Here is a 72,089-nt window from a genome sequence, read left to right as displayed (position 1 = left end):
ATCACGAACAATTTCATGATCAATTCCTCCACACAAATCTGAAAATTTTCAATAAACCAATAAATGCTTTCAAATGTTCAATTGGTGATTCACCTTCCGCTCCATTAAACCTGGGCATATGATTTTTAAGCTCATATGGAATTGATATGGATATATAGGGATGTTAATTAAATCCAATGACTTGTATGCTTCATAGAGTTGCCATTGTGTATATGTATGTTGTATCCCTAAACACAGAGCTTCATAAGAATATGGATACTAATACATACTGGATGCTACTGATCTTTTTCATTTCATTTTTTTTTTTGTTTTACAAAGTCACCACATCTTTCACAGAGGATAAAAATTCTTCTATTCTTCTGAGCTCTTTTCCACAATAGACTCTTAATAATTCTTCATAATCGGTCCCTAGCAGAGTCGCCAATGTGTTGGATCTCAAATCAATAGATTGGATAAGTTCTAAGGAAATGCCAACTCCTATGATCAAACCCTCCAACTGACTTGGCTAGCTTATAGAGTGAACCTATTTGGTTACTAACTCTCTCACTTTAGGCTTTACAAGACCTAGGCGGGTATACCTATTGACTAGTCATTGTTTATGACTAATGGCTTTTATAGAAGATTGAGTATCTTCATCTAAATTTTTCCCTATCTCAAAATGACATAGGTTCCTAGGATAGGTGGCTTTTAGATGAGTTCAAGATTGTTGTTGTGAAAGCTATTCGATCTTTGTGCTTGAAATTTATATATATACACTATTGCTAATTGATTCTATATATCCTACTCAACTATTCCTATTGCTTTAAAGTAAAGGTAATTGATATGGTAAAAAGTAGTTGTTTATGAATGATCAATGCCTTTCCTCTTGTTTGGGCCACATAGTCTATTACTTCAGCAAAACTTATTGTATGCTTCTATGAGACAATTTTTAAATCACCCCCCAGGTAGATCTCTTAGTTACCTTTCCTCAAAAAGATCTATTTTAATAGTCTTATGCTATTATTTGCTCGAATGAATTTAACCCTTAATTTAAGAGACCATTCAAGGAAGACTTACAAGGAACAGTTACAATCCACAAGTAGGCCTTTTATTGAAATGAATAACAACAAGAAAATAAACTTCACTAGGAAGATACAAGAAACCTTATCTTGTATGAGACAATATCACAGAATAACTGCAAATTGAAATAAAAAAATCACATCACATACGTAAAGGAAAAAACATCTGATTATATTGATAGAGTTTTGAAAGTTACAAAAAACTACCAGAGTATATTGTACATCTATTCTTGAATATATCCCTTATTTTATTATTTGGATACTTCTTTAATCACTCTTTAATTCGTATTTTTTGTGAATAATAATTTATGACTAAAGTATTTCATAATACATTAATCTTTGGTAATGACTATCACTCCTCTTTGGCCAACATATTCACAATTGATTTCTTATATTTACTCATATGACATTTATGTAAAATTTCTTCACCTATGAATAAGACATTCTACCATCCATTCCTTTTATGGAAGAGTACAAGTAAAAATAAAATCCCCTTTAACTTTGCATTTTACTCTTATAAGTGAAATTAGACCCTTTGGTAAATATTTCCCTCATATTCTTTCACTTGTAATTATGAACTTATTTCACTCGCCACATTTTTTATTCCTTAAAAATATTGCTTTTACTTAATGTTGGCCTTCATAATCTCATTGAATCATCTCACCAATTTAGAGATTAATTCTCCCAATTATTCCGGAGGACATCTTTACCTAGGACAACATAATTCTTCTTTCATTAGGGTAATTTATCATGAAGATTTCACCTTCCCATATTCAGTTTTTACTTAACTTGACAAACTAATTAAAGAGGATTCATTATTATTTCCCTTCAAGTCTTGTAAAATGTTAAAACAAATACCTTGGGTAGAATAATTCTATCCTTCTCAAATTTTTTAAAACTATTACCTCTTCCATCTTTACTATTTTTGGCCATCTTCAATTGAGAGGTTTTATCAAATTATTATTTGATAATTTTTTCTGCTAAAAACTAATTTTGATAAAATGTCCATAACTTTTTCATTTCTTAACAAAATTAAGAATTTTAAAATGTTCTGGAAAGTTGGTGCCAAGGAGAAACTAACTAAGAAAATTCTTCTTTTTACGGGGTCCACCAATTTGGCTCATATTAACCAACTTAATGGTTTTCATTTTACCATCACATATATAGTTTATATATATAAGATCATTTCTTATAATGCTCCATAATGATTAATTTAAATCCTTTTTGAGTGATTTACATTTTAATTTCTCTTGAGTGTTATTCCTCTTAAAACATATAATGTGGCCTTTTGAAATATTATTATTAGAATTTGAATAACAAGATATTATGGGTTTGCAAAGATGAGAGTTGATCCCCTTTTAAAACTATATGCTAGACTCTACCCTTATGCGAGCCACATTTATCCCCACATACAGTAAACATTTAGTTTCAATAATATCAAATATATTAATTTGAATTATCAACTTTCATAAAAAAGATGTCTTTCATTAATGAACTTGTAACAATACTAACCTTATTTGATGATCAAATAAACCATTCTTCTCAAACCACGCTCCATACCTTGATCTCACTTATTTTACCAAATAATTCATTTGAATAGGTGATAGGAACAATTCAGAGTAAATTTATGGTCATGAACTAATTAAATATTATCAAATAGTCCACTTTGACATTTTGTAAAAAGTGTCCAGTCATTAATTTTGCATCTAGAATCAATGTTGAAAACTATCCAAATCATACCATGGGGTCACAAAAGTTGGTAGTCATGTAGACATTTAATTTCCAAAGTGGGCTCTACAATTGATTTTCACTTTGTACAAGTTTTATATTTGTATCAATTACATTTGGTTTAAGCTTAGAAAAAATATCAAATGAATTGTTGGGGCTCCCAAACCTTGCACAGGCGTTCATAATGGTGTGGACAATTGTAGGGAACAACTGGTTTGATATTGGGATCACCAGGCTAAAAAATATGAACTCAAACAAAGGGCCACTTGTAATATTTTTTAATGAAGAAATGAAATAAATTGCAAATGATATGGGTGTAGGAAAATTAGCAAATTAGGTAGTGAGGATTTTCAAATTGGTATAGGAATACTTTGTTGATAGGGGAATTGATTAGGACAAATAGATTAGTATGAATACTCATGAAAGATATTAATCCTTGAAAATGGCTACTCGAAATGGTTGTGTGACTCTAAATTTTGCCAAAATTTAGGGTTCCAACACCTTCTTCTCTTCATGTTTTCACATTTGATGAATGATCATAGTTAATGATGTGTTCATATCAATTAAGATTAGTGAGTGTTTTGCTTGAAGTTAGCATGTAAGGAAATATTATATTTTATTATTCTGATTTGGAAACTAAGACATTAGTGGAATCTTTATATAAATAAATATCATGGTCAGCCAATTTGCATTCTATTATATTGGTAGTGAAATGAAAATAGTACAATAAGGATGATAGACATACAGGGAGAAATTTAGTCTTACTTGGGTGAGCTTGTTAGTTAATGTGTATATGTGTGTAGTAATTGACTATTACAAATTCTCTTCCTTCTATCTTTATCTTGTTATGAGAATAAAAGAAATGCTAGTAAATGATGTAATTTAAAAAAAATATATATATAATTGTTAGTTTGCAACGAATATTATAAGGTATGTACTAAGGAGTGTCTGTTTCATTTTGCATTCAAGACCAAAGTGTTTTGTTTTACCTATGAGTGCATCATGTCAAGTAAGTAAGTAAATGGAGTATATTGATGCATATACTCTCTAGGTAGTCCATGTAACTTGGATGATTGATAGATCATGAAGAGGAAAAAGTATTGATTAAGATAATCTTATCACTGTATGTAGAATATATGTAGAGAATAGGAAATTAATCTTTAGTGATTCCATTCTATTTGGAAATAGAATTCTTCGCTTCGTAAAACCTTTGCATAATTTTTAAGAACTACAAGAACGATGTGTCTGGTTAGTAAAAATATAGAAAAGATGTTACTTCCTTACCATATTTGATTTGTGAATTTTAGTAATATGGATAAACAATAATGTTGGGAAGGTGACCCCTATGAATTAAGATTGCATGGTGTCAAAGTATAGTAGTTAGTCTAATAGTCTTAGTGTCTATGGTTCATTCTCTAATGCACTTAGGACATGTTATCTGGGATGTATTGTAGTGGTTACTCCCTATGATGTAGCTGAAAATGGTCACTTTGTTTCATATTTTTCTTATTGCGATAGTGTTTTGACTCTCTTTTAACTTGTGTTTTGTGGCTAAGGGGCTAGCACTTCCTTTTGAAATTTCTTATGGCGAAATGGCCATTAAATTCTTGTTTCTTTTTATTTAAATTTGACACTTGCCATGTTTTCAAAATTGCTGGCATTTTTCTTATTTATCATCGTATATGGTGATCATCTTTTGGATGACATTCTTTTGAGATCTTTGGTGGTCATTTTGAACGTTTGTATTGGCTGGCCCTAGCTATGCGTAAGTGTTATATCTATCATGTTCACTTAAACTATTGATAGTGTGTTAAGGGAGAACATCGCAAAGAGTGATTCTAGGCATAATGAGGTAACTAAATAAATAAAGAGATTAGTTAAGAAAATAAGTGTATTTTCTTTGATGAAATTGGTTTGAAATAGTATGAAGTATGATGTTGTAGGAAGAAGTGTGAATTGGATCTAGTGAATTGTGTGATAGCTTTAGATAAATAATTATGTTCTATAGACTTATTGTCTCATTGAGTGTTTGAAATGCCTACATGAATTCTAATTGAATCAATTGGACCTTAGATGGTTGAATGGGGGTAATTATATATTCATTTCTTCTTTCATATGATGTTGTATCTTATATCAGGAATGATTTTTTGATGTTGTTATTGACATGGTTTTTCACCCTAAGCCTTTATTCATTTAATGTGTATGCATTATGTACCTTAGAGGTAGTATGAAGTATTAGTTTTGACTGAATTTTAAAGTTCAATTTGAGAGTATGTTGTGCTTAACTTGGTAATGAGAGAAGTGTGTATAATTAGGATGTTGCGGTAGAAATGCAAATACCATCTTTATGATGCCTATTGATATAAAATAAATATTTTCATGTTTAGATGGACTAAGTTATGTTGTTTTGTTCAATGTGATATGTATATTTTTAGATATGGATTTATGTAGAATATTTTTTCTTGTATGATTGTATGTTGTAATAGTGATCCTAGAAGTTGAATAAGGGTGTTTGTATGTTTAACCAAGGTAATTAAAGATGATGCATCTTGTTGTAACTCTATTAATGCATTGAGTTCCATAATTAAGGAATGTAAAAGGAAGATTGTTCAATGTTAACCATTTGATTTAAAATAGACAGGAAATGTTTATGTGAAGTTAGACGACTTTGATGTTGATTTCTATACATTAGTATATTGATTTTGTGGATTGTATTCTCCTTAAGATAAGATAATTTTGGGTTATGATATGTGACTGCGATGACTTAGATGTCCTTGTTTTTCCATCCTAGCCTTATGACTTCCAGGAGTAAGTCAAACCCTAGTGGGGGAGAATGTAGTACCCCTACCATGTTCAGACCTTTTTGACCTTGTTGACCAAGGTTGACTTTTATATAGCTTATGTGGATGGTTGATTTACTATGATTGTGGTGTGTTATTCTTGTGTTATGCTTTGGAATGTGATTAGGTGCATATGATTATGCATTATTTTATATTGAGGAATAGATATTGAATATACATATTGCTTATTCATGAGTTCTTTTGTAGTCTTTGGCTCCATATGTCATTTTGAAATTCTTCAACTTGTAGGTGAGTTTATTTGATTTCTCCCTTGGTTCTTTATGAATTTATGTAATTATGGTTGCAAATGGATAACAAATGGATTTAGAATCTTTCTCCAACTTGAATTTTGGATTTTAGTTTAGATTTGTATTTGTATGTTTCATTTTTTTTTTATGAGAGTTGCTTTAGGGAAATGCTGCGAAATTTTTTATTTATGCCCAGAAAGTGAATTTTATTTCAAAAGTGTGATGTTGTGCATCCATCAACCAATGGGTTTTAAGGAATTTTTCATCTGGCAAGTTTTAATTTTTTGAGGTTTAGGAAGTCCATCAATGGTGGATGGCTTCTAAAACCTACTTAGTGGTCTCCTTACATGTTTCAAAAAATATGAATCTGATTTTTTCAATGTGAAATTATTATGTGGAATAATGCTATTATATATGAAAATTTTATTTGTGGATTGAATCGGATCCGTTCTCCTAGCATTAGGGCCAATTTGTGTAATTGAATAAATATAAATACATATATATTTATATATTCAATACTAAAATGATATTTCTTTTAAAAACCACATTTCCTCTAACACCACTTTCTAAATAAAAATTACAAATTACAATATATATCATTTTAGAAAGATATTTATATATATATTGTAATTTATAATTTTTATTTAGAAAGTGGTGTTAGAGGAAATGTGGTTTTTAAAAGAAATATCATTTTAGTATTGAATATATAAATATATATGTATTTATGTTTATATATATATATATAAATCGAATTAAAAATAATATAAAATATTACGCATTGCACAGGGAATAACATTTATTGTAATTTTGTTTTGACTGAGTTTTTTATTTTAAATTCACACAAATAACTCATGGCAACAATGCATTCCCAGAACATGTATTCAATTACATAAATTGGCCCTAATGCTAGGAGAACGGATCCGATTCAATCCACAAATATATATATATATATATATATATATATCTGTGTGTGTATTAATACTATGTATTTTAAATTAGCAATATGAAGAGAATGTTAAATTTGATTGGATATAATAGTAAATGATTTTGTGAAAACAAAGGCTATAGGAATAATCATCAATTTTGTTAGTCGAAATAATTTTAATTTGGAAAAGATTATTTTGATTTAAATATTGAATTTAGTTTTGAAAAGTATTTTAAATGATATTGTCATTAATTTGAAATTCAAATTCAAATGGTATTTGTTAGAACGAAATTGGCTTAAATTGAAATGATTATATATTTGTTTATAAATGATGGTTTAATTAGGCTATGAGTTGTTGTTATTCCTTTAAGGTGTGTGGTTTAAAATCAAGTATTGAGCAAAGTTATCTAGGGTGTATGTTTACTTGGACCCTTTTGATGTGTTATTCTCTAATGTAGATTTTATTATCATGAAAGAGTCAGTTATTGAAATAGATGCAATTAGTTGACATTGGCTTTTAAGTATATTTTGAGTGAATGTTGTGATTCCTTAACATGGATGATTTAGAGTGCAAGTGTATTCATTTGAGTTTTACTCAACTTCGTGGATTTTTGGTGCTGATTTGTAAGACTCAATTTTGTGTCGTGATGGCATGTTATTGAATGTAAGTTTATTGTGCAAGTTGATTGGGTTATGTTTTGGTTGCAATCATGCTCGCCTTATTGTGGTTTTGGTCTTGTTTTGTGGATAAATAAGTTATTCATTTCACACCTCTAATTGATTTAACCTTGGTAGAAGGTTTGTTTAATCAAGTTCTCCTTCACTTTTTCTTTTTGAAAACTCGTTATGTTCGTTGGATTTTCTAATTTGTCTTAGGGTTCTTTGGAGGTTGTGTCGTGTCATAAGGAAGAGTGGTTTTCAAGTATAACCCATTGAAAACTGAGTAATAAGTGATAACTTAATTAAAAAATGGTGGGGTTAGGTTCTACAAACATTAATCAAGATAAATTGTGCCCCGCTCATGTTTGAATGCTTGTATAAACTCAAGATGTAGTGGGAAGGCCTGGAATGGAAAACCAACTACCTTGTCTTCATGAAAGGTTTTTTGGGTCCTCATGAGTCATGTATGGAGGTCGGAGGTTCAGGAAAGGCTACCATGAATACCCAAGATGGGGGTCATGGCCTATGGAGCCCTGCCAGGATAACCCATACTAGCTATGCAATGACACTCTTCCCTTATGTTCACTAGTGTGTAGTCATGAGTTCTTTTTACTTGGAGCACTCTTGTGTGAGTACCTAATGTACATGTGAGACCATGCAATAATTTGTTGTGGCTTGATTGGGGGCCTTAGTACTATCTCCTAGCATAGAGGGGTGATATCTTTTTGGGCCACATGGTCAGGTGGTAGTACCACTTTCCATTGGGTATTTTGTTTGTGCCTTCTTGTGATGGATTAGCTTCATAGGTGCTCCAGGTGTTTCTCTTGGATTTATTTCATGTTGTTGTACCAGTTGGATCATCTCATCTCCTCATAGCATATTTGTATATCTTGGACCCTTATGTTGTTGGTTGTATCATTTGTTTATGTTCACCTTGATGGAAGGATGTAATTGATGTAAAATTTATGTATTTTTTCATCTTTTATTTATTAGAATGGTCTTGTACTTGAATCAGACCCAGAGACATAGCCCATTAGGGTTGAACTTCAATATCAATTGGTGTTGTGTGGTGTATGTCTTCATCTAGTTCCTTTTAAGTTTGTATGTATGAATGGTATTATAGTTAAAATGTATAATGTAATTTGGCTGATATTAATCTTAATTGTATGTATGAAGTTATAAATTAAATGTAGTAATATGGATTATGATAAAAGTAGCTTTAGTGACATAAAATAACAAATGGCAGTAGTTTAAATTCAATCATACTTAGTTTAATCTCCTATGGAATTCAATTGCTATGTTCATGTGGTAATCATTCTATCATGAGTAGGTTTAATCAATCTCATTGTTAAATGGATTCATACACCTTAATGTTCATTGGACTAGTCGAGTAATCTTCATTGGAAACCCTTTAGGTGATTATTTAAGTCTTCCGCTTGTGCAAATGTTATTGCAATGTTTAACTAAATGCAACTTTAAGTTCATTAATGTGTTCTGATTGTTTAAAAAACAATTATTTGCACTCTTTTCGAGTGTTTGTAGTTGTCACACTTATTTAAGGTTAAACAAGGTTTAAACACACAATGGAGACCCTTCTTGATGAGAATTTTAACAATCTTGTGGGAGATACCATCTACAAGAGGAAGGTCCACCCTTGAGAGAAGAGGAGGATGAGAGGGCAAGGGGGTAGAGAAAGCGTGGAAATGAGATTTAGCTTGGTTGAAGGCTTTAGAGATTTGCTTATGCATGTACCCATTCCACTTGAAGACTTGCTAAAGGTGGGATAACTCTTGGTTTAGGTTCTCATTGTCACAAATCCATTAGGCTCTTAAGGGAAGGGGTTTTAGGATACCAAATTTTTTGCTAGGGTAGTGATGAGAAGAATAATTAAGATCAAGGTCAGTGTGGGTCACTTTACGAAACACTTGACAATCGATGGACCCATTAGGTTTATTGAGGATTAAGACATCAAGAAAAGGTAGCTGGTTACCTGATTCAAGCTCCTTGGCAAAGGATATAGATCAAGTGAGGTTATTGAGGTGAGCATCAAATTCCTCAAGCTCAATAACCTCGCTCCATCTATTTCCTTTACCAAGGAGCTTGAATCAAGTAACTAGCTACCTTTTCTTGATGTCTCAATCCTTAAGAAACCTGATGGCTCCATCGGTCGTTGGGTGTTTTCCAAAGAGACCCACACCAACCTTTATCTTAATTCTTCTTCTCATCACCACCCTACCCAAAATTTTTGTGTCCTCAAAACCCTTTCCTTAAGAGCCTACCGGATTTGTGACAACAAGGACCTAAACCAAGAGTTATCCCACCTTTGGCAGGTCTTCAAGTGGAATGGGTACATGCATAAGCAAATCTCTAAATCCTTTCACAAAGCCAAATCTAATTTACACTCTTCCTCCACCCCCTTTCTCTCTCATCCTCCCCTACTCTCAAGTTTGGCCCTTCCTTTTGTAGATGGTATCTCCCACAAGATTCGCTAAAATTATCATTAATAAAGGTCTTCATTGTACACATTAACCTTGTTTGACCTTAAATAATTATGTCCCCCCTCTCAAAGACACTAGGGATATCTATTTGGAGTCAAGGGTTTATAAGGTGGCTTTCTCGTGTGGTACCCCATATATAGGGGAAATGGGTCATTCATTCAACATGAGAATCAAGGAGCATTGTGTTGACATCAAACATGAGCATGTTCTCCAATTAGCCTTAGCATAACACTCCTTAGTCACCAAGCAAGAAAATTTCTTAGAGGACACCCAAATCCTTTTCAAGGAAGAAAACATCTTCAAAAGGAAACTTAAGGAGGCCATTGTAATTAATAATTACCCAACTAATCTTAATCATGATGATGGATGGAGCATCAATCCTTCTTGGCAACCTTTTATGAGATGTTAAGAGTCCCTCTGTGTTAGCTTCTTGGTCCTCATTTCCTTCATTTTCTCCTTTCTAGGGTTTCTCTACCTCTCCCTAGTCTCCTCTTGGCTCTTCTTGGCTTAGCACTTAGTTGTTTTCCTCTCCTCACATTTCTTTTATCCTTTGGTCATTTTCTTCTCTTTCTTTTCAATTGGCCTGCTTTGTTTGAGGTTTATATATTTATGCATATATATGTAGTTGTATGTATGTATATCTATATATACATACACATGCATACATATGTAGATCTATATGTATGTATGTTTGTATGTGTAGATAAATACATATGCATATATAGTTACTTGTGTATAGACATATTAGCAGATATGCATACATACATTCATATGTTTCTGTGTTTTCTTTTCCTTATATATATATATATACATATGTATATATATGTGTGTCTGTGTGTGTGTATATATGTGTGTATATATATATGTGTGTATATATGTGTGTATATATATTTGTATATATGTGTATATATATTTGTATATATATGTGTATATATATTTGTATATATATGTGTATATATATATACACACACACATATATATATATACATATACATATACATATATATATATATATACGTATATGTATACATATATATATGCATATATACATATACATATACATATACATGTACATATATATGCATATATATATATACATACACACACATATATGTGTGTGTGTGTATACATTTATATATATGTATATATATGTGTATATATATGTATGTATATATACATATACATATACATATACATATACATATCTATATGTATATATATGTATGTATTATGTATATATATGTGTGTATGTATACACATATATATGTATGTATACATATATATATATGTATGTACATATATATGTATATATATATATATATATGTATGTATGTATATATATGTATATATATATATATGTATGTATGTATGTATGTATATATATATATACATACATACAAACAAATACATATATATGATGATGTATATATGAATATGTATGTATGTATGTATGTACGTATATGTATATATGTATATAGATCATGATATCTATGTATTGTTTGTATGTATATCTATATATACACACACATACATACATATGTAGATCTATTTGTATGTATATATATATACATATATGTGTGTGTATATATATATGTTTGTTTGTATGTATATCTATATATTTACTTGTTTGTAAGGTTTGTTTATGAATGTATTTTTTCGTATTCTTAGGTGCTTTTTATTTTTTGATATTCTCCATGTTTTGTAGTTTGTTTTTATTTTGGGAGTGTGTTCTTTTCTTTTTCTGGTTTTTTGTCTTATTGGGATTCTTCTATTTACTTATTTAATTTATTTTTCTTACCTTAACCATTGTGCTTTATTTCTCTCTCTCCACTCTCTTCTTTATACTTAGTCTAGATCTACAACTTGTCAACTTTCATCTCCTTGATACTCTTCTCTCATCCTAGTGATGAATCACAGACTGTGATTCAAAACATTGACGATTAAAAAATGCACACAATCTAATCTAGAAGCATCTAGAAACTTATAGAATGGATTGTGGAAATCAAATGGCTTAAATCTTATCTTATTTTATTTTTTAATTTGGTTTTAAGTTTAATTTTATTCAAATTATTTATCCAAATTGTACAATCAATAAAATGATTATTTTAATACACAATTTTAAATTAAAACAAATAAAGAGTATTATTATAGAATTGAAAACAAATAGCTGAATAACATAATAATTAATATTAATTTAATTTTTTCTTTAAGTAGTTTAACTTAAGGTCAGATATTATCATTTTGTTTCTTTATTTCATTTAGTATAGTTTATATTTTTCTTAAAATAGTTCTATTGGTGCTTTTTAACTTCTTGCATCTCCCTCTTATTTATAAATTTTTCTTTCTATTTTTTTTGTTTCACATAATTTCTTTTTCAACCTCTTATTTTATTTTTCTTTGCTTTAGTTTATTTGGAAAATATTTAAAGAAAGAGAAACTAGTTTAATATTATTATTTATTATTATTTTGAATTAGTTTTTTATTAAGGGAAAATAGGTTTTGAAGGGCCCCTAAAACCCTTTACATTAGAGATTCAAAGGATAGTCATAAGGTCCACCAAAAAAAAAAATGGACAACAACCACATCAAGGACAGCTAGCCAAAGACAAAAAGACAATATCAGAAAAGACACAACACAAAGAAACTAAACACCAAACAACAGAGAAAGAAAAAAAAATAACTAGGCCTAGGTGAATTTCTTTAGCAATTCGACCACTTCTAGCTTCAATTGTTCCATTGTCACAATAGTCCCCTTGAGATCTTCAATGTCCCTGCTTTGGTTTTGCTTCTTTTTGGTACTTTCTCTTGTTCTTTTTCTAGGACCAACTCCCTTATCTTAAGGGGTTTTTTCCTTCTCGTCAATAGTGTCCTCAGGGGCCTTATCCCCATGGGCCTATTAGAGTTTTCTAATTAGGACCTTGATACTATCAGAACTACACTTTAAAATATTGTAAATCTACTCCCCTATCTTTTTGAGGGTTTTCTCAATCCCTTCCATCTTCTTTTTAGTTTCCCCAACCCTATCTTCCAAGATTTTAAAGCTATTATGTTGGGCATTGATAATTCCCTGCACATTGCTGATAGCTTTAGTCAACTCACTTAAGTAGTCAGGTAGAGAACTAAATTTTCCAGTGCCAATGGCTTCCATAGATTCAAGTTTACTAGCTTCCTTGACCTATTTAGCTTTCATGTTTTTAATTTCCTTTTGTACGGAAAAGAAGACCTTATTGAAGCAATCCATTCCATTTTTGATATAGAGATCAAAGTCTAGAGGGGAGCCATCCCGAGCCTCATCTCCCATGGGGTCCAAGTTCACCTCTAGACCCACCTCCTTCCTCTCAGTTCTCTTAATTTCCTTGTTGGGGGTATTCTCCCATGCCAAGCCCTTACTTTGGTCCTTGGAGCTGATAGGAAGGGGTGAGCAGTTCTTGGCCTCCAAATCACTTCTCAGCATCTTCCCCTTTTTCATCTATCTTGAGATAATGTAAAACTCCTTACTATTTGTATCCATGTCTTCTTGACTCTCCTCTTCTTCCTCATACCAACTGTCATCGTCCTCCCCCTTCTTTTTCTGACTGATCGACCCTTTACCCTGTTTCTCTTGGTTGGTTTTTCTTTAATGCTTGCTCGACCTGAGTGTATGGGGGTCCTCCTCAACATTCATCTCTGTATCATACCCTTCATAGTATTCATCAGCTGAATCACCCAAATCATCATCTAACTTGGACACCTCAGATATAGCCTGTTGAGTAGTGGTGTTCTTGATATGATTGTATAGGACCACCATAAGACCCTCATCTAATGTAGGGTTAGACAAAAAGACAATATCAGAAAAGACACAACACAAAGAAACTAAACACCAAACAACAGAGAAAGAAAAAAAAAAAACTAGGCCTAGGTGAATTTCTTTAGCAATTCGACCACTTCTAGCTTCAATTGTTCCATTGTCACAACAGTCCCCTTGAGATCTTCAATGTCCCTACTTTGGTTTTGCTTCTTTTTGGTACTTTCTCTTGTTCTTTTTCTAGGACCAACTCCCTTATCTTAAGGGGTTTTTTCCTTCTCGTCAATAGTGTCCTCAGGGGCCTTATCCCCATGGGCCTATTAGAGTTTTCTAATTAGGACCTTGATACTATCAGAACTACACTTTAAATTATTGTAAATCTACTCCCCTATCTTTTTGATGGTTTTCTCAATCCCTTCCATCTTCTTTTCAGTTTCCCCAACCCTATCTTCCAAGATTTTAAAGCTATTATGTTGGGCATTGATAATTCCCTGCACATTGCTGATAGCTTTAGTCAACTCACTTAAGTAGTCAGGTAGAGAACTAAATTTTCCAGTGCCAATGGCTTCCATAGATTCAAGTTTACTAGCTTCCTTGACCTATTTAGCTTTCATGTTTTTAATTTCCTTTTGTACGGAAAAGAAGACCTTATTGAAGCAATCCATTCCATTTTTTATATAGAGATCAAAGTCTAGAGGGGAGCCATCTCGAACCTCATCTCCCATGGGGTCCAAGTTCACCTCTAGACCCACCTCCTTCCTCTCAGTTCTCTTAATTTCCTTGTTGGGGGTATTCTCCCATGCCAAGCCCTTACTTTGGTCCTTGGAGCTGATAGGAAGGGGTGAGCAGTTCTTGGCCTCCAAATCACTTCTCAGCATCTTCCCCTTTTTCATCTAGCTTAAGATAATGTAAAACTCCTTACTATTTGTATCCATGTCTTCTTGACTCTCCTCTTCTTCCTCGTACCAACTGTCATCATCCTCCCCCTTCTTTTTCTGACTGATCGACCCTTTACCCTGTTTCTCTTGGTTGGTTTTTCTTTAATGCTTGCTCGACTTGAGTGTATGGGGGTCCTCCTCAACATTCATCTCTGTATCATACCCTTCATAGTATTCATCAGCTGAATCACCCAAATCATCATCTAACTCGGACACCTCAGATATAGCCTATTAAGCAGTGGTGTTCTTGATATGATTGTATAGGACCACCATAAGACCCTCATCTAATGTAGGGTTAGACAAAAAGACAATATCAGAAAAGACACAACACAAAGAAACTAAACACCAAACAACAGAGAAAGAAAAAAAAATAACTAGGCCTAGGTGAATTTCTTTAGCAATTCGACCACTTCTAGCTTCAATTGTTCCATTGTCACAATAGTCCCCTTGAGATCTTCAATGTCCCTACTTTGGTTTTGCTTCTTTTTGGTACTTTCTCTTGTTCTTTTTCTGGGACCAACTCCCTTATCTTAAGGGGTTTTTTCCTTCTCGTCAATAGTGTCCTCAAGGGCCTTATCCCCATGGGCCTATTAGAGTTTTCTAATTAGGACCTTGATACTATCAGAACTGCACTTTAAAATATTGTAAATCTACTCCCCTATCTTTTTTAGGGTTTTCTCAATCCCTTCCATCTTCTTTTCAGTTTCCCCAACCCTATCTTCCAAGATTTTAAAGCTATTATGTTGGGCATTGATAATTCCCTGCACATTGCTGATAGCTTTAGTCAACTCACTTAAGTAGTCAGGTAGAGAACTAAATTTTCCAGTGCCAATGGCTTCCATAGATTCAAGTTTACTAGCTTCCTTGACCTATTTAGCTTTCATGTTTTTAATTTCCTTTTGTACGGAAAAGAAGACCTTATTGAAGCAATCCATTCCATTTTTGATATAGAGATCAAAGTCTAGAGGGGAGCCATCCTGAGCCTCATCTCCCATGGGGTCCAAGTTCACCTCTAGACCCACCTCCTTCCTCTTAGTTCTCTTAATTTCCCTGTTGGGGGTATTCTCCCATGCCAAGCCCTTACTTTGGTCCTTGGAGCTGATAGGAAGGGGTGAGCAGTTCTTGGCCTCCAAATCACTTCTCAGCATCTTCCCCTTTTTCATATAGCTTGAGATAATGTAAAACTCCTTACTATTTGTATCCATGTCTTCTTGACTCTCCTCTTCTTCCTTGTACCAACTGTCATCATCCTCCCCCTTCTTTTTCTGACTGATCGACCCTTTACCCTGTTTCTCTTGGCTGGTTTTTCTTTAATGCTTGCTTGACCTGAGTGTATGGGGGTCCTCCTCAACATTCATCTCTATATCATACCCTTCATAGTATTCATCAGCTGAATCACCCAAATCATCATCTAACTCAGACACCTCAGATATAGCCTGTGGAGCAGTGGTGTTCTTGATATGATTGTATAGGACCACCATAAGACCCTCATCTAATGTAGGGTTAGATTTGGGATTAGAGATAGCATCCTTAATTAAATAATTAAGGGCATAAAACAAATAGTAGGGGAGGGAAACTTTCTCCTTGTGTTGGAAATGATTAAGAACAAAATGGTAACTATTAAATTTGATATATCTACCATCTAAAGTTATGAATTCTATGACAGGAAAAAAATCCATAACCAGATTTTCTTGATTACCTTAGGGGAGTAGTAGGTTTGGCTTCCCTTGATCAAATTCACTTCCTCCACCTCATCCTTGGGAAATTTCTTCATAGTTGCTTTTGACCGCTTTCGGTCCTAGGAGAATTTGATTCCATCCATCAACAAACTAGTTGCCTCTGCGATCATGGTCTCACTAACCTTAACCTTCTTGCTACCAATCATTAGGGTGCCCTCTTTCCACCCCTTTTTGAATATACTGGTGATTTCAAGTCTTCTATCTTGCATTATTTCCATGCAATCTGACATTTTTTCCACTTGCAGCACAACCCAAACCTAGGGACAGTCCTACCATTTATCTATTTTTGTAGACTCCGGGCGCTTACGATTTCCCCCATCTTCTTATTAGTTTTTACAAGATGTAAATTCTAGTCAATACCTCTCTTTTCAGAAAACTTTCTTTTACAAAACATAGAAGAATCCTATAGAAGAAAATATAGATTCCTCAACCTTTTGCTCCAAATGGAAAGAAAAACCCACAAAGTGTATGAGATGTTATAATAATTAATGGCATACTTCCTTCTCAGTTGATTACAAAACCATTTCATGATGCCAAAACCACCCTTACCATATCAAGAAATGATATCAAAAGGTTTTCCATGATATCTCTCATAATCTAAAATGTCATGTGCAAATTGAGGGAGCTCCCCCTCTCCATGCCAAATCATTATCTGCCCACTCCGCACTGCCTCATTGGAAACCCAATCAACACTCTTGTTGGAATCTCTATTAACATGAGAGATGTAATATTGGTCAAATCGCTCAAGTAACTCCTTTGCTGTATAGATAATATTTTTTATCATCCATGACAGATGTTGATTGCCAAGGAGGAAATTGATTATATTATTAGAGTCTCCCTCCAGCTAGATTTTTTTGGCTCCTAGTTGATGTGCTAATTTTATGGGTTGGAGCACACCCATGGCTTCAACCAAGTGATTGGTTTGATTCCCCAAGCGGAGGGAAACCACCCCTAGGTAAAAGATAGCACTATTCGAGATAATTCCACCATAGCCAGCTAGCCCTGGGTTCCCTTTAGCAACCCCGTCAAAGTTAGCCTTAATCTAGTCATATGGGGGAGAAGACCAACAGGACATCCTTCTGTTGAGTTGGTTAGTGTTTTTGTCCATAGAGGTTGGGATATTCCAACTCCATAAAACTTCATACTCTTCCTTACTATTGTAAGAATGAGATCCAATTGCCACCACATTCTCAACAAGATTGTGTTTTGTCTTAGCCCAGACCACTTCAGGGGAGTTAATGGATTTCCTGACAATTTGTTATTCCTTTCTTTCTAGATACCCCATAAGATATATGGAAAAGAAAAATCCCACAGTTTCTTATAGTTGTATTTTTTATTCTACAAGATTATTATTTTGAATTAGTTATCAAGATAATGAAATTAATAAAAAAATATTTTCATAGAGATAACATTCATAGGAACATTAATATAAGAGAGAGAGGGAGATCATTTTCTAATTGAAATCCCTTATCCACCAACTATTCTACAATCAAAATATTATGCCTTAAACCTTGGACATAATAAACATTATCGGTATTATTCTTACCATCCAATAATATAGTTCATTTTCCTTTGATCATACATGCTTTGTCATCTCCAAATATAACCAGATCGCCATTAAATTTTTTCAAATATAGAAACTTCCCTTTATCTCTAGTCATATGATTTGAACAACCTCTATCAATTACTTATTCATCCTTGTGTTCACTTTTAGCAGAAAGTGCCTTCTCTTCAAGTACATTCTCTTCCAATGTCAAAACATCTTCCTTGATATCTAGGAACACCCATTCCTTCCCATTTCTAGAACCACTAGAAGAGTTTTTTGTCAGTTCATCATTAGAATTGGTAATGCCCTCCTCATCTACTATGTAGCATGATTTGTCTCTATTTTTCTTGTACTTATACTTGTTCTGATATCCAGGGTTAGGCTGAAATGATCTTTTAACTCTTTCTTCAAATCTTGAATTCCTTTCAGGAAATCTAGATGCAAAATGACCAATATTATTACATGCAAAACATTTAAAAGGTGTTTTTCCTTCATACTTACTTCCTACTGGGCCTTTAGGTACTATTATAGAAAATAGTGTTTCAATTTTCTCAAACTCCTCATCTTCTCTCTTCATATCTTCCAATTCCTTTGCATACAAATCTTTCCAATCTTTCTTACTAGTTGTAGATGTAGATGCATAAAAAATAGGTTTAGTCTTCATAGCTCTAGAAGGTCCACATTGTTCAAGCTCAAAAGCAGATAGTTTCCCAACCAAAGTATCTTTGTGGACAGATGTATTAGCTATTATTCTCAACTCATTAATAATAGTAGCCTTCATTTTGTAATCTAGTGGTAGGGCTCTCAGGACTTTAGAAACAATTTCATCTTCTCTCATAGTTCCACCACAACATTGAATTCCCATAACAATCTCAGTTACCCTTTCCATGAATACAGTAATCCTTTCATGTTCTTCCATCTTTAGGTTTCCATTTCTCACTCGGTAACCATCAAGTTTAGAAATCCTCATTGTAGGGTCACCTTCATTAAGAGTCTACAACTTTTCTCATATAGCCTTTCTAGATGATTTATTGGTTAATCCCATTATTTGCTGATTAGAAAGTGCACACAAGAGGGATTCTCTTGCTCTACAATCATTCTCAATCTCCTTATCCAAATTTTCTAGAGGAGGATTGCCAGATGTTGTATTATAAGGTGTGACACCATTCTGTGTGATCTCCCAAATCTCCTTGCTAAGACATCTTAGATGAGTCTCCATCTGAATCTTCCATATTGTGTAATTTGTTACATAAAGCATAGGAATATCTCTCTAAAAGATAACTCCAGAAGAAATGGATGAACTACAACTATTAGTCACCATAGGATCTTCCTCAAGTGGTTAAGCTTTCTATAGAGAGGACCAAAACTCTAATTCCAATTGTTAGACAGTTCAAATAACTAGAAGACAACTGAGAGGGGGGGGGTGACTCAGTTGTCACAAATTACCAAAACCATTAGCAATTAAAACTTTAATACTAGAACCCAAAACATTAATACCAGGCTAACACTTAAACCAATTAAGCATAAACAATAATCAAATAAAAAATACCATCCACATGACACCAAGATTTATACGTGGAAACCCAGTAAAGGGAAAAACCATGGTGGAAAGCTTACCCATAGTCAAATAATACTTCTGTAGTAAGTATTTGAATTACAATTGAGGGGCCTGCACTTGTAGGAAGGCCAATATCCTAGAGCGCACTGCTCATCGCAAAAGGATCCTTACTAACTACATAGAAATCTAGACTACAATTCGAAGAAGTGTTGAACTACAAAAGATAGCATCTCTTATGCCTGAGTATAGTTTCGGTTAAGCTCAATACCAGAGGACTAAATCCTCTTACATAAACCCAATTTGATCTCCAATGATTGACCAAATCCTCTCCCTGAATGATAGTATATTATTTGCACATTACATCCCTTTCCCATAACCATGATGATCTACAATGAGATCTTAAATCTCTATATACAAACCCTTGACCATAAACAATCAGGTTGGCCACTAGATAATAAACCAATTAGATAATTACAAAACATGTTGGTGTTAGACTAAAAAAATAATATCCAACTCATAAGACATCTCTAAAATACATCGAGAGGTCCAATCCACATATTACATTAAAGTTGGTCGATAACCTAGATAAATTAGGACCCTGTATAGGTCCACACACTACAATAATGATCTCCATCTACCAAGTCTCGAACATGATCAACATCATCATCCTAAAACTCCACCAGAAGCTGCACCAACACCACTTATGAATGTCATCAAGGATCTTCATGAAAGGCTCTATCGGTGAAACATTCACCGGAACTAGAAGCCAATCTTCTAAGGAAAGAGTATAGCATCCGATCACCAGACCAAAACCAACTGAATTATTATGAATATGAGTATCATGAGTAATAAATAGACTTATTATGAACATGAGTATCATGACCAAATCATATCAGAGCCTACCGGATCATGTTGACTTCAAACCAACCAAAACCCACTCAGCCTACCAGGACCAGAAGGGTACTGGTAAAGCATCCAAACAACTAGTGTTGGCATCAATGAGAAAACATCAATGCAACACATAATCAATTCCTCCAAATGGCCAACAACTTTGGTAGAACCAGTTACTGCATGAATAGCCTCCTTTCTGATAGTGTGAGGTCTATCAAAATACATGTTCCCACCATGTACACGACTAAGGATAATCCTGACATGTTCTTCCTCAAAATATTCAAGAAGATAGGCTAAATTATGAAAACCCTTTTCATAAACCCTAATATATTTAAGTTTGATTTTCTCACTCTTCTCGCACAAAGATTTAAGCTGAGAATAGATTGCTAATGATCCTAGATTTTTAATTTTACAATTTATGTATCTAGATAAATCAACTTCGATCAAAAAACCTTAGAGAACTTGAAACAATGCATTATAAGACTCTATCTTATCTGTTCCCATTGACTCCATAGCTCCAGGAGTAATAAAAAGACTCTCTGTTGGTGTAGATGATGATCCCATTCTATATAATCTTGATTTGAGAGAGAGATTAACAAAAATCTACCTTATTCCCTTCGCATTGGTAGGGTTCCTGGTTTCTCTCTTGTATGCACACCCGATTCAACTTTCTTTAGCTTCAAATTTGATTCAAATTTTAATTTATAGCATAAATCCATTCTCAATTAGCTAACAATTCTCTATTTCACTCTGCAAGTGCTCATAAATTCTTCTTTGAATGGAATTAGGGTAAAAAGAACTTAGTGAAACTTCCTTTTATTAATTTACCCACTGCATTTATTACACTACCAATAGGGTGACAGACCCTAAATACCACTTAACAAAACTCGCCTATACCAATAAGCATATAACCGGTTGGTAATCCTTAGAAAATCAATAGATAGCAATATAAAAAATTATCACATTACAAATCGAAATGCAAAACTCTTTTACAATACACTCTTCAAGGGGTCCAAAAGTAAATTTACCAATATGCTCCCCTTAGGCTTGTTGAAAATCTCAGTTCATTGATGTAGGATCTGCATACTAGGTGAAGGATTTGATTCTTCCGATGGCTTGTGCTCACTTTTCTTCTTCCAAATTATGTTCATCTCTACTCTAGTTTCTTCAACATCAACCTTCTACTTTCCTTTTTGATCTTTAGAATGATTTACCAATTGGTTCTTCTTTATTCTACAGAACTTGGCAATGTGTCTTGGTTTGTGACAATGATAGTAGGCCATCTTTGAAGTTCTCCAAGGTCCTGCATTACCTCCTCAAGTCCTTCTTCTGTATTTCATAGCCACATATCCATAGTTATTAAAAATTGTGTAAATCACATTGGTTATCTTTTTCATTTCATAGGGACTGAACTAGTTGACATAGGGTTTTTACCAATTTATGTTTCTTTAGTTGTCATTAGTCCTTCTTGAGTCACCAATTGAGGTGCCAGATTGTTTGCTCCATATCTGCATTCAATCGACCTATGTCCATACAAGCTACATGTGTAACAATGACCTTCAAATATTCTAGACACATATCTAGTATTAGCATTATAGCCTATGTTCTCATTAGATCTGCTTCTACAAGCATTAGTAGTATGTCCAAGTTTGTGATAGAAAAGCAGACAGGTTTGTAAGTTTTCTTACCAGTAGGCTTCTTAGCCTTAGGAGCAGTTTTACCTTCATGCATGTTGCTCTTGGTACCAAAAGATTCTCCTTTCTCAGATGTATTGAATCCTAATCTAGATGTGTCACCTTTCATCCTCTAAGATTGGATTTGTTCATCCATCATAGAGGAACTCTTGTTGAATCTATCAAGTTTCACATTAGCCTTAGTAATCTCTTTTGTAAGATCTTCATTATTCTTTGTAAGAGTCTCTCTAAGAAACATTTCCATTTCAAGATTTAATGGTAATGCTTCCTTCTATTCCTTCTCCTCATGCCAATGTTCATGCAAAGCTGCATTCTCCTACTCGATCTTAGAAATCTTATGATCTTTCTCTTTGATCAGGTCTTTAGCTGCTCTTCTTGCTTCAAGTTCTTGACTCATATGGATTGTAAGAGCTTCAAGTTCTCTCCTCAAGTTTAGCTTTTCACCATTCAGTTTCTCCACTTCTTCAGCTAGTGCAGCAATGTTGACCTCATCTAAAGAGTTGTTAATAGACATCTCCAATAATTTCTCAGTCAGTTCTCTTATCTTTACTTGTGAATCCTTGAATCTGCCTCTCAAGGTTTCAAGCTCATCCCTGGTTCCATCAATTACTCTAGCCATCTCTCTATAGGTCATATCCCCCATAATGGATTTAGGGTTTCCTTCCAACTAATTAAGCCTAAAGGAAGTTAGGCTTTGGTACTAATGCATAGATTTATAAAGCACTGAGAGGGGGGGGGTGAATCAGTGATATCAAAAACAATAACACTTTAAACCTAGACTGGTAAACAAAATTTAATTAGTTTAATTGAGACTTTGCATTCAATCCAAAGTGTTATAAAAGAATTCACAAGAAGTAAAACATTAACCATAACACAACTACTTATACATGGAAAACCCAACTGCAAAAAAGCATGGTGAGATGGGACTCACAAGCTAACTATCTGCAGAAATAGGTAACTGACCAGTTAAGGGACAAAGTTCTTTGTTAGGAGAGAATTCTATTAAAGATCCCAAATCCATGTTAGGAGATATACCTAGTTAAACATAATACCCTATTAGGAGTAACCTCGGTAGAGGATTTCAAATCCAAGCTAATGGATCACCTGGTTATAGAATTTGTACAATGAAGCTTGTTAGAGCTTACCTAGTTAGGGGATTTAACTATTGTAGTGATTAGAAAACAACAGGTGGTATGATCTAGAAATAACACATCTTTCTTGTATAGATCCTTTTCTACTCACTTAATACTACACCACTAACCTACTATACAACTCCTTCAATAAATCGCATCAATTCTAACTCATAACATCACTTGTATCTTCAATATAAAATAACTCATCATAATGTCTTTTTACAGACATTAGATTTTATGATGGATCAAGAACCTCATCACAATTTCCTAGGTTTAGTATATCTAGATAATCTTCCACAACTCATCATAAACAATCACCAAAAATATTTGTTGGAGATAACTCATCATGAACAATGATAATAAATCACACAATCAGTGAAACCAGTTGGAACGTTGATACTGGTTTAGTGTTAACCACATCCAACTCACATATTGATTTTCCTCCATTCGCCTCTTTGTCGATCTCCACTATATCTCGAAACTGGTGTTATTGTAATTGACTAAAAACGATTGTCTTACCCATATATAATGATTGTCTACATATACCGGTTTAGACACCTTCATACCAGTTAGACTTCTCTATACATATGATATTGGTTTGCAATACAAAGACTTAGGAGTAGACTGGTTTGACTTAACTAAGATAACTATGACAATATGAACATATGTGTTTGTGTATATGTGCCATCAATGAAAACACATAAACCCATCCAATACAAAAATCATCATCATGCCAACATCTTTCATGTAATCTACAAATTTACCCATGTTTTATTGCTTCATTATCCCAACTTTGAATAGATTGCAGACCTTCCTCATTTTCTTCTTCTTCCCCTTTGCATTCAACTAGAAATACCCCATCACACAACCCATTTTTGGATCCACCTCTATGCAGTCTAGTGTAGTCATAGCCTCCTCCATGAGGTCTTCTCTCACCATCCTTTGGACAATCCCATTGGCTGAGATCAGGTAGCCCAGAACCTGCATGATTGGTTCAAATAGTTTTTCCATCACCAGTGTGTCATGCACATGGCCTTTGCTCCATAACTCGGGGTGCAAAATGATAACCGTCATCTCTTTATCTCTCTCATTAGCTTTGTTGAACAACTGATTAATCTTCTCCTCCAGTGGCTCATCCCACCCCTCCTCTTCCTTACATGTACACTTGATTCTGAAAAACTTTACCATTTTCCTTTTGTGGAAAGATTGTCACTAATATCCTGCTATATAGGATCTTCCCATCATCTCGTTCTTCCTCCAAAAAATATAGGCCATAAACTAATCCATTTCTAGAATCTAGGGATTACCTCTACCAATTTTCTATAAATAAGCTCAAATCTTTTGATCACATGTGTCACTTTTCCAAAGGGTTGCAGAAATTTTTAACCCTCACAACTTCAGCCCAGAATGGAGCTTACATCTTTGATCTATTATCATCCTGATCCAAAATTCATCAAATTTTGTTCATTTTTCTTATTCAATGTAATTACTAAGTATTTCAAAAATCTAAAATATTATAAAATAATATATTGATTAAGGTTACGCTTTATAATGTTTTATAAATTATAAAACATTTCTAATCATAGTTTGTTTTGACAATTAATTAAAGTAAATAATATACACCATTGGACCGTGCCCTAGCCATGAAGACTGTCAACTCCTCATCCAGCCTAGGAAAAAATTCCTCAAGCCTACCCTATACCTATGGTAGGCTTGAAGAAATTATTCTCCTAGAATCATCTTGATTGCATGCAGGACAAGATGAAGGTTTGTTCTCAGATTTGAGACTAGCCTCCTCTCTCTAATCATGCCAATGAAGGCCATTTGCCTTTTTGTGGCCCTTAGAAGAATGGGTGTATCCATTTTCACTCCTACTTTTCCCAACCATCATATTTGTTAGTCGTCATGTATTTATTTTATGAAATTATTAATGCTCAACTAACTCTTAATTATTAATAGAGTGCTTGCTACTGTATTGTAATTTCATTTTTTTAACGATTCACAAAATCACACACATACATTTGTTTGGTTCATTTTCAGATTCACAAATTATTAACTTGGTACTGTATTGTAATTTTAATTTTGCCCATAAATTATTACACACAGTGACACAATTTTGGCCATTTCATTCACAAACTAGAATTTGCTAAGCGCAAAAGAATGAGATTGAAAGCATTTTTTAAATCCATAAAAGGAAAACTGAAATGAACTCGAAGTTGAAAAATTTTCATTAATGTGTTCTGCAAATTTACAATAGTTGACTATTAGAGTCCCTCTAAAACTGTGAATCCAAAATGAGGTAGGTTAGGAGGAACTAGCCGAAAAATAAAACATACTAGGGCAATGGTAGTGGACCATTGGTAAGATGGTATCCAAAAAACAAAAACAAAAAATCGAAACCCTTCATGGGTAAGGATGGAGAGCCCCAAGGAACAAAGGCTTCTCACACAAACTCAATCCACCAAAACCTCAACTGAGGTCTCAAAATTCTCATAGATTCTTGGACAGTCCAATAGCAACATGAAAGGACTCATCTACAGTCCCCCTTTTTCAATGGGACCGCACTATGTCCATGAACAACTCATGAGATAGAACTTCTCACATCAAGATTGTTCTTGATACCAACTCTCATGTCGCCACCTATGGCTACTTGGTTTACAACTCAATCAATATTGAAAACAAGTGTGGACCCTATAGTACCACTTGACTAACTCAAGGAACACTATTCAGAAGCAAAACAACACCCTTTTTGTGTGTGCAGATCAATCAAGATAATCAACCTGCTACTAACACTTACTCCTAGTAGCCCTATTTTGAAATTGTGAGGCAGAACTCAGAAATCCTCCTAAGGACACCATAGAATATTGAAACTTTTGGAAACCTCAATTGATGACACAAAACATTGCCAAAAATCAAAACCCAGCTCTTGCATTTGCTGGGTGAAATACGACTACTACAGGAGGGCTAAAATGACTTTTAGGCCACTTTTGCAAGTAAACCACACTCCAATGGCCTAATCCAATGACAAAAATGGTTTTATAATGTATGAAAACACCCCAAAAGAAAAATTCCATACTCATATAGGGTCTAGCATGCATAATTTATGACTGCACCAACTTTAGCAGTCAAAACGGGCTAGTCACACGATCCCAAACTCCACTAAATAAATGGACCACTTAGAAACCTCAATAATATTAAATTGCATGGCCTCCCCTACCATTCCTCAAATATTTATCCAATTTGGTGAGAGGAATGTGGGGTTAAGAGAGCATTTCTTTAAAAAAACCCTAGTTTTTGAGGGTTTTCGGGCTGTCTGTTACAAAAATGCAAATATCTTCCTTGTTATTCAACCTTTTTCAACCAAATCAAAACCAAAAGATCATAAACACATATTAATATTCAAATTAATGACTTATACTACACATGGATTCTATACAAAATCTGTACAAGGCACTATTACAATAGATTTAAGGAAGTTTCTTAGTATTTATTGAATCTGATCACCAAATTACATTCAAACTTCATCATCAACTCATACCTCCAACCTCCAAGGCCTTAAATAGGGTTTCTCCAACCTTCTCAACTAACTCCAATAGAAATTTGAATTAGTTAGCCATTGGAGGGAGGTTAGTTACATTTTGACAACAAATTGACAATAAAAGTTTTCATTCAACTTAACAACTTTGCACAAACTTGACAACTTATGAATTTTACCTATGAAACCTATTCTAACACATCATAGACCTTAAAAATAAGCCACATAGAAGCCAAAATAAATTTCTTTCCTCATGTAGACATTTTGGATGTCAGGTTACCATGGTTGACCAAATATGTCCAAGGGAGTGCACACTACAAAAATGGCATCAAAGCCTTACATGGCTGATCAAAACACAATGAATGATCTCCAAAGACATTATTAAAACATAAAAAAAAATAAAAGAACCTAACAACTCCTCCAAGAGCCTCCATTTCTCAAATGGTCATCAAAATCTGCAAGGTACTCAGTTTCAATCAACATAGTCCTTACAACATTCAATCAACATAGTTGTCTTCTGATTCCATGCATCTGATAGAAATAATTGAATCCATCGAAATAGAATTATCCACCTCTATCAGATATCAGACACTTCAGCTTCAATCTGGACTTATTTTCAACTTTAGCTTTGAATATCTTGAATTTCTCAAGTGCTTCTAATTTCTCCTTCGAAAAGACAACCCACATCATCTTGGAATAATCATAAATTAGAAACATAAAGTATATCTCTCCTACACACTTCTAACATTTATACGTCCACATAGGTTAGTATGCACAAGATCCAGCAATCCATCTGATGTGTACCATTTTTTCTTAAAAGAAATTCTTGTTTGCCTACACAACTGACATTCTTTACATACCGGATTAACAAGTTAAACAATTTAAGGTAGATCTCTAATAACTTGTGTAGAACTAATCTTGATTAGTGAATCAAAGTTTAAATGATATGTTCTTCTATTCCATAACCAACTCTCATCTATCTTAACAATCAAACAACTTTTCTCACTAGCATTTAAATGAAAAATGGTACCTCCGGCCTTAGTCCCAGATGCAATCTCTATTATAGAGGCACTCAAGATTTTTCATTCACCATCCTTGAATTGCAGATCATAACCCTTATCAACCATCTATCCAACACTCAAAATATTATGCTTCAAACCTTCAACATACAAGACATCATCAGTGTTATGCTTACTTTCAAAAGAAATAGAACCTTTCACACAGATTACACAGGCTTTGTCATCTCCAAATATAACTATTCCATCATCATAGTTTTCCATACTTACAAATTTATTTTTATCACCGGTCATATGATGTGAACAACTGCTGTCAATCACCCATACACCCTTTTCTTCAACTTTAGAAGCCAAATCTTTTTATTCAACATAATAGCTAGTGGAATCAATAGGCATAGATCCATCTTCCTCAATGGCAATAAACATAACTTCATCTCCTTCTGATTCATCATCTATAACACCTTCATATGCAGCATAATAAGAGTTCTTTTGGTTCCTAAACTTCTGGTTAGACTTATAAGGCTTATCATACTTCCCATGCTTCTCATGTTTATCATTACTATCATACTTGTCAAACTTATCATGTCCATCATACTTAGCCATTCTCTCCAGACATCTAGAAGCAAAATGTCTTATCTTATTGCATGTTAAAGATTTAAAGGCAATTTTCTATCATACTTACTAGCACCTTTAGGCAATCTCTAGGAAATCAATGCTTCAAGCTCATCAAGCTCTCTTTCTTTCTCTACAATCTCTCTTCTTTCACTTTCATACCTAGATATCCTGCACTCATCAAGATCATACTTTTTCTTACCAAAAATAGATGTGATGTTTTAAATGTTGTCTCAGACTTTCCATGTGATTCTCCAAATTTTCTTAGCTCAAATGCAGCTAATTTTCCAACCAACATACCTCTTGTTAATGTAGTTACACTCTAGATCTCATCTATAGCAACAACCTTATGTTTTTAAGCAAGAGGCAAAGATATGAACACCTTAGAAATAATCTCATCTTCCTCAATCTTTCCCAAGCACATATGATACCAGGGACAAGATCATTCACCTTACCCATGTATGAATGTACATTCTCATCATCTCCCATTTTCAATGTCTCATACTTTCCTTTCAAGCTCTACAGCTTAGCAACCTTCACTTGATTGTCACCTTCATATAGGATCTCAAGCTTCACCCAGATCTCATGTGCGGTCTGAAGTTCCATTACCTTATCATTTTAGAATCAATCAAGGCACTGAGAAACGCTTCCTTCGCTCTAATATTATATTCAACTTCCTTAACTTCATCAAGAGTGGATGGTCCATTCTGAGGAACAACATAGACATTCTTAGTAATCTTCTAGTAATCTTCTCCAAGACATTTCAAGTGCACCTCCATCCGGTTCTTCCACACACTATAGTTGTTTCCATAAAACCTCGGACTATCCTTCTTGAAAATCATACCTTGAGCTTCCATTCGGGATCTCCTCAACCAATTAAGCTTCTACTAGAGGATCTAGCTTGTATACCAATTGTTAGCAGTGATCAAGAAGGAAGACTGAGAGGGGGGGTTGAATCAGTGTTCACCGAAAATAACATAATCAAACACCAAAGCATAAACAAATAAACTACAGCAACATAAAGATAAGAAAATGAAGAACACAACACAGAACACCAATATTTTTGAAGTGGAAAACTCGGTCAATGGAAAGACCACGATGGGAACCTACCCACAATAAGATGATACTCTGTAGTGGTATATGTAAATATTACAATGGGGAATGCACATGCATTCAGGCACACTACCTAGAGATCACTACTCAAAAGATATATGTCCAGAAGGCTACAACCCTCAGGGAAGTCTCACTGACTTACAAAATAATTTGGAATACAATATTAAAGGGATGAACTATAATGATAGCATTTACAAATACCCGATGAAAGCTCTGGTTAAGCACAATTGTCTAATCTACAACACCGATTTTACCACAACACTTCACCAAATGATATATCCTTGTTCACACAATTACTTCTCTTTGATACTGTAGACATAATACCATCACCTAAATTACATAGGTATATCACCTATATATACAAATCATCAACCTTGATAGCAAGGTCAGCTAAACCCTCAACCCTCAACTCATAATTAAAAAAATTACACTGCATGATACAAAGATCAACCGTCAGACCAATATTATGATTTATATTACATATCATGGACCTAATTCAAATTCCAAAACAATAATATCCACCAGAAATCATGCCAAGATCAACCGCAACATGCTATGCCATCAAAAATATCGCATAACATGAAAAATCATCACTAGTTGATACAAATCACCAAAACTCACATAGCGATCAATGTTGATCTCCAAAAAAAATAGGAGATGATTAATAAGCATAGCCAAACATGTTAGAGTCATAGAGAATAGTTGTACCAACACCACTTTTCAAATCTTCATTAGTCAATGTCTCAAAGTTCAAGAACACAACCAGTCAACAACTATCATAAATAAAGATAACTTGCAAGTCACCAAAACATGAACCATCTAAAATGAAGATACATAAGATCATCCCAAACAATATCCCAAAGTATCAACATAAGATCTAATCATACTGAAATATACCGAAGGGAATACTGATAGAAACACCAACAGGAACACCAGTAGGAACACAAACAGGAATCGGTAATCAAAGAACAACAAACCAGATCAGATAATCTTTCCAAGCTCACCAGAATAACTCATAGGAATATGTTGACATTAATGACAACAACATATCCAAATCCAACAAATTACAATAGATACCATGATATGTTTTATCTTTCCCGTTATTCGACTTTGTATCTCCCTGAATAGGCACTGGTCATACTTTTCTGGGTTTTAGGATCATTTTAACATTCTTATTTCACCTTTTATATTTCATTTTCCAATTTTTCTACATTAGGAGTAGAATATATTAGAATCAGTTTTCAATGCAAGCAAATTAGTACAAAATAAGGTTCAAGCTAGAACTCGTAGTATATCATACTTTTCCTTGGTATATTTTCATTGGAAGTATCTACTATACAATGCAATGTTTGTCCATGTAGAGTTGAAATGTTGTGAAAACTTGCAACAAGGATACCCACCTAGGTCCTGTAGAACCTAAAGAGTAGAAGATTGCAGCCTTTGCACTGAATATTGTTCATTGGTGAAAACCAATCCCAAGTTTGTCTATGATTGAATGATTATTTCTCTAGGATCTAGGATCTGTTGATTTGGGAATGAACAGATTGGTGACTATATTGGGGATGCAAAATCAAGACTATAAAAAAAAATATTTTATCTCAGTAGTCCTTATCTAGCAACCAAAGTTGTGAAGGAAACATATATTTGCATCTTGGGTGGTGACTCTAAAAAAGAAGAAAGCTAGTTCATAGCTTGAAAGGCTCACATGAGCAGCAAGAAGGTTACAGACACTGCTACAAGGAGGAGTGAATGTATTGCAAGGTGCAACACATCAGACACTGAGTTTAGCTCAGATAAATAATTTTATCAAGGGAATAGAGAGAGCATTGAGTCTACAATAAAAAAAAGGTAGACTATCAAGAACAAAGGTATTCCTCAAAACCACTTTTCCTCAAGCATCGATTAATGCTCTTGTTGTTAGAATAGAGGAACAAAATTAGTTGCATATTGATTTAAGAGGGAAGGGTATTTTAGAAGGCTATCATAGTGACATATATAGATCTGCATACAAAGTAGAATATAAAAGAAGTGACAAATGATTTCCAAAAGAAAAACTTTTTAATCACACATTCCCTAATATAGATAAAAACCTACAAAATCCTTACTCTAAAGGTCTTGCTTAGGACCACACTTCTTATGACAAATTATACATAGACTTTGAAAGGGGTTGGTTACAAAGAGAGTTCGAGGATAGGTATGCTGACCAACTAGCTAATATATAAAGTAACGTTGGTCTAGAGTATACTATGGCTACCCTTCTGTCTATGAACTTTCCTTCAGCACAAAATCTTTTTCAAACATAGTTCATCGAGTCCAATATATGCTCTAACCTGGGGACTTCAACTGGAGGATCAGTTGAAGAGTTGTAGAGATAGTTGGAATAGGTAAGAAGAGAAAGGGACATGATGGCACAAGAAATGTTAAATTTGGCCATTCAACAGTTTATGCAAATCCCTGCCCATTGAATGTTTGGTCAGACATCTAGTGTCACTAGTACTTCTAGTTACCCTTTAGTCAGTTCTGCCCATGTGAATATTATTAATGCCTTAGCCCCTATTGTCACAGCGACTACTGCTCAAACCCTTATTGTAAGTGTTGTTTCAACACATGCAACAACTTCTACTCAAGATTTTATCTGAGCGAATATTTCTAGTACTATAGCCAGTATTGTGCCAATGTTGCATGCATAGACAACTGGAATGCCTAATTTTTCTTTTGTCTCTATAAGAATAAGTGTCCCCCCTACTAACATCCAACATAGAAGCACTGGCCAAGAAAGTACTAGTCAACACCATGGAGCTCAACGACATCATTATGGTGCACAAGGTCAATGCAACACGTCAGGCCAAAGTTTTGTCCCACCACCTCCATAGTTTCCTATTTTCCCATAGTATCCTCCCCCACCAGTGTATCAGAATGATAACCAAATGGGAGGAAACAATGCTTACCAAAAGTATTTACAATTCCTGCAATTTCAACAGCAAATGGCAGGACAGCACCAACAGCATTATTAGATACCCCAACAACAACAACAACAATAGCATCAAGCTCCTAATCAAAGGAACACACACCAACAACAAATGCAAAATCAATTTTGTAGGAGACCAATGCAACTGGATAGATATAGAGAAATTGATTTTACTGGGAACATGGGTTTGCCAAATCTAGTAAGCAATGAATTAAAGAGATGCACTCCCTAAATTCTCAAGAAATAATGAAATCTCGGGGAAGATCATCTTATAACATTCAAAACTCTAATGGATAACTTTGAAGTTGAAGGTGAATATTAATTCATGAAAATGTTTATGCAATCTTTAACTGATGATGCTAGGGAATGGTACCAGTGTTTTCCCAATCTATCCATCAGATCATTTTAAGATTTTAAGATAATTTCTAAAGGTCAGTATGGTGATCATTTAGACCCTAAGTTTTCTTTGCACGAGATAACCAGTATTAGAATGAATCAAAATGAATATGTTGCATTTTTCAATAATAGATTCACCAAATTACTCAATAAAATTCCTCTTAGTCTGAAGCTAACTGATAACATGAACTTGGTTTTCTATTTTGATTCTTTTGATTCTAAAATAGGGTATGAGTCAAGGTCAAGTAACCCCCCAACTTTGGAAGCTTCTTTTAAACTTGATCAGACCATTGAAAACAATAGGAAAGCCTCATGAAAAACATCAAGAAGGGATGATGTTACAATTTTGTCAGATCCTAAAGGACATCATAGCAATGTGCCTAAAGAGGAGGATAAGTTGGATAAGGTTATGAGTGCCTTAATATTATTTGAGTTACAAAGTGGCTAGAAATGAGAAAGACATGTCACATGAAAGGCCTAATTTTTTAAGGCATGACAAACCCAAGCTGCATGATATGCCTTATAACACAAATTGGAATTATGTTCGACATGTAGTTGGAAACCAAAGGCTTGAAAATAAAGAAACACCTGATCCATTAAAAAGGAAAATTGCTCATCTTGTGGAGGACAACCCATGGTGTATGACATGTAATCTGCCACATACACAAGCCCAATGCATAGTAGAAAAGGCAATGGAAGAAGATGAAGATGTCTATGCTAGCTACAAGGAAGACAGATTCACTGATCACATGGTGAATATGTTTTATTTTCAAGTTGATAACGAGTCTGAGTGCTTATCCTCTAAAGAAAATGAATCATAAATAGTAGACATTTAGAGAGTGTGGAATAGCAACCATAATTAGGAAGTGTTTTCTAATGAAGAGAAAAGGGAAGACCATAGGTCAATTCTTCTAATGACTAGTTTGAAAATATCAGTCTGAGGAGACCCCTTGAGGAAGAAATTAAAATAATTACTATGGCTGCCAGCACTCAAATTAAGAGGGTACAATTTAAGACCAAGGGGTGCTTTTCCCAACTAAGGAAAACCCAGTGGAATATTCATAAGGGATAAGAAGTTGGAGCTTAAGAAAAAAACTCCTCCACCATCTACAAAAGAAAAGAATAAGGTGGTAAAGACCACCCCTTCTGAATAGTATGTACCAAAAGGGAGCACAAAATTCAAAAAGAATAAGAAGGAGGTCATAGCTGAAGTTCCCTCAAAAGAAGTTGTGGCTAAGAAGGAAAAGAATCCAAAGGTGGCAGTTCAAAAGGAGGTCAATCTAACTACTTTTACAACACCTTCTTTTGATATGATGCAAACATTGTCTCAAATAAAAAAAATTGTTCCTTTGTTAGAGATGATGAATATCCCTGGGAATAAAAATAATGCTTTAGCTTTAATAAATGGAGTTCCTAGTGTGCCCCAAGATGTTTTGCATAATAATGTTGTTTTAGAAGATGATATTAATTGTACACAATGGGAACACTCTGAGACAATGCAATCTGCTAAGGTCATTCTAGGAAGTACTATCACTAAAGTTCGTTCACAACTAGATCCCTTTTATATGACTTTGATAGTAAATGGTAGGCATGTAAAAAACTGTATGATTGATTCTAGGGCTGCCATAAATATCATGCTTGTGGGGGTCATGAGGGAACTCATGCTAAATGTTGACTACAATTATGAGAATTATTATGCCATGGATAATAGATTCATCCTTGTGATAGGCATCCTTAAAAATTTAGAATTCAAGATAGAAAACTTCCCAGAAGCTGCTTACAAAGTGGATGTGACAGTTGTAGATGTCCCACCAAATTATGGTATGCTTTTGTCAAGACAATGGACAACAGTGGTTCAGAGAAATGTTCAAATAGATTTATTCTATGCTAAAATCCTTGTTAATATGAAATTTGTCAAGCTAGATAGAGAACCTAGGTCTAATACTACTATTGAAAAAGATGACCTAAATAACATGGTGATGTTCTGTGAATTCGATATGGGGAACTTCAAAGTTGAACCTATTTGGTCATCTCTTGCACACCCTGTCATAGCTGAAATTCATAATAGTAGAGGATCTGTGTCACATGTTCTTTCATGGAGCTCACAACAAGGAGGGGTTGGGTGCTAGAGTGGTTTTTATTGCACATAGTGTGAAGACTTTTAAGTATTCTTTCCAACTACTTTTTGAGTGCACTAACAATGTCGTAGAGTATGAGACATTGTTACTAGGTTTAAATCTTGCCACTAAGCATGGGATAAAGAAACTGTTAGTATGGAGATATTCAAAATTGATTATATCTCAAGTTAGATCAGTTTACTCTTCCAAAAATAATAGATTGAAGTAGTACAAATCAACTGTCTAGGATTCATTGGAACTTTTTGATGTCTTCAATATGAAATGGATAGAAAGATAGAAGAACATTATGACATATTTTTTAGAAAATGTTTCTTTGAAGAGTGATGATATCACCTTGGCTAGAGTTTCAAAGGTGGAAGTAAAGACTAGGCTAGCCATTTCTTATAATATATATAATTGGCAAGTTTTTAATAATGATGATGACCTACTGAAGTTCTTGGATTGCATAGATGACTATGAGTAAAAAAATTGACTTTATTTCTTTTGTAGAAACTATAGATGGAAAAGACATTTTTTTGGGGAATGAGATAGTGTAGCTAAAGACAAATAAGATCTCAAAAGGATTGGTAGATATGGAAAGAGTGTTTGACAATCAAGATAACCAAACAATGAAACAATCCCTTGTAAATAAAGAGGATCTTAAAGAAATTAACTTAGGAGCTAATTCATCTCCTAGAAATGTCTACATTGGTAAAAGAATTAGTCTAACAATCATGATTATATTGATCACTTTGCGTGAAAATTATAAGCATGTTTTTGCATGGTCATATGATGACCTAAAAGCCTATAAAGAGGACCTATTCCAACATGAAATTCCTTTGGACCCAACTTATAGGTCCTTTAGACAAAAGAAAAGGCCAATTAACCTAGTTCTTAGACCCAAAATTTAAGAGGAATTGATGAAGCTCAGAGATGATGGTATTATCAAACCCATCAGGCATTCTTCCTAGGTTTCTAATCTTATTCGTATCAGGAAAAAAAATGGTGACATTAGACAATGTGTGGATTTCAAGAATTTAAATGTGTCATCATTGAAGGATAACTACCCCTTTCCTAACATGGAAGCAATGCTACAAAAGGTCACATGTTGTGAGTTGTTATCCATGATGGATGGATTCTCTAGTTAAAACCAATTGAAGGTCAAAGAATCATAACAATACAAGACTACCTTCACTACTCCGTGGGGAACTTATGTCTATGTTAGAATGCCTTTTGGACTGACTAATGCTAGAGCAACATTTCAGAGAGCTATGGATGTATCTTTTCCAGATATTATAGACACCATTATGGTTGTATATCAAGATGATTTGACAACATTCTCTAAAAGGGTAGAAGAGAATTGTTTGCACTTAGAAACTGTATTTGTCAGGGCACTAAAATATGGGATTTCTCTTAATCCTAAAAAATACCACTTTTCTATAATTGAAGGCAAAATATTAGGACATATTGTGTCCACAGATGAGGTAAGAATAGATCCTGAGAGAGTGGTTGTTATTGATAGAATACCTATTTCCAAAACTATGAAAGCCATGCAATCTTTCTTCGACCAGATAAACTTTGTCCTTAGGTATGTCTAATTTTGTTGAGATTATAAAACCTTTCTTAAGGATGTTGAAGAAAGGGGTTGTGATTAACTAGACAAATAAAGCTATGGAAGCCTTTGTAGCCGTCAAGAGAGCCATTAAGAAAACTCCTATTTTAAAGGAACTAGATTTTAGCAAACCTTTCCAGGTGTTTTTCTTTGCTTCATTTCACACTATGGTTGTTGTTATGTTACAAAAGAAGAATGAAGGGTATGCGAAACCTATTTCTTTCTATAGAAAATATTTTTAGGTAGTCAAACTCAAATATGACATTGTGGAAAAGAAAGCATATGCTTTATTCAATGCTATAAAAAGTTTTAGACCTTACCTAGTAGGCACCCAAGTCATAGCTTATGTGCCTAATGCTTTAGTAAAGGACATCTTTGTCAAATTAGAGACAACAGGAAGAAAGTACAAATGAATTAACAAGATCCAATAATTTAATGTTGACATTCAAATCACTAAGTTGGTTTGAGGAATGGGGTTGGCAAAGCTTATGGCTGAGGAGAACTTAGAGGCTTCCCAGAAAAATCTTCTATCTGATTCAAAATATATCATTTGTATCCTACAAAGAACCTTGTGGTATACTGATATTATTCCTTTTCTTACAGACTCCATGTATCCAGAAGGTTTCACAAAAAGCTAAAAAAGAACCTTAAAACTGAGATCACAAAAGTATGTGTTTACTATCGGAGACTTATATTACAAAGACAAAGATGGTTTTTCATTATTTTGTCTAGATGAATAACAGGCTCATCTTGTGCTAAGAGAAATGCATGATGGGGTATGTGGAGGAAATTTTACAGCAAATACCACTGCTCATAAGGTATTAAGGGTAGACTATTTTTGGCCATCTTTATTCAAGGAGGCACACACCTTTGTAAGAAGGTGTGAGCCTTGCCAAAGGTTCTCGTGTAAGATAAAATATGCTGGAGTACTACCTCTAATGCCTATGCAAGTAGAAACACCTTTTCATCAATGGGGTATTGATTTTATTGGAGAAATAATTGAGAAGTCTAGTGGTGGACATAAATGGATATTGGTTGCTACATACTATTTTACTAAGTTGGTGGAAGCTATCCCCACAAGACAAGCAACTAGTAAAGTGGTTATTGACTTCTTGCTAAACAATATTGTGACCAAATTTGGAGTACAAGTAAGATTCATCATGGATAAGTTCATGTGCTTTAGATTTGAGGAGTTCATGGAATTTTGTAAATCATATGGGATAAGAATCTCGTATGCATCTCCATACCATCCATAAGGAAATGGCAAAGCTGAGTCCATCAATAAGAATATCATGAAGATCATCAAGAGAACACTTGGGAAAAACAAGAGAGCTTGGTATTCTAAGTTGAAAATGGAACTATGGGCAGATAGGATCACTATTAAGAAGACTATAGGAATATCTCCTTTTGAGTTGGTGTATGGATCTAAAGCAAGGATGACCATTAATAATTTATTACCTTTGTACAAGTTCATACATAAAAATAGCCTAGAAATGTAAGATTTGCTGGAAGAAAGAATGGAGACGCTTGCAAAATTGGATGAAATCAGAGAAGATACTCATAGGAAGAACCTAAGGGTGCAACAAAAAGGTAAGTACCTATTTGAAAAAAAGGCATCAGAAAGAAAATTTGAGATTAATGATTTGGTACTGCTTTGGAATGCTAGAGCCCGAGATAAAGGAAAGCATGGAACATTTGAAGCCTTATTGTTGGGGACATTTATTGTTGTAGAGAACAATGGTGAGGATTCATACTTCTTCACTGATATGAATAGTGAAATGTAGGAACTACGAATGCATGGATAGTTCCTTAAGCATTTCTTTTCTTGATCTTTTCCATGCACAATAGGTTTAGGATTTGTATATCGGTTAGATTAGGGTTTTATAAATATTCCTATTTTTTTAATTCATCTGCTCTCCTAGAGATCTGGATTCTCATTTTGATCCAAGTGGTCAAACATCCCCTAGCTAGAGCCACTATTGGAAGATTTTAAAATTGATCTTTATTTGTGCCCTACTTATATGTTGGAGCTTAGTGTTTAGGGTTTTTACAAAGGGTTTAAGAGTTGTTAAGGTTTTCTCTTTGTTCCCCTAGGCAATGTTACATTCTATAGTTGACTTATATCTATCAGTGACCTAGTTTTAAGTTGTCATCAGAAGGATCTTTTATCATTCGTTCACCAACCCCATGCTAGGAGTTACCACTTAAGGCTATCGCTTTAATTTTTTATTATATGCCTAATTATTGGGATGTCCCCATTGTTTTGCCTTTTAAAAATTCCCTAGGAAGGCCCACATGGATGATCACTTTACCCTTAGTTAGTCTCCACATGCTAAAAAAATCCACCTAAGTACCTGCTTTGGTTTCATAGTTGTGTGGGATAAGAGTACCAAAGGAAACATAGAGAAATATTATCCTGCAAGATTTTCAGTGAGAGGTCTTGACTATGTGGGATAAGGGATTCACAAAGATTAAAGATTAAAGACTTATCCCACAATGCTTTTGAAGCCGTGATTAAGCCTTGTGGGATAAGAAGGAGATAGAGATAACAAAGGGATCCTTACCTTGCAGTCATTTTGTAATAACAAAAGGCTCACTTGGGATAAGGAATGTTTGCAAATATGGTAGTAGTTCTCACTATGTAATGTGACCAAGTGGGATAAGTAAAGATAAGGAAGTAGAAAGGAAATTCTTATCTCGTGATGGTTTTAAAATGCCTTGATGGGCATGTGGGACAAGAAATAGCTCAAAGTTATAAGGTAAATTTATCCCGCAATGTTCATGGGCCGATGAAAAGGTGCTATGGGATAAGAGATAACACGGTAAATGAAAATAGCTTTATCTCATGAGGGATTTCTTCTACTCAGTGATGGTTGTGAGATAAGGATTACAAGGTGAGATCGATAGGATCTCTTGTCTCGTGCATTCCCATGGGGATAAGAGATGGATCATGGCATAAAAGAGGAAACGCTTAAGAGGTTTATCCTACGTGAAGTAAAAGATACAAGGAATGTGCCTTCAAGTGGGAGATAACAGGGAGTTATGAGCAATGCAAGATAAGAGGATACTCAAAGCATATACAAAGGCCTTATCCCACGAGAAGGAACAACACTGAAAAATATGCTACGGGATAAGGATGAAGGTGTGTCAATAAAGAAAAGATGGCAAGGCCTTATCTAGTGAGGGTGACAGGAATGCTTCTTGGTGTCGTGGGATAGAAAACAAAGGTAAATACATGGAAAAAATTATCCCATGAGGATTGACAAGATAGTAAAAGGTGGTGTGAGATAAGGAAAGAGAGAGAAATCAAAGGAAGGCTTATCTCGCATAGATGGTGAATGGCACAAAATCATAAAGAAGGTTCAAACGACATGAATTTTGAAAAATATGAGGTGGCCAGGACAGTCTAATAAATGTCATGTCATCATTTGAACATTGTCAAAGGAAATCTCAACTGTTCACTTCCTGATCAACGGATGAAATTCAAACTTGGCAATAGCAAATTTGTCTGTCCAACACAAATGAATTAATAGCATCGCCATAAAAGAGAAAGTCATCGACTTTGTTCAAACCTTGCATCCAAAGAAGAATTCAGAACATTCCTCTGTGAGAAGAGGAGAAAATTTCAGCAAAGCAACGTGCCCTCCAACAAATTCAACCTAGCAAGGAAAACCAATAAGTTAATTATTCACCATCCTTGTGGATTTGCTAGGCTATTATAGTTGTGATACGCAGAGCTTTTGTGTGTGCCCTAGAGTCTTTAGGGTTTGTGTATGTGTTTAGTTTTCCATGATCTCCTTCGTTGTAAAATTAAAATGGCCTTCCCTGTCAAGGAATTTTCTACTCCCACTGCAGAGAATACCCCTAAAGCTGGCACTAGCTCTGCAATACCAAAGATTACCCATTTCATTCTCCTTGATGTAACTTTGCCTATGCAAGTAATTGTAAATGTTCCCGCTAAACCAATTGCTCAATCTACCTTGAAAATGTATAAAGATGCCAAAGAAATATCCCTTCCTAAGGAAAAGGTTGCGAAGAGAAAGAAAAGGCCAATTCAAAAGACTGTCACTATTGTTTCTAACATTTACTCTTGAGATGAGCCTACCCCTCCTCCTAAAGCTAGGAAACAAATTCAAAAGAGGAGAAGGGTTACCCAAAAGGATTCCATTGAAGAACCTACCATTGAATCCCATCCTCCTTCATAAAATTCCCTTGCTACTGAAAACCCACCCATTGAGGAAACCCCAATTCCTCAGGGAAAACCCTCAGAGAAGGATAACCCTCCTAAGCAATTGAAGGAAACTACTCATGCAAAAAAGGAAACTACTCTTGTAAAATGGCTAGTGATGGAAACAACTCCTGCAAAAGGGTCAACTCCAACTCCCAAGAGACCTAGAAAATCATCTAAAGGAGAGCCATCAACTCAAGTAGAGCAACCAGAAACAGTGCCAACTATGCCTCTTTCTCCTGCAAAGACTCCATAGGAATTGCAACATTAAATTGAAAAAAGATTAGAGGAAGCTACAAAGAGTATAACTAGACAAACAAGAAGCCTCCATCAGGACCTATTAGAATTATTTGAGGGGTCCTATATGAATTATAGCATCTGAATTGCCTATAATGACAAAGAGTCAGGATGGAGAGATGCAATTACAAAAGAGAGAGGTTAGGATGTATTTTAATATTTTTATGGCAATAGGGAAAAACCTGTCCTAGTGTTGAATCCTTGGACACTGAACTTGGGGAAGCTAGTAGTACCAACTATTTTTGTAGAACCAAAGCTAATAAGAGAGCTAGGTATTGCTTATGACCCCTCAAGCAGGATTGTAAGATCAGAAGATGACTATGTCCTATCGGATATTTTGCATAGAGCTATTGTTGATTGTTTTGGTTTGGACAAGTCTTCCCTCAAGGAAATAAATAGAAGTAATATAGAAAGCAATTACCAGTACAAAAAGGAAAACTATAGAAAGGAAGTTTTTCCTCATTTAATGAGGAAAATTTTCAAAAATTCACAAAATTATGTCTTGCCATATGAGAGGGAGCCTTTTAGATTAGAATGCTTTGAGCCCTATTTTGTTAAGACCTACTATGCATTAGGGAAGGTTCTTGGAGTTGATTGTAGGCTTACTCAAACTCCCATAGATTTCATGATTATTTACATCAATATCGAGGACCACTCATTAAATGAGGTGTATGATATTGCAACTATTATTCATGATAAGCTTCATGAGGGAATAATGGCAACAAGAAATAAAAAAGAGAAGCTGGAATTTAGGCACTAATATTTATTGTATCATATGATTTTTTATTAGAACAAGGCTTATTGGGGTCCAAAATTAGCAATAAGGATAAATGATCCACACACGAGCCTTCCATGGCCAATAAAGAGATGTACCCAAGTGTGGGACAAAGGATTCAGGTTTGGCAGTTACTCTATCTTCTTTGATCATTTTTTCACAAAGGTATTGTCAAGGCTTGGAGTAAGGCTACCTAGGTTGCCAAAGAATATTATTAAAAAATTGAGGATAAGGAGATGTAAGGGTGAAGGAATGGTGTACCCAAAGGGGGCTTTCATCCACAATTTTGGAGATTTCTTTTTGTATGGCAAGTGCACTATTATCAAGGTATATGGGTGTGAGTAAGCACCCCATGTTTTGCCACTTTTTTATCTCTCCTAGGCTAGAATTCATTGAATTAATTTGGCAATTAATGTGGATAGAGAGGACACAAATACCAATAGACAAGAAAGGAAGACTCCTCCCCAGGGTGATCAATTTTAAAGAATTCATTGTAGGATGTGATACCCTATAAAAGGTGGAGGATTTTCTAGTGAAGAATTACAGGTTGAAGGTTTCTCTCTCGACATTTTGGTCCTGAGGGATGTGTAAATGACCTCAGAGTGAACAAGCTAAAAGAGAAGGGATATTTTCATTATTTTGATAAGCGAGAGGATTTAATAAGAAATGCTCACTCTATTAAAGCATAATAGCACAAAAAAATGGGAGCTCATGAATAATCTTGAACGAGAGAGAAAGAAAGAGGATCCCAATTTTGAAGGATTTAATAGGGAATTCCAGGCTGATTTTGCCAGTATGTCTTTCATGATAAGAAAGGTAGATGATGTAATAAAGATAGAAATGGAGAGAAGGGATGCCAAGGAAAAAGGGGTTAAATTCAAGAAAATGCCTATAGACCATACCCCTATAGTATACAAGGTGAAGGGGCATACAGTGACAATTGAAAGAACATCTCCTAACACTTCTGGGTAGGAAACTAAATAGGTCAGGATAGTTGAAAAGAGAAAGGCAAAAATGTTTAATTTTGTAGATGTCTAGGTGGATTTTGATACAAGTGTGTCACCCCATTCTCCCCCTCGAGAAACATTCCAGTAAGATGAGGCTGTTGAGCTCCTAAATGACTCAGATAGAGCCATTATCCTAAGTACAATCCCTATTGAGGAGGCAAATGATGAAAGGATCAGAGCCTAAAATAATTTCATAGTAGGTGACAATTTTGTGAACTCTCCAGAGTCTAAATATTTTTGGCTAAGGGAAAAATTGAAATATTTATCTGATAAGGAAATCAAAAATTTTGACAAGAATAGTTTCAGATGCACCCTTGAGGAAGGCAGGGAAATCATTACAAATAGTGGCATGCTTCTTGTCCCTAATTGGGACTTTGAGAAAATATTTTTGTTAGACCAGATTATGGAGCAAAAGGACCCCAATTTTGCAAGAGTTCAAAGATCATGGGCCTAGGGTGAGCGTAGGCCTAAAGGCTTTTTGTCTATGGTCAAAGGCCCCTAATGTTGAGAAGCCTATGGTTCTATAAGGTGGACAACAAAGGATAGGGGACACAATAACCAAGACCCTTGAAGATGCTACTACATCAAAGGTCATGGCAATCACCTCACATGTAGTCCAGTTTGCTCAATTAGCAGTAGATGATCTTGAACAAAAACATTTGAGATTAAAGGATATTCATGTGGCACTCAATGCCAATTACAAAAAATTATTCATTGAAAATTACCTTCTGATTTGATATCTCTTCCTTAATAGATAGAAACATAATATCTTCACTAGCATCACCATCAGATTATTCATCAGTAATACCACTGTCAACCGCTATAATACAATCACTCTTTCCTTTGCCCTTATACTTCTTGAATTTGTCACTCTTGTATTCATTTTCACCATTACGACAATTAGTTGCTATATGATCAATCTTGTTACATGCAAAACATTTTAAAGGTAGTTTACCTCTATATTTCCCAGTACCTCTAGGCAGTCATTTTGCAAGCAATGCTTCAAGATCCACTAAGATGTCTTCATCATCAACATCTCTACTAGATCTAGATTCATAACCATGACAAGTATCTATACTATTTCTCACAGATGGGTTAGAGATAGAAGCTCTGAATGTAGATTATGATTTTTGTACACTACAATCATAGCCATATAATTTAAAAGGAGTAAGTTTGCCAATGATAGATTCAAGAGTTACCTTAGTTTTGTCAATGGGCTTCAGCTCCTGAATAGGTACAATGTGGATAGTATAGACCGATAGTAGGGTTCTCAGTACCTTATTGATCATTGTGGCATCTTCCAATTTCCCTCCTGTTCTCTTTATTTCACTAACTATCTCTTTTATCCTTTGACCATACTGGTTTATATTATCACCTTCAAACATTCTCATGTCATCATTCTTTCCTCTTAGGGTCTCCTCTTTAACAATATTAACATGTTCATCATGGCTATAAATCTCTACAAGTTTTTTCCATACTTAATATGCAGTTTCAAGACCATGAACATCTACATATTCAACATCAGATAGGGAATTGATAATAGCCTACAATGCTTGATGAATTTCTTATTGTTCTTTCTTTTGATTATTAGTTAGAGTTTTAGTAGGTGTAACATATAGAGTTTCTACATGATCCCAATACTAACTTCCGAGACTCTTAATGTAAATCATCATTCTATTGATCCATATCCTATGGTTATCTTTGTTGAACTTTAAATCTTCCTTCTTCATCATGCTCTACAAGATCTTTTCCTCAAGTGGTTAAGCTTTTAGGCTAAAGAGGACCTGAGATGCTCTCATACCAATTGATGGTATGATGAAAGAATAAGTATCTAGTAGATTATTGAGAGGGGGGTGAATCAGTAAACTGAAAAGCTAATACAAACTTCCCAAACTCAAATTTAGACTCACAAAGTAAACTTTCACTATCAATTTTAATACTCATAAGAATACTCAATATCAACTGGTTAACTGTTATAACAACTCAACAGTAAACAACTTCAATCTTGTAAACATAAAAATGCTTAATCATATATCAACAAACTTCATCTCTCAATGCTTCCAGTTATCATGCCTTATCATAAGTTAATTAAATAAATCAACCAATAAGATCATAACCATAAAAACATTCACCACTTGACACAAATGTTTATATATGGAAAACCAAAATAGGTAAAAACCACGGTGAGATGAGACTCACAAGATAGCTATCTAAACTCTTTTGAAGTTCACCCTGTTAGGATCCAAGCCTGTTAAAGCTTTTATAATAAGTCATGTTAAGAAATGATCCTACTAGAAATCACTCGGTTAAGGGATTTACAAAATGCCTTGATGAAAAGAAAATACCCTGTTAGGAGTAACCTCGGTAGAGAATTTGAGAATCCAAGGTAATGGATCACCTTGTTAGAGGATTTAAGAAGTAACCAAGCTTGTTAGATCTTACCCTATTAGGGGATTTTAGTTTAGCTGTAATTGCTAGAAAACAATAGGTTTTCTTGATCTATCTAAATAGCACTACATTTGCTTGATTAGATCCTTTTAAGCTTCAATCTACCTTTACTCAAACTACAGATCCATTCTCTGGTTAGGCAATCACACACTCCACTAATTTTAGCCAACACTTTGCCAATCATTTTACAAACAATTTCATCACCCTTAAATACAAATCAATTAGGTTGGTAACACAACAAAACCCTAATTCTCTCATAGAGATTACAAACAAATCGGTTCAAGTGTGACCATTGGATTTACATAGCAATCTATACACATTCTTTAAGAAAATTCAAACTTCTCCATGATCACCACTTCATCGGACTTTGTAACTCATCATGCACTATGCATTAGATGCAATCCACTTTTCTCATTCCCTAGACAATCAGACAAACATGCCAAAAACAATATGAACTAATCCTCATTCAATGATCACATGTGTCACCATCATTACCACTCATCATTAGATATGAAACCAACAAAGTTGATCTATTAGGGTTTAACAAAAACAACTGGTAGGGTTTACCGGTTACATTGCATAGAAAAGGGTTTAACCTTATACACCAGTTTACGGGTTCAACTCACAAAATAACATACCAGTTTACAACATCTTCCTTAAAGCTCTTCCTACCAGTTACAAGACAATATCAATAACAACAATAATATTAGCAATATCATAAATACCATTACAAGTTCAATTGACATCAATGACAACATAACATATCATTAATGCAATCTTTATGCAAATGCCAACAATCTCCCCATTTGAGATTGATGGCAATACAAATATCAATTCCTTTGATTGATGTTGTGATTGGTGAATAGGAATCCTGGTTTACATTACCAAGTATTCACCATGCTCTATTTGTCTTCACGCTATCGCTAGTTTCCCTTTGCTAGTCACATAATTATTCTCCTAATCACATAATTCTTCTCCCCCTTTGACAACAATGCCAAATTGAAAGTAAAACATGAAATATAAAAATTGCACTGTGCATCAACAACATACTACAATTTGATGCTCCCCTAAGGAATACATCCACTTATTCATTAATCCATGTAATATTTTGCAAGTTATTCAAGGACTAATGCAATCAGCATCATGGTCAACTAACTTCATGAAGAGGGACAACCCCCAACTGACTTCTAAGATACTAAAAAGTGGTCTTTGGTAGAGGTTTGGTAAAGATATATGCAAGCTACTCCTTGGTAGAAACATGCTCTAAGATAACATCTTTACTTTGAACTTTTTCACTCAAAAAAGTGATACTTCAATTCAATGTGCTTGGTGTGAGCGTGCAAAATAGGATTTTTAGAAAAATTAATGGCACTTGTATTATCACATAAAATATTTATAGGTTTTGAGATTTTCATCTTAAAAACCTTCCAAAATGTGCCTCATTGAAATAGCCTGTGTGCAATTCATATAAGCTGCAATATACTCAACTTCAGCAGTAGATTGTGAAGTACAACTCTGCTTCTTACTACTCATGAAACTAGCCTTCCTCCTAGAAATAATGCTCCAACAGTAGTACTTTTCTGGTCATCAACATTTCCTGCCCAATCAACATCTGTGTATGCCTTTAAATCAAATTTTCCACCATATGGATACCATAATCCATAGTCAACTGTACCTTTCAGATATCTAAAAATTCTCTTGGTTGCTATAAGGTGTGCTTCCTTTGGATTCTTCTGAAATCTAGAAACTATACCAACTGCATGGGCAATATCCAGTCTGTTGTGAACAACATAGTGTAATTTGCCAATCATTGACCTATATTCCTTTTCATCAACAGAATTAGATTCATCTTCCTTGGATAACTTACAACATGTAACCATTGGTGTTCCAACTAGTTTACAGTCACTCATGCCAAAAGTCTTCAAAAGCTCTTTCACATACTTAGATTGAGTAATGAGAATACCATTCTTCATTTGTTATAGCTGCAAGCCTATGAAAATTTTTAGTTCCCCTACTAAAGACATTTCAAACTCATTCTTCATTTCATTTGCAAAACTGTTACTCATGACATCGTTACCTCCAAAAATAATATCATCAACAAATACTTCATTGACCAGTATTTCATCTCCTTTAGACTTGAGATAAATATTACCATCTTCATTTAACTTGTTTATGAATACCCATTTAGTACCTATAATATTCTTGTTTACCGGTCGGGGTACCAGGGTCCAAGTGTTATTCTTCTCAATTTGATCCAATTCCTCCTCCATAGCTTTAACCCAATAATCATCACTAAATTCCTCCTTAGCACTTATAAGTTCAATGGTGGAGATCATGCAAGAGTTCTCTCTTTTTATCCTTCTACTTAGTACTCCAATATCCTTATCTCTAATAATCTACCCAGGAGTGTGGTTCAGTCTCACATACCTAGGAATAAAATGATCATTCTCTTCAGGTTCAGCTTTTTCATTATCATCTTCTTCTGAATTTATTTGTTCTGGTTGAACAAGTACATCTGAATTTGCTTTACCGGGTTTTGATATAACAGTTTCTGGTTCCAAAAGAAAAATGCAAGGATCTTCATCCTTTTTCTTTGGACTGGTTCCTTCTGAGACTTCAGGACATTCATCTACTCAAACATCAGTACTCTCAACAATTATTTGTGTCCAGTTCTTGAAGCATTTATAGGCCTTACTCTTGGTGGAATAGCCAAGAAATATGCCTTCATCAATCTTAGCTTCAAAATTTCTAATATAATCACCTCTTTTAATAAAAACACTTGCTACCAAATATCTTATAATAGCTAACATCAGGTGATATTCCATAGCAATATTGATAAGGGGTCTTTTCCTTACCTCTTTTTATCAGAACTTGGTTCATTGTGTAGACAATTGTACTTACAGCTTCTTTCCAAAATGTTTTTGCTACACTTCCTTATATAAACATTGTCCTAGTACCTTCAACCATGGATCAGTTGTTTCTCTTTGCTATACCATTCTGCTATGGTGTCCTTGGTACAAAAACCTTCCATTTGATACCATTCTCATCACAATAGTTAGTGAATTCCTTAGAAATAAATTCACTGCCTTGATCTGTTCTCAAACATTTTATCTTTTTGTCACTCTCTTTCTCAGCTAAGACCCTGAATGCCTTGAACTTACCAAAAGATTCATTCTTATCCTTCAAGAATGTGACCCACATCATCCTTGAACAATCATCAGTGAAGATCATGAAATATCTATCACCTTGAATGCTTCTTGTTCTTATTGGTCAACATAGATCTGTATGAACCAAATCTAACAAGTTCTCTGCTAAGAAGGAGTTGGTCTTGAAAGTTAAATAAGTCATCTTTCCTAACTGACATTCTTTACAAAGAGCATTAATTGGTTTGTCTAGCTGAGGCATACCTCTAACTATCTTGGACTTGCTCACTTTAGCAATGTTATCAAATTTTATATGACAAAATCTCCTATGCCAAAGCCAACTATCATCTATTTTTACAATCAAACAGTTGCTAACTTTAGGTTTAAGATGAAATTGATTAACTCTGGTTTGTTTTCTGGTTGCAATCAATTCACCTTTGTTGTCAAAGATTTTGCACATACCATTTCTAAACTCCAGTGGGTATCCTCTATCATTAAGTTGTGCCACACTTAGAAGATTGTGCTTTAGGTCTTCAGCCCAATAGACATCATCAGCACTTCTCTTCCCATTAAGAGAAATAACTCCCTTACCTTTAACCATATAGGGTGAGTCATTGCCAAATCTGACACCACCACCATCAAATTCCTTCAAGGAAGGAAATTTGCTCTGATCACCGATCATGTGATGTGAATAACCACTATAAATGATCCAATCAGTAGAGTTATCCATCCTGGACACAAATGCCTTCTGATCTGATATCTCTTCCTTAATAGCTACAAACACAATATCTTCACTAACATCATAATCATATTCCTCATTGGTAATACCATTGTCAACTGCTATAAGACAATCTCTCTTGCCTTTACCCTTATACTTCATGAATTTGTGTCTCTTGTATTCATTTTCACCATTATCATAGTTAGCTACTATATGACCAGTCTTCTTACATGCAAAACATTTTAAAGGTAGTTTACCTCTATATTTCCTAGTACCTATAAGTAGTTGTTTTGCCAACAGTGCTTCAAGCTCCACTAGTTGTCTTCATCATCAACATCTCTGCAGGATCTAGATTCATAACTATGACAATTATCTCTACTTTTTATCATAGACAGGTTAGAGACAGAAGCTCTGAATGCAGATTCTAATTTTTGTACACTACCATCATAGCCATTTAATTCAAAAGCAAGAAGTTTGCCAAGATTGAGTCAAGAGTTACCTTATTTTTTTCAATGGACTTCAGCTCCTAAATGGCTGCAACTCGGATAGCATAGATCGGTAGCAGGTGTTGGCATATGTGCAGAGTATGTTGACATGATGATATTGTGTTGTCATTGATGTCAATATTCTAAAGAGAGAACCGATAATATGCTGAAGAGTGAATCGATAATATGTTGAAGAGTGAACTGGTTTATTGAAGTTAAGCAACTGGCAAAGTGAACTGGTATAATGTTATGAACCAATATATGTGCAAAAGGTGAAGCTGTACATTTTTCCAAGTGAACCAGTATATGGAATTTTCTCTATCAAGCTTTAATATGGTATGACTACCAGTTGGTAGTCCCAGCCTCAGGGTTTTCGGTTGAAGTGTTTCAAGCCTGTGTGATTCAAACGATGACATTGTGTGATGAGTTAGCATTGTAATGGAGATCAGATCATGTTGCCACATTAGCCTCATGTGCATGAAGGGGATTGATCCTATCTACCTCAAGAATGTGCGAAGTCCTTGCAAATGGTGAAGAACATGTGATGGGTTATCGCCTCCAAGAAGCAGTGAAGAACGAATGATGGAGAATATCTTGAGATCTGTTCAAGACTGTTGTATTCAAATGCAAAGTGTTCAATGGTCAGGATTGAACCGACTGAATTTATCAACCTAAATGTTTAGGGTTTAGGGTTTATGCTACCGACCTATTTGTTTCTTATAAGGTTGATGTTGTGTTTCATGTTGAAGTTGTTGGTGAATGTTGTGTGTGTATCTAAGTGCAAAGATACATGATTCTTTCTAGACCAGAGATGAGAATAGATACCTACATAGTGTGAGTGCAAAAGGAAGGAACTGAAGTGGATATGCATTAGCATTGAGTACTATTACCAGATCATTGTAATACCTATTGACCTCTAACCACTTCAATAGTTGGAAAATCCCTTAATAGGGTAGCTTTAACCGGCTTGCTATAAATCCTTTAACAGGGTGACTCAAAATCATTGAGTTCTAAAAATCCTCTAACAGGGTTTAACTCTTAACCGGGTATTTTAGCCATCCCCTAAATGGGTGATCCCTAGCAGGATTGGTTCCTAACAGAACCTATTGTAAAGTCTTTAATCGGACTAGGCTCCTAATAGAGCGGACTTCAAAAGGGTTCAAAGAACAACTTGTGGGTATTCATCCCCACCGTGGTTTTTCCTAGTTGGGTTTCCACATGAAAAATATGTGTGTTATGTGTGATGCTTTTCATATGATGCTTTGTTATTCTCTATTAAGCGGTAAAGCATGTTGAACATGTAAGTCTTTACATTTTTGTTAACGTATTACTAGTGGATGCATATGGGTGAAGGGGAAATAAGATGATAGATTGTGTGGAAAGCTGAGTTACCATTCTATGTCTTTCTCTGTGTTTAACTGGTAGTAATCTAGTTTAGACTGGTGTTATTTCTTGCCAGTCAAAGTGCAGGGTTCTCAGTCGAACCGGTTCAATGTAAAGTGCTTTTATCAGTACTAATTCAGCCCCCTCTCAGTACCGGTTTGGTACTAACTATTCATCATTGATTCATCAGCAAGGTTCTTAGTACCTTACTAATCACTGTGGCATCTTCTACTTTCCCTCCTGCACTATTTATTTCACCAACTATCTCTTTTATCTTTTGACCATACTACTTGATATTCTCACCTTCAAACATTCTCATGTCATCAAACTTTCCTCTTAGTCTCTGCTCATTAGCAATCTTAACATGTTCATCACCGCTATCAATCTCTTCTAGTTTTTTTCATACTTCATATGCAGTTTCAAGACCATGAACATCTACATATTCAGCATTAGATAGGGACCTAAAAATAGCCTCCAATGCCTGATGATTTTCTTGTTGTTATTTCTTCTGATCATCAGTCAGAGTTCCAGTAGGTGTAACACATAAAGCTTCGACATGATCCCAATACTGACTTCCTTGACTCTTAATGTAAATATTAATTTTGTCACTCCATATCCTCTAGTTATCTTTGTTGAACTTTGGACCTTCCTTCTTCATCATGATCTAAAGGATATTTTCATTAAGTGGTTAGAATTTTAGGCTAAGGAGGACTTGAGATGCTCTGATACCAATTGATGGTATGATGAAAGAATAAGTATCTGGTGTGGAGGTGACTCAGTAAACTAAAAAACTGATACAAACTTCCCAATGTCAAATTAATACTCACAAAGTAAACTTTCACTATCAAGATTAATACTCATAAGAATACTCAACATCAATGAGTTAACTATTATAACAACTTAACAGTAAACAAATTCAATCTTGTAAACATACAAATGCTTAATCATATATCAACATACTTCATCTCTCAATGCTTCTAGTTATCATGCCTTATCATAAGATAATCAAATAAATAAATAACATCATAACCACAAAAACATTCACCACTTGACACAAATGTTTATATGTGGAAAACCCAAATAGGTAAAAACCATGGTGGGATGAGACTGACAAGATAGCTATTTGAACTCTTCTGAAGTTCACCCTGTTAGGAGCCAAGCCTATTAAAGCTTTGACAATAAGTCTCATTAAGAATTGATCCTATTATGAATCACTTGGTTAAGGGATTTACAAAATGCCTTGATGAAACAAAAATACCCTGTTAGGAGTAACCTCGGTAGACAATTTGAGAATCCAAGTTAATGGATTACCTTGTTAGAGGATTTAAGAAGTAACCAAGCTTGTTAGATATACCCAATTAGGGGATTTGAGTTTTGTTGTAGTTGTTAGAAAACAATAGGTTTTCTTGATTTGTCTCAATAGCACTACATTTGCTTGATCAGATCCTTTTAAGCTTCAATATGCCTTTAGTCAAACTGTAGATCTATTCTCCAGTTAGGCAACCACGCAGTCATCTGATTTTAGCCAACACTTTTCCAACCATTTTACAAAGAACTTCATCAACCTTAAATACAATTCAATTAGGTCAGTAACACAACAAAAACCTAATTCTCTCATAGAGATTACAAAAAAATCAGTTCAAGTGTGACCATTGGATTTACATAGCAATCTATACACATTCTTCAAGAAAATTCCAACTGCTTCGTGATCAGCATTTCATCGGACTTTGTAACTCATCACGCACTATGCATTAGATGCAATCCACTTTTCTCATTCCCTAGGCAAATAGACAAACATGCCAAAAACAATCTGAACTAATCTTCATACAATGATCACACTATCACCAGCATTACTGCTCATCATTAGATCTTAAACCAGCAAACTTGATCCATTAGGGTTTAATAAAAACAACTGGTAGGGTTTACCGGTTACATTGCATAGAAAAGGGTTTAACCTTATAAATCAGTTTATTGGTTCAACTCACAAACTAACATATCGGTTGACAACATCTTCCTCAAATCTCTTCCTACCGGTTATAAGACAATATCAATAACAACAACAATATTAGTAATATCATAAATAGCATTACCTATTCAATTGACATCAATGACAACATAGCATATCATTAATGCAATCTTTATGCAAATGCCACCAAATAAAGAAGGTGATTGCAGATTCTTTAGGAGGAATCAGGCTTGAAGAAATAGAAAGAATGAATAAAGAGTTACATAGAGTTAAGGATGAACCTGAGAATAATTATTTTGAAATCTGAAAGGCTTCAATTTTGAAGGTGAAAAATAAATTTATTAAAAAATTGAGCGAGGTGCACACCTCATATTCTTTTACTTCACAGCTCCTCAGCCAGTTGAAGGAAATTATTTCATTCTTTTAGCCAATCAAGACTACTTGGATGCCAAAAGGTCAAGATTTAAAATAAGTAATGCTAGCAATCAAGAACATGGTCTCTCCACCCCAGGTTGTAGGGGTAACTTGGAAAATTTTCAATTTATTAACCAAGGAATTTCCAAACATTGAAGATGAGAAAAGGACATTGATTAAAATGATTGATTCTTTCCAAGGTTTGAAGAAGTGGGATATCCCCACAATTTTGATAGTCAAAGGACAGATCAAGATCTTAGAGGAGTGGAAGAAAGGTTTCCAAGATGCCATAAATGCAATTTTGACTTCCTTAGCTTCTGGTTTGGCCCAAAGTGAGTCATACTTTATTATCATTGATAAAATCATGGAGGTAGATTTCATGTACCATAGATTTACTTTGTAGGCCATAACTTTGCCAGCCCATAGAATAAAGGAAGCAATAAATAGTTTTAAGAGTTTGAGGGATTTTACTTGGCCATTGGACAAAATTAAAAGGTACTACTCCTATTATGTTACTTTATTTTTTGTGCAGGGTGCTAATTTTGAGGAGGACTAACCAAAGCATTCAATCATCAAGAACCGTTCTCTAGGTTACTTACTACTAGGTGCCAAGGTGTACTTCAGATCCTGACAAAAGCATGTGCCAAAGTACTAATGAAGGCATAGTTTTGCAGACCTTCAAGACAAAGTTTCCAGAATGACGCCTTCTCAATAGACCATGCATTTACTAGAGCAAAGAGATGTGCACACATGTTAGTAAGGACAGAGAGGACTTAGGGTGAATTGTAATGACTTATACTTTTGACATGTGTCTTCTTGGCTTGAGGCTTATTTTTATCTCTTGTGTTATAAAAGGGAATTTAGAGCCAAGAAGAACAATTCTAATTCTTAAAATTTGCTTAGTATGTACTAGGATAGCTTTAAAGCAATATTATGACATAGTCTTTTAAAGATTTTTAGCACAACAATTTATCATGAATGTATCATTTTATTCTAAAAATCAATAAAAAAGACATTCATTTTTCATTCTCAAATCTGTTGTATGGTGTTGTATGAATTTTTATGTTAAGGACATGTTCAATTTGTCTTCTCTAATGGAGAATGTGTATGCCTTGATGGGTTTCATTTCAAGTAATTGAATTAGATTCTGTCTTGAATATAACAACATTTGTATGAGATGTTTTGTGAGAAAGTTGTGAATATATTATGTCTGAGCATTTAATCAAGTCGTGAATGCTTAGCATTGGATGCTAATGTTGATAGTGTGATATTTTCTATCCTTAAACCTATCATTTGACTCTGTATCTCCCTGAACAGGCAGTGGTCATACTTTTCTGGGTTTTAGGATTATTTCAACATTCTTATTTCACCTTTTATATTTCATTTTCTAGTTTTTTTGCATTAGGAGTAGAATAGATTAGAACTAGTTTTCAATGCAAGCAAAGTAGTACAAACAAAGGTTCAAGCCAGAATTTGTAGTATATCATAATTTTCTTTTCATTGAAAGCATCTACTATACACTACAATATCTTTCCATGTAGAGTTGAAATACTGTGAAACATTGCAACAAGGATACCCACCTAGGTCCTATAGAGCTTGAAGAGTAGAAGATTGTAGCCTTGCTATTGAATCTTGTTTGATGGCCAAAACCAATCCTTAGTTTGTTTATGAGACAGTGGCTATTTCTCAAGGATCTAGGACATTTATTTCAGAACCAACATGCCCCTTATTCAAGCATGACACCTTCTAAGGGTTTCCATGAGGTAATCTTTTCAACTTCAGTTTGTCTACCATCTCTATGAAAACCAATATTTCAGTAGAACCTGAATCAATAATTATCTTGCATAACTTACTATAGGCCTTGCACATGGTTCTGAATATTGTCTTCTATTGAGGGGGTTCTTTCACTTGAGGTACCTTAAACATGGTTCTCATTATCATCAAGCTTTCTCCATCATAGGCTAGGGTTGCACTTCCAATTAGAGAATTGACACTTTGGCAATCATCTTTTTAAATCAGCTAGTTCATTCTCTATAATCCATGAGAGTTTGAGTCTTTCTCAAGAAACTTTCTTGCAGTGTGCCCTACTTGGTTGCAATTGAAGCATGTCCTTGTAAAAAAAACTAAGACCTCTCCTTGGTCCACCAATTATACCCCTTCCATTGGGTTTTCTTCCTCTAAATCGTCCTCTTGAACCTGAGTCTCCTCTTTGTTCTTGCTGGCTAGACTCACCTTGGAGTTTCTGAGATTGTCCTCTTCCCCTAAAATTTCCTTTTCCTCTAAAATTCTTGCCTCCTCTTCCTCTACCGGGTTGTTCACCTTTTCTTCTCAACTTATCTTTAGCCCTCAAATCTATTTGAAAGAATTCATCTATTGTTTTATGAGTCCTTAGACTTATCTCATCTTGAATGTTGGACTTGAGCCCATTCAAGTACCTAGCAACCTTTTCCTTTTCATCTTCACGGTACCCTGATCTCAAACTCAATTTGTTAAATTCTTCTTTGTAGGAAGCCACATCCAAATCCTTCTATTTCAGGTTTTGTATTCTCCTATGCAATTGCACCTCATAATTAGTAGGCACCAATTGGTCCTTGAGTTTGGACACTATCTTTTCCCAATAATGAATCATACTCTTGCCCACGTTCACCCTTTTACCTTGAGTGTAGTTCTACCAGGTTAAGGCAACACCCTTTAGCTTGGTATTTGATAACTTCATCTTCTTCTCCTCAACCACTTCCTTGTACTGAAAATAATTATTCAAGGCATCTATCCAATCTACAAGTTCTTCAGCATTCATCTTCCCACTATAGGTAGGAATCTCCATCTTGGCTTCTGAAGAGTCTTTGCCTACTGTTTTGAGGTCTTCAAGGAATAGTCTATGATCAACAATTATCTTTAAATCCTTCCTTGGGGGTTATTCTTCTTCATCCTCTTGTTCCCCTTCTTAATTTGTCTTCTCACTTGGCCCTTTTCTTTTCTTCAATGCCTTTAGTTCTGCCTTGAGTGCCTCTTTGACCTTGGTCTTGATCATCTCTTCCATCTCTTGGGATTTCTTAGCCACCTCTATAGACATTCCCTTTGGAGGAAATATGCAAGCCTTTTCTTGACTCTCTTCTGCTAACATACACAAAAATATATTCTCCCAATGATCAGACTTTCTCTGATAACAATATGATGCAGAGCCCCAAGGAACAAAGGCTTCTCACACAAACTCAATCCATGAAACCCTCAACTAAGATCTCAACATTCTCATGGCTACTTGGATAGTTTAACAGTAACATGAAAGGACTTATCTACACTCCCCCTTTCTCAATGGGAACCCTCTATGTCCATGAACAACTCATGGAGATAAAACTTCTCACATCAAGATTATTCTTGATACCAACTCTCCTGTCGCCACCTATGGCTACTTGGTTTACAACTCAACCATAATTGGAAATAGGTGTGGACCCTATAGTACCACTTTACCAACTCAAGGAACACTATTCATGAGAAAAATAACACCCTTTTTGTGTGTGCAAATCAATTAGGATAATCAGCCTGCTACTAACACCTACTACTAGTATCTCTCTTTTGAACTTTTGGGGTAGAACTTAGAAATAATCCTAAGAATACTATATAATATTTACCCTTTTGGAAACCTCCAATGATGACACAAAACATTACCAAAATTCAAAACCCCTCTTGCATTTGCTAGGTCAACTGCTACTGCTACCAGAGGGCTAAAATGGCTTTTAGACCACTTATGCAAAGCAACCACACTAAAATGGCATATTAAAATGACACCAATAGTTGTATAAGGTCTGAAAACATCCAAAAAAAAAAAGCACAGTCATATAGGGTCCATCATTCATAGTTTTATCCCTGCACCAACTTTAGCAGTCAAAATGCACTAGTCACATGAGGATGCCTAGCCTAGGGCATGATCCCAAACTCCAGAAACTAAATGGACCACTCAAAAACATAAATAATATTAAATTAAATGGTATCCCCTACCACTCCTCAAATTTTGAGCCAATTTGGCTCAAGGAATGTGGGATTAAGAGAGCATTTCTTTAAAATCCCTAGTTTTGGAGGGTTTTTCAGGCCGCCTGTTACAAAAATGTCAATATCTTCCTTGTTATTAAACCTTTTTCAACAAAATAAAAATAAGAATAAAAATATCATCAATGCATATTCCTATTCAAATCAATGACTTATACTACACATGGAGTCCATACAAAATCCATACAAGGCACTATTATAGCAGATTTAAGCAAATTTCTGAGTGTTTATTAAATTTGATCACCAAATTACATCCACTATTCATCATCAACTCATCCCTTCTACCTCCAAGGCCTTAAAAGGGTTTTTCCAACCTCCTCAATTGACTTCAATATAAATTTGAATTAGTTAGCTGTTGGAAGGAGGCTAGTTACATTTTGACAACAAATTAATAGCAAAAGTCATCATTTAACTTGACAACTTTGTACAAACTTGACAACTTATGAATTTTACCTATGAGACATATTAGAACACATCATAAACCATAAAAATATGTCATGTAGAATCCAAAATACATTTCTTTCCTCATATAGGCATTTTGGATGTCATGTTAGCATGGTTGACGAAATAGGTCCAAGGGAGTGCACACTATAAAAATGGCATCAAAGCCTTACATGGCTGATCAAAACAAAATGAATGGTCTCCAAAGACCATATTACAACATAAAAACATTCAACGAACCTAAAAAATCCTCCAAGAGCCTTTATTTCTCAAATGGTCATCAAAATCTGCAAGGTGCTCCTACACCAAGTAACCCTAAGGATGTTCCCCTCTGTCTAAGTAGAATTATCTAGAGAAGATAAGTTTTGAGAATTCATCGATCCATCCATAGTCTATAAATTCATCTAGGAGAATCCATTTCCAAAGTAAATCCCTACCAATATGCACCCATTTCCTATGTCACGTCAACTACTCAGTATTCAGGATCAAAATAAAATATTTCCTGACCACATTTTGACCTAGCCTGAAAAACTTGTGTAAATCACTTGCCCAAGGGATCTGCACCCCTATTTATGAAAAGATGACAACTTGAACATCATCCCCTAGGAATTCTTCTTTAAATATCCTCCCTAACATCAACATATCCACCTTGTCTGCTCTGAGATCTAGAAGAGACACCAAAAAAAGGGACGTAATGTTTGTTTTAACTTGATATCTATCAACATTTTTGTTGTTGGCATTTGCATGAAGATTGCATTAATGATATGTTATGTTGTCATTGATGTCAATTAAACTAGTAATGATATTGTTGATATTGTTGTAGTATTGTTACTGTAACCGGTAGAAAGAACTTGTGGAGTGAATCGGTAACTGGTGTAAACCTTATATATTCATGTAACTGGTAAACCCTACTACCTATTGTTTTTGATAAACCCTAACTGATTAAGTTTGGTTAATTGGTTATATTAGTTTATGATTTGATGATGAGCGGTAATGGCATGCATGATTATTGTATGAAGACAATTCCAAGAGATTTTGGTGGGTTGTTGTAACGGTTTTTGTCTAGGGAATGAGAAAATGTATTGCATCTAATTCAAAGCACATGATGAGTTACTAAGTTCGATGAAGTGGTGATCAAGGAGTGATCAAGGTTCTCTTAATTGATGTGCAGAGATTTCCATGTAATCCAATAGTCATACTTGAACCAAATTTATTTGTAATGTCGATGAGAGTTAGGTTTTTGTTGTGTTACTGACCTGATTGGTTTGTATTTAAGGTCAATGAAATTGTTTAGTTTTAGAGAGTTGGAAAAAGAGATAGACACAGTTTAGTTGAGTGTGTGCTTTCCAAAAAGGATTATGTATTTGCAGTTTGAGTAAAGGCAGCTAGGATCATGAAATGGATCTAATCAAGCAAGTGTAGTTCTATTCAGACAAATCAACAAATTCCTATTGTTTTCTAACAATTAGAGCAGAATTTGAATGCCCCAACTGGGTAAGCTCTAACAAGCTTGGTGCTATTTAAATCCTCTAACAAGGTGGTCCATTAGATTGGATTTTCAAATCCTCTATCGAGGTTACTCTTTACAGGGTGTTGCTTCTAACAAGGCATTTGTAGTCAATCCCTTAATCAAGTGATTCCTAACAAGATCAGCTCTTAATAGGACTTTGTGTAAAGATTTAATAGGCTAGGCTCATAATAGGGAAAACTTCCTAAGAGTTCAAATGGTTATCTTGTGAGTCTCATCTCACTATGGTTTTTACCTATTTTGGTTTCCACGTCAAAAATGTTTCTGTCAAGTGGTGAATGTTTTTATGGTTATGTTTTCATGGTTGATTTAATTAACTACTTAACTATTTTTGATAAGTCATGATAACCAAAAGCATTGAGATATGAAGAAGTTGTTTACTGTTAATATGTTGTAACAGTCAACCGGTTTATCTTATGAGTTTTTATCTTGACAAAGTTATTATTCTAAGTTTACTTTGAGAGATTGATTTTTGAGAATGGTGAAGTTTATTATCAGTTTTTCTATCTACCAATTCACCCCCCCTCTCTGTAGTTGACTGGATACTTATTCTTTCATCATACCATAAATTGGTATCAAAGCCTATCAGGTCCTCTAAGGTTTAAGCCTAATAGCTTGAGGTAAAGATCTATTGATCATGATGAAGGAGGAAGTTTTGAAGTTTAATAGAGACAACTACAGGATGTTGATTGATGATCAGTATTGGGAATATGTCGATACTATGTATGTTGCACCTACTGGGATGTTCATTGATGATCAAAAGAAAGAGAAACAAGAAATTCATAAATCATTGGAGGCTATTATCAATTCTTTGTCTGATGCAGAGTATGTAGATGTTCATGGTCTTGAAACTGCATATGAGGTATGGAAAAAATTGAATAGATTTATAGTAGTGATGAACATGTTAAGATTGATAAAGAAGAGAGTCTAAGAGGAAAACTTGAGGACATGTGGATGGCTAAAGGTGAGAATATCCAACAGTAAGGTCAAAGGATAAAAGAGATAGTCAGTGAAATTAAGAGTGCAGGAGGTAAAGTGGAAGATTCCACAGTGATCAGTAAGGTACTGAGAACCCTTCTACTGGTCTACACTATCTGAGTTGTACCTATTCAAGAGATAAAGTCCATTGACAAAAATAAGGTAACTCTTGACTACATCATTGTCAAGCTTACTCCTTTTGAATTAAATGGTTATGATGGTAGTGTACAAAAATATGGATATGCATTTAGAGCTTATGTTTGTAACCCATACATGAGGAAAAGTAGAGATGTCAGTCACATTTATGAATCTAGATCTATTAGAGAAGTTGATGATGAAGACAATTTAGTTGAGCTTGAAGCATTATTGGCCAAGCAGTTGCCTAGAGGTATAGGTAAATATAGAGGCAAATTACCTTTGAAATATTTTACATGCAACAAGACTAGACACATTTTTGCTAACTGTCCTAATGGTGATAATGAACACAAACCAGAGAAATTCAAGAAGTATAAGGGTAAAAGAAAAAGAGATTTTCTTATTGTTATTGATGGTGGTATCACTGATGAGGAATCTAATGGTGATGCTAATGAAGACATTGTCTTTGTAGCCATTAAAGAAGAGATGTCAGACCAGAAGGCATTAGTATCCAGGATGGATAATTCTGATGATTAGATCATTAATAGTGGTTGTTCACATCCCATGACTGGTGATCGGAGCAAATTTCTTTCCCTGAAGGAATTTGATGGCGGAGTTGTAAGATTTGGTAAAGACTCACTGTTAGGATTACCTAAGATAGTTAAAGGGGGGGTGAATCAGTATCTAACCAGTTTAAAGATTTACTTGATTCAAAACATGTAAACCATGTCAATACAGTGTACCAGTAAATCAAAAGTAATGCAATAAACAAGAAAAACAATAACCACATGAAGAGAACACCATAACACAGTAGTTTAATGAGGAAACCCAAGGAAACCTGATGTGGAAAAAACCTTGATGGGATTTGTGACCCATAATATTCACTTACTGGCCAATAAGGGAATATTACTACTACAATAGGGGCCTGCACATGCAGGAAGGCCAAGTTCCTAGAGCTCACTGCTCAATTATAAAAGGAAGTCACATTGACTTACAAAAATGGATTATAATAATCCAATGTCTTGTACTACTTCAAAATAGCATCTGCTATGCAAGATCCAGTACCGGTTTTAGCTCTACTGCATACATAAACCCTTAACCTAAAATTCACATATTACGTCTACCTTATTTCACCTATCCTTCATTACCAAATGTTCTATAATGATCTCATACATATATGAGTCATCTTACAACTCACCATGTCGGCTTACAATGATTTTACAATTAATTACAAAATATATTACAAATAAAATTCCTATCGGCCTGGGTGCCGGTATCCTTTCTTTCACTGCCAGTGTTCTGTGTGTCAGTGTAGAGTTTGTCATTGTAGGTGCCGGTATAATTGTCTTGCCAGTATCATATGATTGCAAGGTTTCCATCAATGACAAAACCTTCAATCACCTACAATTTCTCATTGGAGTGTGCATTTGCCAACAATCTCCCCCTTTGGCATTGATGGCAACACTCATGAGAAAAATCCAAAAAGTATCGTCCAAAAAGAATCTGCCAAAATTTTCTTACCAAAAACTGTATGCCAAACATATGTGCTCCCCTTAAGTTGATGGTGTCTTATGCTAATCATTTTTCTCTGCTAATCATTTTTCTCATTACCACTACTCCCCCTTTGGCATCAATGACAAAGGTTGTTAAAGTGTCAATTGAGTGTGGTTTCTAGCTTCATCCCTGGAACCAGTTGGTTACAATCTAAAAAGGTTTGCCAATACCAGATTCAGGCTCTCAGTGAATCATTGACTATCCTTTAATGCGGCCTCTATCCTCTGAATTGTACCCGTGAGGTGTTGCATTTGTTGTTCTGGTGTCTTTTGTCCTTGAACCAATGCCTCAGATATCTCTTTTCTCAAGGAGGCAAGGTAGTCCAAATTTGGACTAAGTCTCCATTTCAGATCTTTTGCCTTTCCTTTTATTCTTTCCTTCTTTCTTTCAAATTTATAAAGTTCCTCCTCAAAACCTGTTATTTTTTGCTCAAAAACTGATAATGGTTCAAATGAATTAATGAAATTGTCAGCTAATTTATTTATTTCTTCCTGTACCATACTGATCTTCTTGTCTATATCTACTATCAAAAGGTTTGTTTTACATGTATGTCTATACAACTTTTTAAATTATTTTAGTGTTTTACATAGTGCTAGTAAAAGAGTGTCAAATTGTCTCATGCACTTCTTTATTTCCTCTTCAAAGAATTTATGTTTTTTTTCCTCAATTTTCTCTTTGAATACTTCCTCATTTATTTGTTCAACTATCACAATGTTGTTAGTAATATATTTAGACAACGTGTCAAATTGATTTAAAAAATCTTTATTATCCATATTACACTTGGGTGGTATCATTTTTAAAATTGGGATTGTATCATCAATAGCTTTGTATTCTTGTGCATTGCACTCTGTTATTTTCTTGATTGAATCCAATAGAACTTCTATCACATTTGTTGGTCTAAATTCTGCCATGGAAGAACCAACAATCTGTATTCTGCCAGTGTGAGTAACTTCTTTTCTTATAGTGACCTCTAGTAGGTCAGTGTGTGTTTGCATATCTCTAAGCAAAGGTTTGGGTTTCTCAGCTATTGCCAGTGGCACTATCTCTGCATGAACCTGTTCATGTGAGCGAGCCTGTTGCTCTGCCTGTTTCTCAGTGTTGTCTACTACTAGTTTTTCTTCTGTGTTGCTTATTGCTAGTGGCTCAGTAGATGAATCATTATGTACATCTGTGGTCTTTGCCTTTCTAGTGTCTGGGGTCACTGTAATGTTTTCTGCCAGTGGATTAGTTGCCACATCTGATTTCCCAGTTGATTCTTTATCCACCAAAATATTGACTTTCTGAGTGTCAATGTTCATTGTATATAATACCTTAGAATCAGGATTTGTATCCTCATGTGGTGTGTCCATACTCTCAATAGCCAGTTGATTGTGAGTAGTAACTACCAGTGGAGTATCTAGAGGCGGTGGGGATAAGTTGTCTATTATTTTTATACTAGGTGGTCCACCAACCTTACCTTTTCCCTTATCCTTTTGATATACCTTGATAGGTTTAGGGCTTCAATACTCTTCATGTTTCTCCTTCTCTACAAAGAATATATCCCATACATTAGCTGTTTCTTTTGTTACCTTATTCACTCTACCTACCATCAGTGCTACATGATGGTGAGCAATTGAAAATACTGACCAGTTAGCCTTAGAGATCAATTGATCTATCTCTTTGAGTGAGTTGACGAGATGTACAACAAGTAGTTTTTCAATCTTTATTTTCTTATCAAGCTCAACAATAGCTAGCCTTCTAGCTTCTAGTCTGTTATACAGATCTGTTGGTATTTCATCAACAACTTGTATCAAAAATTTCTTGTAAATATCTAAGTGTAAGATTACATTGTTCTCTACTTTCTCCTTGTCATCAACTAATAGTGTGTCATATAATTTGTTAATGTTTTTTCAGCTTTCCATACTCTATTATTTCATTGAGAAGTTTATCAATGGGAGCAATAGTTTGTTGAGTCTTCTTCTTAGGGATCATCTTCTTTTTCTTTGGAGTCAGTTTCTTTGTTGGGGGCCTCACCGCTTGTTTCTTCTGTCTTGTTTTCCTAGGAGAAGGTGAGGGTACCAGTGAAGTTTTTCTCTTTCTTTCAACTCTTTTGAATTTAGCCAATATGCCACTCTCAGAGGAAGTTGCAACTGGTGACAGATGAACTTCTGATTGAAGTTCTTCCAGATCATTTTCCTTAATATCGGTTTGTCTTAATAAACCTTCCTTGATAGCTTTTGTCTACTCAGTTCCTTTTCTAATAGTTGCCTCAACCTCCTTAACCCTTTTTCTTGATTGAATTTGGCTTTTTATTGTTTCAGCACTACCAAAAAGTTTTTCTTCAGGTTCCTTTGGAGCTTCTAGGAGGGCTTTTGCATAAGTTTCTATTATGTTGTCATCAGTTTCATACCCCATTTTAGTTACCCAGATGGTTCTAGTAATAACTTCCTCCATCCAAATTTCATCCTTCTTTATTACAAAATAGATTTTATCCTTATATTTGTCCATAATTGCTTGTGACAATCTAACTCTAGTTTTCATTCGGGCCTTCAATGCTTGAAAATACTCATTTATGTTATTTTCCCTGTTCTCTCCCATGTTGTTCAGTAAATCTAACAATTGTTTTCCTACTGGTATATCAAAACCAAAATTTCTAATACCAATACCGGGTACTTGTTTGGTTATGTACATCATCAGACAAACAAGTAGGTTTCCAAATCTGAATGTTCCCTTTTTGTCTTTCTTTATCTTTCCCAAATTATCAATCAGTTGATCTTGAAGCCATTCACACACATCTATTCTTGCATTATCTTTTATCATATCATAGGCATTTTTAATGCATAGGCTAGAGATTGAGTTTAACCTATTTGCATGTATAGTTTTGTAGCCTAAGATCATACTGATAAATTTGACATAGATATCCATTACACCATTTACCCTTAGTGATCTCTTGTCAAATGTTGCACTAGTTAGGTCTATCACTATGTCATTTGAGACTCTCTTGGTTTTGTTAGGTCTATTACCGGTGGAAGGTAATCCTGTTATAGCTTTAACAACTTCCTTAGTATTCTTGTGAATAGAGTCCAGCCAAAAGAATTCACCATGAACCTTTCTTAGCATAATTATTATGATATCCTTGGGAAAATCTGGGATACTAAGAATTTTTGTAAAACCTAGGGTTTCTATTATCTAGTGTTCAATTTTGACATTTCCGGATTCATCACAAATTTCAGATTTATACATGTTTTTAATTTCATGATCACCCAATTCCTCTATATGACAATGTATATACATTCTAGGGTCTTCAACATAAACTACTCCCTTAGGGATTTGGGAGAATGCATCTATTCTATCGCCTTTCTTAGCAATTTCAGGAACTAGCTGAAAAACAGGTCTAGGTCACTTAACAACTTCAACAATAGTAGGGTTTGCAATAAATTCAAGAGTAGATGAAGAAGCCATGGTTATAAATACCTTTATCCACCTTAAGGAATGATTGCTTGATGAATTTCTTCACTAAGGGTGCCTTCGCTTAGAAATGTTCGTGCTCTCAAAATTATGAATGCTCGATGAATGAAAATGGAGCCGAAAACACTTGCTTTATAATGTCATTATCTTCAACTACCACATTTAGTGCTTGTCAGTTAAGTAATGACTTAACTTATCTGTCGGTATGGAAGTAATTTCAACTTCTTACTATCAATTGAGGGAATAATAGCATGTTTCTCATTTAGTTGCAAAACCCTCAAAGGATTTTCCTTTAGTTAGATGAAGAGTCTCTTGCCAGTGGAGTGTTACTCTGTTCTGCCGATGGAGGAGTATTCACATCAACATTCTGATCTAACTTTCTAATCCATTGGTTTGAAAATTCTTGCTTTACCTTTCAAACTAGGACCTTTGTTATTTGCCCGTGAGGTCTTGCTTCTACCAAATTTAGAAATGTGTCCAATCTTGTTACAGGCATAACAAGTCACATTGTTTTTCTAAATAGCTTTCCCATATCCAATGCCGGTATGTGTTTTACATTGATTAGATAATGCCCAAATCTTCCACAAACATAACATCTTACATTCATTATGCAATTTTCTGAATTATGACCAACTTTGTTGCATTTAGAGCATTGACTAGTGGGTGTATTGATGTTTTGATGATTTCTAGATCTACATTGATTTTCTTTATGACCATATTTGTTATAGTTAAAGAATTTGCCATTAAATTTGTAAGCAGTAGGTTGTCTTACCAGTTTGCTGTGATCATGATTGTTTGCAGTAGTGAAGCTTTCACCAACTTCAAAGCCAAGCCCATTTGTATCACCATTAGGTTTCTGATTTTTCAGCATGTCACCAAGTTCTTTTGAGCTTTTCTTGAATTTTTCTTTGTGATGATTTGCAGCAATTAGTTCACTTTCCAAGATTCCTTTCTGTCTTATGAGTTCAGTTCTATCATTTTGTATGTGCATTAAATCTGTCTTCAACATATCATTTTCATGACTAAGTCTTGTGTTCTCATTTCTAGCATCATTTAGTCTTCTGGCCAAGTCTTCTTCATTATTCTTCCTATCTTCAATTTCTTTACAAAATCTCATAGTCATATCTCACATCTCATTTTGTGTTGTACTGATCTCTTGTCTTGGCTTGTTTACTAGATCATTAAGAGTTTCCTTTTCATCATTCTCATTCTGCATCTTTTCACAAAGTTTTCTTCTCTTATTTCTTGCAATGGTAAGATTTTCTTGAAGTGGTTGAATAATGTCCTGAGCAACCTTTAGATCATCTTCAAGTTTGATATTCTTCAACTTTTCTGTATCATAGTCTGAAAGAGTTGTTTCCAATTGTTTCTTGAAGTTTTCCATCTCTACCAGTGTCAATATTTTCCTCAAGCTGTTAGACTTCTGAAAATATTGGACCAAGCTTTGATACCAATTGTTAGGATTCCCAAAGATACTAAGAGGGGGGGTGAATCAGTATCTAACTATTTTAACGATTTACTTGATTTAAAACATGTAAAGCATGTCAATATAGTGTACTGGTAAATCAAAAGTAATGTAGTAAACAAGAAAAACAATAACCACATGAAGAGCACACCATAACATAGTAGTTTAACGAGGAAACGTAGTGTGGGAAAAACCTCAGTGGGATTTCTGACCCACAATATTCACTTACTTGCCAATAAGGGAATATTACTACTACAATAGGGGCCTGCACATGCAGGAAGGCCAATTGCCTAGAGCTCAGTGCTCAATTACAAAAGGAAGTCATAGTGACTTACAAAAATGGATTATAATAATCCAATGTCTTGTACTGCTTCAAAATAGCATCTGCTATGCCAGATCCAGTACTGGTTTTAGCTTTGCTGCATACATAAACCCTTAACCTAAAATTCACATATTAGGTTTGCATTATTTCGCCTATCCTTCATTACCAAATGTTCTATAATGATCTCATACATATATGAGTCATCTTACAACTTGCCATGTCAGCTTTTAATGATTTTACAATTAATTATAAAATATATTACAAATAAAATTCTTGTCAGCCTGGGTGTCGGTATCCTTTCTTTCACTGCCGGTGTTTTGTGTGCCGGTGTAGAGTTTGTCATTACCGGTGTTGGTATAATTGTCTTGCTAGTATCATATGATTGCAAGGTTGCCATCAATGACAAAACCTTCAATCACCTACAATTTCTCATTGGAGTGTGAATTTGCCAACACTCACCCTCCATGGTTAAAGTTAAGGGAACTATTTCTCTTAATGGGAAGAGTAGTGTAGATGATGTCTACTGGGTTGAAGGTTTAAAGCATAATCTTCAGAGTGTGGCACAACTCAATGATAGAGGATACCCATTGGATTTTAAAAGTGGCATGTGCAAAATCTATGAAAATAAAGGTAAACTGATTACAACTGGGAAGGAAACTAAAGGTAACTTGTTTCACCTTAATCCTAAAGTCAGCATATGTTTAATTGCAAAGATAGATGATAGTTGGCTTTGGTATAGGAGATTTTGTCATATAAACTTTGATAACATTGTTAAAGTGATTAAGTCCAAGATAGTGAGAGGTTTGCCTCAGTTAGACAAACCAGTTAATGCTCTATGCAAAGAATGTCCATTGGGAAAGATGACATCTCAACTTTCAAGAGAAAATTTTTTTATTAGTGGAATATTTGTTAGATTTAGTTCATACAGATCTTTTTGGACCAATAACAACTAAACATATTCAAGGTGATAGATATTTTATGATCTTCACTGATGATTGCTCAAGGATGATGTGGGTTACATTCTTGAAGGATAAGGCTGAAGCTTTTGGTAAGTTCAAGGCATTCATGGCCTTAGCTGAGAAAGAGAGCAGTGAGAAGATAAAGTGTCTAAGGACAGATCAAGGCAGTGAGTTTACTTCTAAGGAATTCACTAGGTATTGTGAAGAAAATGGTATCAAATGACAGCTTTCTGCACCGAGGACACCACATCAGAACGGTATCACAGAGAGAAACAACCAGTTAGTTGTTGAAGCTGCTAGGATGATGTTGATACAAGGAGGTGTAGTGAAAACTTTCTAGAGAGAATCTATCAGTATGACTGTCTACACTATGAACTAGATTCTTGTAAAGAGAGGTAAGGACAAGACTCCTTATGAATATTGGTATGGTAGATCACCTGATGTTAGTTATTTTAGAATATTTAGAACCAAATGGTTTATTAAGAGAGGTGATTATATTAGGGAATTTGAGGCTAAAAGTGATGAAGGTATATTTCTTGGCTATTGCACCAAGAGTAAGGCCTACAAGTGTTTTAACAACCGGACACAAAGAATTATTGAGAGTTCTAATGTTTGAGTGGATGAAAATTGTGAAGTCTAAGAGGAAACCAGTTTAGAGAAAAAGGACGAACATCCTTGCATTTTGTTTTTGGAACTAGAAATTGTCAAATTTGAAACCGGCAAAGTAAATATTGATGTACCAGTTCAACTGAAACAAATAAATTTAGAAGAAGATGATGATAATGAAGAAGATAAACCTAAAGATAATGATCATGTTATTCCAAGATATGTGAGACTGAATCATAATCCTAAATAGATTATTGGGGATAAGGATGTTGGAGTACTGACCAGAAGAAGAATCAGAGAGAATTCTTGCATGATCTCCATTATTGAATGAAGAACTACTAAGGAAGCATTTAGTGATGATCATTGGGTTAAAGCTATGGAGGAGGAATTATATCAAATTAAGAAGAACAACACATGGACCCTAGTACCCTGATCAGTAAATAAAAATGTGATAGGTACTAAGTGGGTTTTTTAGGAACAAGTTGAATGAAGATGGTGTTGTAGTTTGCAACAAAGCTAGGTTGGTATACAAAGGTTATGCAGAAGAGGAAGGAGAAGACTATGGTGAGACTTTTGCACCAGTGGCAAGACTAGAAGGCATCAGAACTTTATTTGCATTTGCAACACACAAGAAATTCAAGGTATACCAGATGGATGTTAAGTCTATATTTTTGAATGGGATACTAGAAGAAGAATTATACATTGAGCAACCAGATGGTTATGCTCTGACTAATAAGAAATACATGGTATGCAGATTGCATAAATATTTATATGGATTAAAGAAGGCACCAAGAGCATGGTATGAAAGGCTTTCTAAGAACCAGTGATGATAGTAACATATATCTCAAATTTGATGGAGATAAAATACTAGTCAACGAAGTATTTGTTGATGATATCATATTTGGAGGTAATGATGACATGAGCAATGATTTTGTAGATGAAATGAAAATTGAGTTTGAAATGTCTTTAGTGGGGGAAATAAAATTTTTCATAGGCTTTCAAATACAACAAATAAAGAATGGTATTTTCATCACACAGTCTAAGTATATGAAAGAGGTCTTGAAGATATTTGGCATGAGTGACTATAAACTAGTTGGGACACCTATGGTTAAAGGTTGTAAGTTTTCTAAGGAAGATAAGTCCAAATCTGTTGATGAGAAGGAATACAGGTCAATGATTATAAAATTGCACTATGTTGTTCACAGCAAACCAGACATAGCTCAGGCAGTTGGCATAGTTGCTAGATTTTAGAAGAATCCTAAGGGAACACATCTGATAGCAACCAAAATAATTTTTAGATACTTGAAAGGTACTATTGATTATGGGTTATGGTATCCATATGGAGGAAATTTTGACTTGAAGGTGTACATAGATGCAGATTGGGCAGGAAATGTTGATGACCAGAAAAGCAATCGGTGGAGAATTTTTTATTTAAGGAAGACTTGTTTCATGGAGTAGTAAGAAGCAGAGTTGTACTTCACAATCTACTGTTGAAGCTGAGTATGTTGCAGCTTACATGAATTGCACACAGGCTATATGGATGAGGCAAATTTTGGAAGGTTTTAAGATGAAGATTTCAGAACCTATAAAGATTTTATGTGATAATACAAGTACCATAAATATTTCCAAGAACCCTATTTTTCACACACAAACCAAGAATATTGAATTGAAGTATCATTTCTTGAGGGAAAAAGTTCAATGTAAAGATGTGATCTTGGAGCACGTTTCTACCAAGGAGCAACTTGCAGATATTTTTACTAAACCTTTGCCTAAGACTACTTTTGAGTATCTTTGAAGTCAGTTAGGGATTTTCCCTCTCCATGAAGTTAGTTAAGTATGATGTAGATTACATCAATCCCGAAGCTACTTGCAAAATTTTATAGAAGCATTGGTGTAGAAGTGGATTTATTCCACAGGGGAAGCATCAAGTTGCAGAATGTTGATGCTGCATAGAAAAATTTAACATTACATATTTTATTTTCAATTTGGCATTGCTGTCAAAGGGGGAGAAGAATTATGTGACTATGGGAAGGAGAACCAGTGACAAGCTGAAGACATGGAGAGCATGGTGAATACTTGGTAATATAAACCAGGATTCCTATTCACTATCACATAGCAATCAATGTTGTTGATATTTGTATTGCCATTAATGCCAAAGGGGGAGATTGTTGGCATTTGCATGAAGATTGAATTAATGATATGTTATGTTTTCATTGATGTCAATTAAACCGGTAATGATATTGTTGATATTATTTTAATATTATTACTGTAACTAGTAGGAAGAATTTGTGGAGTGAACCGATAACCAATGTAAACCTTATCTATTGATGTAACCCGTAAACCTTACCTATTGTTTTTTATAAACCCTAACTGATTAAGTTTGGTGAATCAATTATATTGGTTTCTGATCTGATGATGAGCGGTAATGACATGCATGATTATTGTATGAAGATAATTCCAAGAGATTTTTGTAGGTTGTTGTAACAGTTTTTGTCTAGGGAATGAGAAAATGTATTGCATCTAATGCAAAGCACGTGATGAGTTATTAAGTTAGAGGAAGTGGTGATCAATGAGCAATCAAGTTTCTTTGGATTGATATGCAAAGATTGCTATGTAATCCAATGGTCATACTTGAACTGAATTTGTTTGTAATCTCGATGAGAGTTAGGTTTTTGTTGTGTTATCGACCTGATTGATTTGTTTTTAAGGTTGATGAAGTTGTTTAGTTTTAGAGAGTTGGCAAAAGAGATAGACACAATTTAGTTGACTGTGTGGTTGCCGAATCGGATGATGTATCTGCAATTTGAGTAAAGGAAGATATGAGCATGAAATGAATCTGATCAAGCAAGTGTACTGCTATTCAGACAGATCAATAAACTCATGTTGTTTTGTAACAATTACAACAGAATTGAAATCCCCTAACTGAGTAAGCTCTAACAATCTTGGGGTTATTCAAATCCTCTAACAAGGTGGTCCATTAGATTGGATTTTCAAATCCTCTACCGAGGTTAGTCCTTACAGGGTATTACTTATAACAAGGCATTTGTAGTCAATCACTTAACTGAGTGATTCTTAACAGGATCAGTTCTTAACAAGACTTTTTGTAAAGCTTTAATAGGCTAGGCTCCTAACAAGGCG

The sequence above is a fragment of the Cryptomeria japonica genome, chromosome 9 (genome assembly GCF_030272615.1).
Source record: "Cryptomeria japonica chromosome 9, Sugi_1.0, whole genome shotgun sequence".
NCBI lineage: Eukaryota > Viridiplantae > Streptophyta > Pinopsida > Cupressales > Cupressaceae > Cryptomeria > Cryptomeria japonica.
The sequence above is the reverse complement of the archived record's forward strand: the minus strand, read 5'-3'. Positions refer to the sequence as shown.